This window comes from Bufo gargarizans, chromosome 4, assembly GCF_014858855.1.
Source record: "Bufo gargarizans isolate SCDJY-AF-19 chromosome 4, ASM1485885v1, whole genome shotgun sequence".
NCBI lineage: Eukaryota > Metazoa > Chordata > Amphibia > Anura > Bufonidae > Bufo > Bufo gargarizans.
Genome location: NC_058083.1, coordinates 202349195 through 202409023, shown reverse-complemented (window position 1 = coordinate 202409023; position 59829 = coordinate 202349195). Strand labels below are relative to the sequence as shown.

Sequence of the window (59829 nt, the reverse complement as noted above, 5' to 3'; positions counted from 1 at the left end):
AAAAAATGCCGGATCCGGCATTCAGGCAAGTGTTCAGTTTTTTGGGCTGGAGATAAAACCGTAGCATGCTGCGGTTTTATCTCTGTCTCGATCAGTCAAAAAGACTGAACTGAAGACATCCTGATTAGGGATGAGCGAACCCGAACTGTATAGTTCGGGTTCGTACCGAATTTTGGGGTGTCCGTGACACGGACCCGAACCCGGACATTTTCGTAAAAGTCCGGGTTCGGGTTCGGTGTTCGTCGCTTTCTTGGCGCTTTTTAAAAGGCTGCAAAGCAGCCAATCAACAAGCGTCATACTACTTGCCCCAAGAGGCCGTCACAGCCATGCCTACTATTGGCATGGCTGTGATTGGCCAGAGCACCATGTGACCCAGCCTCTATTTAAGCTGGAGTCACATAGCGCCGCCCGTCACTCTGCTCTGATCAGTATAGGGAGAGGTTGCAGCTGCCACGTTAGGGCGAGATTAGGCAGTGATTAACTCCTCCAAAAGACTTCATTCAGAGATCGATCTGCAGCTGTGGATGATTGAACTGCTGCTATTGAATTGCTCACTGTTTTTAGGCTGCCCAGAGCGTTTTTCAGTCACTTTTTTCTGGGGTGATCGGCGGCCATTTTGTGTCTTGTGGTGTGCCAGCACAAGCTGCCACCAAGTGCATTTAACCCTCAATGGTGTGGTTGTTTTTTGGCTAAATCCTACATCAGGGTCAAGCTGTCACACCAAGTGCATTTAACCAGCAATAGTGTGGTTATTTTTTGGCCATATACTACATCAGGGGCAAGCTGTCACACCAAGTGCATTTAACCAGCAATAGTGTGGTTATTTTTTGGCCATATACTACATCAGGGGCAAGCTGCGCCTGTCACCAAGTGCATTTAACCCTCAATGGTGTGGTTGTTTTTTGGCTAAATCCTACATCAGGGTCAAGCTGTCACACCAAGTGCATTTAACCAGCAATAGTGTGGTTATTTTTTTGGCCATATACTACATCAGGGGCAAGCTGAGCCTGTCACCAAGTGCATTTAACCCTCAATGGTGTGGTTGTTTTTTGGCTAAATCCTACATCAGGGTCAAGCTGTCACACCAAGTGCATTTAACCAGCAATAGTGTGGTTATTTTTTGGCCATATACTACATCAGGGGCAAGCTGAACCTGTCACCAAGTGCATTTAACCCTCAATGGTGTGGTTGTTTTTTGGCTAAATCCTACATCAGGGTCAAGCTGTCACACCAAGTGCATTTAACCAGCAATAGTGTGGTTATTTTTTGGCCATATACTACATCAGGGGCAAGCTGAGCCTGTCACCAAGTGCATTTAACCCTCAATGGTGTGGTTGTTTTTTGGCTAAATCCTACATCAGGGTCAAGCTGTCACACCAAGTGCATTTAACCATCAATAGTCTGGTTATTTTTTGGCCATATACTACATCAGGGGCAAGCTGTCACCAAGTGCATTTAACCCTCAATAGTGTGGTTGGTCAAGCTGTCACACCAAGTGCATTTAACCATCAATAGTGTGGTTATTTTTTGGCAATATCCCAGTCTAATTCTGTCAGTAAACCTATACCTGTCACCCAGCGCCTAAATACTAGGCCTCAAATTTATATCCAGCTAAATCTGTCGTTACTGCTGTGGCTGGTCAAGTTATTTAGTGTCCGTCAAAGCAAATTTTTTGTTCTGGGTTGAAATACAATTCCCAATTTAGCAATTTCCTAATTTAGTGGTTTCTGCTGTATCAGAGCTATTTTAAATCTATCCCTAAAAGGGTATATAAGATTCAAGGTGCACATAGGGTCATTCTGAATAACTTCACACACACGCTACTGTGCATTTCCAAGTCTAATTCTGTCAGTAAACCTATACCTGTCACCCAGCGCCTAAATACTAGGCCTCAAATTTATATCCAGCTAAATCTGTCGTTACTGCTGTACTGCTGTGGCTGGTCAAGTTATTTAGTGTCCGTCAAAGCACATTTTTTGTTCTGGGTTGAAATACAATTCCCAATTTAGCAATTTCCTAATTTAGTGGTTTCTGCTGTATCAGAGCTATTTTAAATCTATCCCTAAAAGGGTATATAAGATTCAAGGTGCACATAGGGTCATTCTGAATAACTTCACACACACGCTACTGTGCATTTCCAAGTCTAATTCTGTCAGTAAACCTATACCTGTCACCCAGCGCCTAAATAATAGGCCTCAAATTTAAATCCAGCTAAATCTGTCGTTACTGCTGTGCCTGTATTAGTGTAATACGGTACCTAAATAGATAGCCAGATAGTGTTAGGTGTCTGTAAAAAAAAGGCCTGAATTTGAATTCAATACATTGGGCCAAATAATATTTTTCTTATTGTGGTGAACGGTAACAATGAGGAAAACATCTAGTAAGGGACGCGGACGCGGACATGGTCGTGGTGGTGTTAGTGGACCCTCTGGTGCTGGGAGAGGACGTGGCCGTTCTGCCACAGCCACACGTCCTAGTGTACCAACTACCTCAGGCCCCAGTAGCCGCCATAATTTACAGCGATATTTGGTGGGGCCCAATGCCGTTCTAAGGATGGTAAGGCCTGAGCAGGTACAGGCATTAGTCAATTGGGTGGCCGACAGTGGATCCAGCATGTTCACATTATCTCCCACCCAGTCTTCTGCAGAAAGCGCACAGATGGATACCATGCATACCAGGGAAACTGTCTGAGCCGCAAGTTATGCAGCAGTCTCTTATGCTGTTTGAAGACTCCGCTGGCAGGGTTTCCCAAGGGCATCCACCTAGCCCTTCCCCAGCGGTGGAAGACATAGAATGCATTGACGCACAACCACTCATGTTTCCTGATGATGAGGACATGGGAATACCACCTCAGCATGTCTCTGATGATGACGAAACACAGGTGCCAACTGCTGCGTCTTTCTGCAGTGTGCAGACTGAACAGGAGGTCAGGGATCAAGACTGGGTGGAAGACGATGCAGGGGACGATGAGGTCCTAGACCCCACATGGAATGAAGGTCGTGCCACTGACTTTCACAGTTCGGAGGAAGAGGCAGTGGTGAGACCGAGCCAACAGCGTAGCAAAAGAGGGAGCAGTGGGCAAAAGCAGAACACCCGCCGCCAAGAGACTCCGCCTGCTACTGACCGCCGCCATCTGGGACCGAGCACCCCAAAGGCAGCTTCAAGGAGTTCCCTGGCATGGCACTTCTTCAAACAATGTGCTGACGACAAGACCCGAGTGGTTTGCACGCTGTGCCATCAGAGCCTGAAGCGAGGCATTAACGTTCTAAACCTTAGCACAACCTGCATGACCAGGCACCTGCATGTAAAGCATGAACTGCAGTGGAGTAAACACCTTAAAAACAAGGAAGTCACTCAGGCTCCCCCTGCTACCTCTTCTGCTGCTGCCGCCTCGGCCTCTTCTGCTGCTGCCGCCTCGGCCTCTTCTGCTGCTGCCGCCTTGGCCTCTTCCTCCGCCTCTGAAGGAACGTTGGCACCTGCCGCCCAGCAAACAGGGGATGTACCACCAACACCACCACCTCCGTCACCAAGCATCTCAACCATGTCACACGGCAGCGTTCAGCTCTCCATCTCACAAACATTTGAGAGAAAGCGTAAATTCCCACCTAGCCACACTCGATCCCTGGCCCTGAATGCCAGCATTTCTAAACTACTGGCCTATGAAATGCTGTCATTTAGGCTGGTGGACACAGACAGCTTCAAACAGCTCATGTCGCTTGCTGTCCCACAGTATGTTGTTCCTAGCCGGCACTACTTCTCCAAGAGAGCCGTGCCTTCCCTGCACAACCAAGTATCCGATAAAATCAAGTGTGCACTGCGCAACGCCATCTGTGGCAAGGTCCACCTAACCACAGATACGTGGACCAGTAAGCACGGCCAGGGACGCTATATCTCCCTAACTGCACACTGGGTAAATGTAGTGGCAGCTGGGCCCCAGGCGGAGAGCTGTTTGGCGCACGTCCTTCCGCCGCCAAGGATCGCAGGGCAAGATTCTTTGCCTCCTGTTGCCACCTCCTCCTACTCAGCTTCCTCCTCCTCTTCTTCCACCTGCTTATCCAGTCAGCCACACACCTTCACCACCAACTTCAGCACAGCCCGGGGTAAACGTCAGCAGGCCATTCTGAAACTCATATGTTTGGGGGACAGGCCCCACACCGCACAGGAGTTGTGGCGGGGTATAGAACAACAGACCGACGAGTGGTTGCTGCCGGTGAGCCTCAAGCCCGGCCTGGTGGTGTGCGATAATGGGCGAAATCTCGTTGCAGCTCTGGGACTAGCCAATTTGACGCACATCCCTTGCTTGGCGCATGTGCTGAATTTGGTGGTGCAGAAGTTCATTCACAACTACCCCGACATGTCAGAGCTGCTGCATAAAGTGCGGGCCGTCTGTTCGCGCTTCCGGCGTTCACATCCTGCCGCTGCTCGCCTGTCTGCGCTACAGCGTAACTTCGGCCTTCCCGCTCACCGCCTCATATGCGACGTGCCCACCAGGTGGAAGTCCACCTTGCACATGCTGGACAGACTGTGCGAGCAGCAGCAGGCCATAGTGGAGTTTCAGCTGCAGCACGCACGGGTCAGTCGCACTACGGAACAACACCACTTCACCACCAATGACTGGGCCTCCATGCGAGACCTGTGTGCCCTGTTGCGCTGTTTCGAGTACTCCACCAACATGGCCAGTGGCGATGACGCCGTTATCAGTGTTACAATACCACTTCTATGTCTCCTTGAGAAAACACTTAGGGCGATGATGGAAGAGGAGGTGCCCCAGGAGGAGGAGGAGGAGGAGGAAGAGGGGTCATTTTTAGCACTTTCAGGCCAGTCTCTTCGAAGTGACTCAGAGGGAGGTTTTTTGCAACAGCAGAGGCCAGGTACAAATGTGGCCAGCCAGGGCCCACTACTGGAGGACGAGGATGAGGAGGAGGTGAATGAGGATGAAGCATGGTCACAGCGAGGTGGCACCCAACGCAGCTCGGGCCCATCACTGGTGCGTGGCTGGGGGGAAAGGCAGGACGATGATGATACGCCTCCCACAGAGGACAGCTTGTCCTTACCCCTGGGCAGCCTGGCACACATGAGCGACTACATGCTGCAGTGCCTGCGCAACGACAGCAGAGTTACCCACATTTTAACGTGTGCGGACTACTAGGTTGCCACCCTGCTGGATCCACGGTACAAAGACAATGTGCCCACCTTACTTCCTGCACTGGAGCGTGATAGGAAGATGCGCGAGTACAAGCGCATGTTGGTAGACGCGCTACTGAGAGCATTCCCAAATGTCACAGGGGAACAAGTGGAAGCCCAAGGCCAAGGCAGAGGAGGAGCAAGAGGTCGCCAAGGCAGCTGTGTCACGGCCAGCTCCTCTGAGGGCAGGGTTAGCATGGCAGAGATGTGGAAAAGTTTTGTCAACACGCCACAGCTAACTGCACCACCACCTGATACGCAACGTGTTAGCAGGAGGCAACATTTCACTAACATGGTGGAACAGTACGTGTGCACACCCCTCCACGTACTGACTGATGGTTCGGCCCCATTCAACTTCTGGGTCTCTAAATTGTCCACGTGGCCAGAGCTAGCCTTTTATGCCTTGGAGGTGCTGGCCTGCCCGGCGGCCAGCGTTTTGTCTGAACGTGTATTCAGCACGGCAGGGGGCGTCATTACAGACAAACGCAGCCGCCTGTCTACAGCCAATGTGGACAAGCTGACGTTCATAAAAATGAACCAGGCATGGATCCCACAGGACCTGTCCATCCCTTGTGCAGATTATACATTAACTACCTCCCCTTAACCATATATTATTGTACTCCAGGGCACTTCCTCATTCAATCCTATTTTTATTTTCATTTTACCATTATATTGCGAGGCTACCCAAAGTTGAATGAACCTCTCCTCTGTCTGGGTGCCGGGGCCTAAATATATGACAATGGACTGTTGCAGTGGTGGCTGACGTGAAGCCTGATTCTCTGCTATGACATGCAGACTGATTCTCTGCTGACATGAAGCCAGATTCTCTGTTACGGGACCTCTCTCCTCTGCCTGGGTGCTGGGCCTAAATATATGCCAATGGAATGTTGCAGTGGTGGCTGACGTGAAGCCTGATTCTCTGCTATGACATGCAGACTGATTCTCTGCTGACATGAAGCCAGATTCTCTGTTACGGGACCTCTCTCCTCTGCCTGGGTGCTGGGCCTAAATATATGCCAATGGACTGTTGCAGTGGTGGCTGACGTGAAGCCTGATTCTCTGCTATGACATGCAGACTGATTCTCTGCTGACATGAAGCCAGATTCTCTGTTACGGGACCTCTCTCCTCTGCCTGAGTGCTGGGCCTAAATATATGACAATGGACTGTTGCAGTGGTGGCTGACGTGAAGCCTGATTCTCTGCTATGACATGCAGACTGATTCTCTGCTGACATGAAGCCAGATTCTCTGTTACGGGACCTCTCTCCTCTGCCTGGGTGCTGGGCCTAAATATATGACAATGGACTGTTGCAGTGGTGGCTGACGTGAAGCCTGATTCTCTGCTATGACATGCAGACTGATTCTCTGCTGACATGAAGCCAGATTCTCTGTTACGGGACCTCTCTCCTCTTCCTGGGTGCTGGGCCTAAATATATGACAATGGACTGTTACAGTGGTGGCTGACGTGAAGCCTGATTCTCTGCTATGACATGCAGACTGATTCTCTGCTGAAATGAAGCCAGATTCTCTGTTACGGGACCTCTCTCCTCTGCCTGGGTGCCTGGGCCTAAATATATGCCAATGGACTGTTCCAATGTTGGGTGACGTGAAGCCTGATTCTCTGCTATGACATGCAGACTGATTCTCTGCTGACATGAAGCCAGATTCTCTGTTACGGGACCTCTCTCCTCTGCCTGGGTGCTGGGCCTAAATATATGACAATGGACTGTTACAGTGGTGGCTGACGTGAAGCCTGATTCTCTGCTATGACATGCAGACTGATTCTCTGCTGACATGAAGCCAGATTCTCTGTTACGAGACCTCTCTCCTCTGCCTGGGTGCTGGGCCTAAATATATGACAATGGACTGTTACAGTGGTGGCTGACGTGAAGCCTGATTCTCTGCTATGACATGCAGACTGATTCTCTGCTGACATGAAGCCAGATTCTCTGTTACGGGACCTCTCTCCTCTGCCTGGGTGCTGGGCCTAAATATATGACAATGGACTGTCACAGTGGTGGCTGACGTGAAGCCTGATTCTCTGCTATGACATGCAGACTGATTCTCTGCTGACATGAAGCCAGATTCTCTGTTACGGGACCTCTCTCCTCTGCCTGGGTGCCTGGGCCTAAATATATGACAATGGACTGTTGCAGTGGTGGCTGACGTGAAACCTGATTCTCTGCTATGGGACCTCTCTCCAATTGATATTGGTTAATTTGTATTTATTTATTTTTATTTTTATTCATTTCCCTATCCACATTTGTTTGCAGGGGATTTACCTACATGTTGCTGCCTTTTGCAGCCTTCTAGCTCTTTCCTGGGCTGTTTTACAGCCTTTGTAGTGCCGAAAAGTTCGGGTCCCCATTGACTTCAATGGGGTTCGGGTTCGGGACGAAGTTCGGATCGGGTTCGGATCCCGAACCCGAACATTTCCGGGAAGTTCGGCCGAACTTCTCGAACCCGAACATCCAGGTGTCCGCTCAACTCTAATCCTGATGCATCCTGAACAGATCGCTCTCCATTCAGAATGCATGGGGATAAAACTGATCAGTTCTTTTCCGGTATAGAGCCCCTAATACTCCTTAAGGCCTCTTTCACTCTTGCGTTGTCCGGATCCGGCGTGTACTCCACTTGCCGGAATTACACGCAAGTGAACTGAAAGCATTTGAAGACGGATCCGTCTTCAAAATGCTTTCAGTGTTACTATGGCAGCCAGGACGCTATTAAAGTCCTGGTTGCCATAGTAGGAGCGGGGAGCGGGGGAGCGGTATACTTACAGTCCGTGCGGCTCCCGGGGCGCTCCAGAATGACGTCAGAGCGCCCCATGCGCATGGATGACGCGCCATGCGATCACGTCATCCATGCGCCTGGGGCGCCCCGGGAGCCGCACGGATGGTAAGTATACTGCTCCCCCGCTCCCCACTACACTTTACCATGGCTGCCAGGACTTTAGCGTCCCGGCAGCCATGGTAACCACTCTAAAAAAGCTAAACGTTGGATCCGGCAATGCGCCAAAACGACGTTTAGCTTAAGGCCGGATCCGGATTAATGCCTTTCAATGGGCATTAATTCCGGATCCGGCCTTGCGGCAAGTGTTCAGGATTTTTGGCCGGAGCAAAAAGCGCAGCATACTGCGGTATTTTCTACGGCCAAAAAACGTTCCGGTCCTGAACTGAAGACATCCTGATGCATCCTGAATGGATTTCACTCCATTCAGAATGCATTAGGATAAAACTGATCAGGATTCTTCCGGCATAGAGCCCCGACGACGGAACTCTATGCCGGAAGAAAAGAACGCAGGTGTGAAAGAGCCCTTAGCTGCCATCCTCTACATAACTTCAGCCTATCCACCGCCAGTCTAAATCTATGCCAGCTTCCTTGCAGGCGTAGATTTAGCACTATAACTACCAGAGGGTAATTTTGACCCTTTTGCTGTTTATTTTTCTTAGGCCTTATGCACACGGCTGTTGTTTTGGTCTGCATCCGAGCCTCAGTTTTGACTTCAATGGGGCCGCAAAAGAGGTGGACAGCACTCCACGTGCTGTCCGCATCAGTTGCTCCGTTCCGTGGTCCGCCCAAAAAAATATAACCTGTCCTATTCTTGTCAGCGCTTTGTGGACAAGAATAGACAGTTATATTAAAGGCTGTCCGTGCCATTCTGCAAAAAATACTGTGCTGTCTGCGTCAGTATGTCCATTCTGTAGCCCCATTTTGCGGACAAGGATAGGCATTGTTACAATGGATCCGCAAAAAAAATTGATGGCATACGGATGTCATGCTTTTTTGGGGGGATCCCCAATTTGCGGACCGCAAAACACACAACGGTCGTATGCAGAGAGTCTCTGCTCATCACGCCACCGCCCTCACCTCACTCACTCGCGAGTTGCAGCTTCTCCTCCACATCCTGCCAGTACTGCCACGGAAGTGGGGCCACTCCGTCCCCTGGCTGAGCCTGCGCCTGCACGCACGGCTCTGCCTCTGCCCCCCCCCCACGTTAACTTAGCCGCCAGCGCCGCCCGCAGCTTGCAGGTGTTGTAAATCACCCGGGCCAAGGCTTTACTCCTTATCTCCTGGGGGACCCCGTGGGACCCTATAGCTACGCCACTTTTACAAAGTAAAAATAAATGTTCTTTAATTTATTGGCAAAAAAAGTTATTTTTACTACAGAGTCAGTACTTTTGAATGAGGGTCAAAATTTGAGATGAGCGAATCGAATCAGATGAAGTAGAATTTGATCCGATTTTCAGAAAGAAATTTGATTCGCAATGAATGTGAATCTTCTCATGCTTCGTTGTAACGAATCACGATTTTTCCTAAAGTGGCTGCTACACGTGACGACATGGGGCAAGGACCTCTGGGAATACGGGCTGACCCATAATGCCATGCATGCAGCCAATCTGTAGCCAGCCAGCCTGTCACGAGGGTGTCAAGACCCACGCCTGACTCCGTTATACCAGGGGTCAGGAAGTCGCAGCGGTTGGCTGCGCGCTCTATGTAAGATAGGGCTGTTTCCTTATGGTAGCTTTCTGGGTTTGCTTTGCAACCCTTTTTGGCTCACTCAGGGATCCGTAGCTCCTTCTCCTCAGCTGTTCCTTGTCCAGCACTCCCAACCTCCTTATATTCCCCTCTCACACTTCTCTGGTTGCCAGATATAGAGCTTCCTGCCTGGACATCTATACTGACCCACTGGAGCTGTGTTGCTGCGTTCTCTGGTTGTTGGTCCAGAACGTTTCCCTCCGGATCCCTGTTGGACCTTTGGGGTCTGCTGTGGTCGCCCACCTGGGTTTATGTGTTTGTCTGTATTGTCTGTCCTCTCCTTGGTGTTTCCCTCTTAGTGTCAGCACGACTAGCGATCCCACCGGCCCGTTGACTATCTAGGGATCATTTTAGGGAAAGCCAGGGTTTAGGCACGTGATCGCCGCACGGGTGAGGAACCCGTCTAGGGACGTCAGGGCAGTCAGGTGCCAGCCACAAGGTGAGTCAGGGGTCACCACCTTTCCCTCTCCCTTGGGCAGGGCTTTCCCTTTTCCCTCCCTGTGCATGACGCCGGTCATTACACAGCCCTGTGATGTCACAGCCCTATTAATACGGCAGCCATCTTAGAGTCAGACATTTTCCAGCATTCTGAGTGCAGGGACAGATGTGAGAAGGCGCTAGGGACAGCAACAGGAAAAACCTCATTGTGAAAAAAAGTGCAGAGAAAGGATAGCGAAGAATCATTTCACAGCATCTTAGTGCAGGGAGAGACGTCAGAAGGCGCTAGGGACAGTGCCATAAAAGTGATTTACAAGTGCAGGGAAATGAAAGGGAGGAATCATTTCACAGCATCTTAGTGCAGGGAGAGACGTCTGAAGTCGCTAGGGACAGTGCTAGAAAAACCTCATTGTGAAAAAAAAGCGATTTACAAGTGCAGGGAAACATTATTTGGGGATCTTAATAGCCATTATACAGCTCTGGCATTCCATCAAGTTGTTCTTGTTATTGGGGTGCAAGTGTTATGTTGAAAAGCCTTTAGTGGCTTATATCTGTGGAAAAAGAAAAATATATATGCATTTCACTTCTGCAGTTATTTGTGTTGAAAGAGTTTAGTGGCCTATTTCAGTACAAAAAAGAAAAATATATACACATTTCACTTCTGCAGTTATATGTGGTGAAAGCGTTTAGTGTCCTATTTCATTACCGAAAGGAAAAAATATACACACTTCACTGTTGCATTTATTTGTGGTGAAAGACTTTAGTGGCCTATTTCAGTATAAATCGAAAAATATATACACATTTCACTTCTGCAGTTATAGGTGTTGAAAGCGTTTAGTGGCCTATTTCTGTACAGAAAGAAAAATATATACGCACTTCAATGTTGCATTTATTTCTTCTAAAAGCGTTTAGTGGCCTATTTCAGTACAAAAAGAAAAATATATTCTCAGTTCACTTCTGCAGTTATATGTGTTGAAAGCGTTTAGTGGCCTATTTCAGTACAGAAAGAAAAAAATATACTCGCTTTACTGGTGCACTTATTTGTGGCAAAAGCGTTTAGTGGCCTGTTTCAGTACAGAAAGAAAAAATATATGCACTTCACTGTTGCATTTATTTGTGGTGATAGATTTTAGTGGCCTATTTCAGTACAAAAAGGAAAAATATATATGCATTTCATTTCTGCAGTTATTATTATTATTTCAGTACAAAAACTAAATATATTCAGCGTTCACTTTTGCAGTTTTATGTGGTGAAATATATAGTGACGTATTTTGGTAGAAAAACAAAATATATTCAGCGTTCACTGTTGCAGTTATATGTGGCAAAACCTTTAGTGACGTATTTCGGTCGAAAAACTAAATATATTCAGCGTTTAGCGCTGCAGTATTATTTGTGGTAATACCTTTAGTGAAATATTTCAGTAGAAAACTATACATTTATTCTGCGTTTAGCGCCGCAGTTATACGTGTTAAAGCCTTTAGTTGCGTATTTCAGTAGAAAACAAAAAATTGATTCTTATAAAAATGTATCCTTATTAACCTGTTACGGACACAGGGCGTACAGGTACGCCCTGATGTCCTGGTACATAAGGACACCTGTGTATTTCCGATCAACGCCACGTGGCGGGCAGTGATCGGAACCCGGTGCCTGCTCAAATCGTTGAGCAGGCACCTAGGCTAAATGCGAGGAGGGTCCTGCGGTTTGCGGCTTTTCAGTGGTGTGGCGGCGGCGGGCACAGGTGCCATTGGGTCCCCATGTGGCTGTAGGGGGGACCCGATGGCATGGAAGGCAGCGCGATGCCTTCCTGAGGCATCACCGCTGCCCTCCTGTGACGTGCCTGTGAGATCCAGCCCCTGGATCTCACAGACAGGAAGCTGTATGAGTAATACACACAGTATTACTCATACAGCCAATGCATTCCAACACAGAAGTATTGGAATGCATTGTAAATGGGATTAGACCCCCAAAAGTTGAAGTCCCAAAGTGGGACAAGAAAAATTAAGTAAAAAAAAAAAAAGTTTCAAAAAAAAGTTTCCCCCCCCAAAATTTAAAGTTTCAAGTAAAAATAAACAAAAACGTTATTTTCCCCAAATAGAGTTAGAAAAGTTGACATATTAGGTATTGCTGCGTCCGTATCGACTGGCTCTATAAACATATCACATGACCTAACCCCTCAGATGAACACCGTAAAAAATAAAAAATAAAAACTGTGCTAAATAAACAATTATTTTGTCACCTTACATCACAAAAAAGTACAATAGTAAGCGATTAAAAAGGCGTATGCCCACCAAAATAGTACCAATCTAACCGTCACCTCATCCCGCAAAAAATGAGCCCCTACCTAAGACACTCGCCCAAAAAAAAAAAAAAAACTATGGCTCAGAATATGGAGACACTATAACATATTTTTTTTTGTTTTAAAAAAGCTGTTATTGTGTAAATTAAAAAAAGTATACATATTAGGTATCGCCGCGTCCATATAGACCGGCTCTATAAAAATATCACATGACCTAACCCCTCAGGTGAACACCGTAAAAAAATAAATATAAAAACGGTGTAAAAAAAGGAATTTTTTGTCACCTTGCATCACAAAAAGTGTAATAGCAAGCGATCAAAAAGTCATTTGCAGCCCAAAATAGTGCCAATCAAACCGTCATCTCATCCAGCAAAAAATGAGACCCTACCTAAGATAATCGCCCAAAAACTGAAAAAACTATGGCTCTCAGACTATGGAGACACTAAAACATATTTTTTTGTTTCAAAAATTAAATCATTGTGTAATACTTACATAAATAAAAAAAATTGTATACATATTAGGTATCGCCATATCCGTGACAACCTGCTCTATAAAAATCTAACCTGTCAGATGAATCTTGTAAATAACAAAACAAAAAAACGGTGCCAAACAGCTATTTCTTGTTACCTTGCCTCACAACAAGTGTAATATAGAGCAACCAAAAATCATATGTACCCTAAACTAGTACCAACAAAACTTCCACCCTATCCCGTAGTTTCTACTCTAGGGGTGCATCAGGGGGGCTTTAAATGGGACATGGTGTTAAAAAAACAGTCCAGCAAAATCGGCCTTCCAAAAACCGTATGGCATTCCTTTCCTTCTGCGCCCTGCCGTGTGCCCGTACAGAAGTTTACAACCACATATGGGGTGTTTCTGTAAACTACAGAATCAGGGCCATAAATATTGTGTTTTGTTTGGCTGTTAAGCCTTGCTTTGTAACTGGAAAAAAAATATTAAAATGGAAAATCTGCCCAAAAATTGAAATTTTTAAATTGTATCTCTATTTTCCATTAATTCTTGTGGAACACCTAAAGGGTTAACAACGTTTGTAAAATCAGTTTTGAATACCTTGAGGGGTGCAGTTTCTTAGATGGGGTCACTCAAATGGAGTTTCTACTCTAGGGGTGCATCAGGGGGCTTCAAATGGGACATGATGTAAAAAAAACTGTCCAGCAAAATCTGCCTTCCAAAAACCGTATGGCATTCCTTTCCTTCTGTGCCCTGCCTTGTGCCCGTACAGCAGTTTACGACCACATATGGGGTGTTTCTGTAAACAACAGAATCAGGGCCATGAATATTGAGTTTTGTTTGGCTGTTAACCCTTGCTTTGTAACTGTAAAAAAAATATTAAAATGGAAAATCTGCCAAAAAAGTGAAATTTTGAAATTGTATCTCTATTTTCCATTAATTCTTGTGGAACACCTAAAGGGTTAACAATGTTTGTAAAATCAGTTTTGAATACCTTGAGGGGTGTAGTTTCTAGAATGGGGTCATTTTTGGGTGGTTTCTATTATGTAAGCCTCACAAAGTGACTTCAGACCTGAACTGGTCCTTAAAAAGTTGGTTTTTAAAAAAAAAATTAGAAATTTCAAGATTTACTTCTAAACTTCTAAGCCTTGTAACGTCCCCCAAAAATAAAATGTCATTCCCAAAATGATCCTAATATGAAGTAGACATATGGGAAATGTAAAGTAATAACTATTTTGTAGGTATTAATATGTATTATAGAAGTAGAGAAATGAAACTTTTTATAAAAATTTTTATAAATTAAAATGAATCTTTTTGACTCCATTTTACCAGTATCACGAAGTACAATATGTGACGAGAAAACATTCTCAGAATGGCCTGGATAAGTCAAAGCATTTTAAAGTTATCACCACTTAAAGTGACACTGATCAGATTTGCAAAAAATGGCCTGGTCCTTAAGGTGAAATAAGGTTGTGTCCTTAAGGAGTTAAGGAGGGGTCTACAGGTTCACGGAAGCAGCAGCGGTAGCAGTCAGTCAGTGCGAAGTGTTGTCGGTAAACATCACCTACTTTACGGTGTGGCAGTTTTTTGTACAGTCTCCGGAGAAGGTGAACATGGACATATGTAGAATCTGTGGGCAGAAGGTGAAGCGTGGCCAGTGTGCCAATTTTGGCAGCATAGCCCTGCGTCAACATATGCAGCGTCACAATAAAGTGACCTGGGAGAACTGTGGCAATGATGTGGTGGTCCAGCCTGCCGCAGCAACCGCTGCATCAACCAGTGGCATGCCGCACCTGATTTCAGGCAGTCAAGGCTCCACCACCTCAGGCGAAGGGAGCTGTCTGTCATTTCCATCGTCTGCTGGTCCTGATGCTCCTGCTCCTGCTCATTAGTCATTCTGTCAGCAATCGATCACCAAAGCAATTGCTAAGAGACAACAGTATGCGTGCATGCATCCAACAGCGCGGAAGCTGAACGTGCTGTTGTCCAAGTTGCTGGTGCTGCAGTCCCTCCCTTTTCAAGTGGTGGACTCTGCACCTTTCAGAGAACTGATGGCTTGTGGCGAGCCGAGGTGGAGAGTCCTAAGCCTTTAGTGACGTATTTCGGTAGCAAAAAAAAAAATGTACAGATGTAGCAGGGTTAGCACTCCAGCTCTTAACTCAAATTTCTTAACTCATTGCGTTATCTTGAGACAAAAGCCATTGAAAACCAATTGGAGGTGTTTGCTTAGATTTGATAACACAACTCAGAAATCTCCGAAAACAGGAGTGTTAACTTTTCTCCATCCGTATTCAGCGTTCAGCGCTGCCGTTATATGTGGTAAAATCTTTATTGATGTATTTAGGTCGAAAAACTAATTTTATTCAGCGTTCAGCGCTGCAGTTACATGTGGTAAAGTGTTTATTGACTTATTTCGGTCGAAAAACAAAATTTATTCAACATTTAGCGCTGCAGTTATATGTGGTAAAACCTTTTGTGACGTATTTCGGTCATAAAACAAAATGTATTCAGCGTTCAGCGCTGCAGTTATATGTGGTAAAATCTTTATTGACGTATTTCGGTCGAAAAACTAATTTTATTCAGTGGTCGGTGCTGCGGTTATATGTGGTAAAATCTTTATTAAAGTATTTTTTTCGAAATAAAAAATCATTCAGTGGTCAGCGCTGCGCTTATATGTGGTAAAATCTTTATTGAACTATTCTGGTCGGGGGAAAAAAATCATTCAGTGGTCAGCTTTGCGGTTATATGCGGTAAAATCTTTATTGAAGTATTTTGGTTGAAAAACTAATTGTAATCAGCGGTCAGCGCTGCGGTTATATGTGGTAAAATCTTTATTGAAGTATTTCGGTCGAAAAACAAAATTTATACAGCTCTCAGCGCTGCGGTTATACACTACGTGCAGAATTATTAGGCAAATGAGTATTTTGACCACATCATCCTCTTTATGCATGTTGTCTTACTCCAAGCTGTATAGGCTCGAAAGCCTACTACCAATTAAGCATATTAGGTGATGTGCATCTCTGTAATGAGAAGGGGTGTGGTCTAATGACATCAACACCCTATATCAGGTGTGCATAATTATTAGGCAACTTCCTTTCCTTTGGCAAAATGGGTCAAAAGAAGGACTTGACAGGCTCAGAAAAGTCAAAAATAGTGAGATATCTCGCAGAGGGATGCAGCACTCTTAAAATTGCAAAGCTTCTGAAGCGTGATCATCGAACAATCAAGCGTTTCATTCAAAATAGTCAACAGGGTCGCAAGAAGCGTGTGGAAAAACCAAGGCGCAAAATAACTGCCCATGAACTGAGAAAAGTCAAGCGTGCAGCTGCCAAGATGCCACTTGCCACCAGTTTGGCCATATTTCAGAGCTGCAACATCACTGGAGTGCCCAAAAGCACAAGGTGTGCAATACTCAGAGACATGGCCAAGGTAAGAAAGGCTGAAAGACGACCACCACTGAACAAGACACACAAGCTGAAACGTCAAGACTGGGCCAAGAAATATCTCAAGACTGATTTTTCTAAGGTTTTATGGACTGATGAAATGAGAGTGAGTCTTGATGGGCCAGATGGCTGGATTGGTAAAGGGCAGAGAGCTCCAGTCCGACTCAGACGCCAGCAAGGTGGAGGTGGAGTACTGGTTTGGGCTGGTATCATCAAAGATGAGCTTGTGGGGCCTTTTTGGGTTGAGGATGGAGTCAAGCTCAACTCCCAGTCCTACTGCCAGTTTCTGGAAGACACCTTCTTCAAGCAGTGGTACAGGAAGAAGTCTGCAAGGTAAGAAAAACATGATTTTCATGCAGGACAATGCTCCATCACACGCGTCCAAGTACTCCACAACGTGGCTGGCAAGAAAGGGTATAAAAGTAGAAAATCTAATGACATGGCCTCCTTGTTTACTTGATCTGAACCCCATTGAGAACCTGTGGTCCATCATCAAATGTGAGATTTACAAGGAGGGAAAACAGTACACCTCTCTGAACAGTGTCTGGGAGGCTGTGGTTGCTGCTGCACGCAATGTTGATGATGAACAGATCAAAACACTGACAGAATCCATGGATGGCAGGCTTTTGAGTGTCCTTGCAAAGAAAGGTGGCTATATTGGTCACTGATTTGTTTTTGTTTTGTTTTTGAATGTCAGAAATGTATATTTGTGAATGTTGAGATGTTATATTGGTTTCACTGGTAAAAATAAATAATTGAAATGGGTATATATTAGTTTTTTGTTAAGTTGCCTAATAATTATGTACAGTAATAGTCACCTGCACACACAGATATCCCCCTAAAATAGCTAAAACTAAAAACAAACTAAAAACTACTTCCAAAAATATTCAGCTTTGATATTAATGAGTTTTTTGGGTTCATTGAGAACATGGTTGTTGTTCAATAATAAAATTAATCCTCAAAAATACAACTTGCCTAATAATTCTGCACTCCCTGTATGTAAAATCTTTAGTGACCTATCTTGATGAACTCTTCCGGGCTCAAAGCTGTCTTGACGCTTTGTCTTCTCATTGTCTGTAGCTACTAGAGGCCTGTTCATGCCAGGCAGGTTCCCCCAGAAGTATCTGGGTCTATGAGCAGCCGATACCGCACCTGCATCAATCTTGACAGGATTCGTCTCCAGGTGGAGAGAAATAGTTTTTTGGAATGCTTTCTCAGTCGCAGGGGCATTGCTAGGGTCTCAAAAGAGAACGCCTAATGTCTCCTGGATTTAAAATGCCCCGACAGTGCCCCCAGTATTTATAATGCCCCCTACTGTTATAATGCTCACCCTGAAGTGCCCCAGTATTTATATCACCCCTACTGTTATAATGCACGCCCTGAAGTCCTCCCAGTATTTATAATTCCCCCTGCAGTGCCCCCTGTAGTTATATTCCTGTTTACTGTCCTCAAAAATTATTATTCCTCAGCCCCTCCACCATACAGTCCCATGTAAATAACATTATTTCCCTTCTCTGCCATAGAGTGCCATGTAAATACCATCACACCATCTCTCCAGCCCCTTCCAATATACAGTCCCATGTAAATAACATCCCTTTCTATCTACAGCCCCCTCTAAAATACAGTCCCATGTAAATAACATCACACCATCTCTCCTGTCCCCCTCAATATACAGTCCCACGTAAATAACATCACCCTATCCCCAGCTGCCTTAAACATACAGTCTCATGTAAAGAACATCACCCCCTCAATATTCAGTCCCATGTAAATAACATAATTTTCCCCCGTCACTTTCAACATACGGTCCCATGTAAATAAAATCACCCCTCCCCAGCCACCTCCAACATGCAGTCCTATCTAAATCACATTACAAAAAAGTGCACAGGTCAAGCTTAGAGTCTTGACCAAAAATCCCAAATTGAATGAGTTAAATGACCTGATCCATTAATGGGGATCAAAGGGATTAAAACTTAACATTTAATGGTAATAAATTAGAAAAAATGGCACAAAAAAGGATACACAGAAATAATATAGACAAGCCCGAATGGGCCAAACACAATTGCACGAATGAGCACCAGTGTCAATAATAGAACGTTCTCACCCGGGTGGTTGATGGACGGACCGATCTGTGTGGATGGAACCTGGGTGGTGATGTCACAGGCAAGGAGTCCGGTTCAAGACGGGTGCTGGTTACTGGAGCGCGTGCATTAAGGATGGTACCAAAAGGTGCTAGACGGTAGGCAGAGTCGGGAATGATTAGTCCCTATTGTGTCCCTGGTGGAGGGGGGAGGGGGCTAGTCGACCCTACCTATACTGAGTGCTTGCTCCGCAAGCAGCGACCCCGTCCGGATACCTAACCCTGGTACGGGCCGGTGTCCCTAATAAGCCCTAACAATGTCCCGACGTGTCACGTTTCCGTTTAGACAAATTCATCAGGGGACGTCAAAAATACAGGGTAACAGGCACTTTATGCCTGAAAAACGAACAATGCTGGTGGCTAGACCTGAAACAGAGACTAGCCGCAGATGTGGGAGCTAAATCAGTAAAACAGAAAGATGGCTGATGAATACTGCAGAAAGGTCCAGTGGGGCCTATTCAAACTCCGGGTACAGTGGCCAGGCCAGTAGGACCGGACCACAAAAAATCCTACAGGCAGGACCGCAGGTGCTGGCTAACCAGTGGGCTGTCCAGGCACATAAACAGGAACGCCAAAAAGCGTGGTGCGGTCACTGTCACTTATTTACTCCACCCCACTGTCCTATGTAAATAACTTCCCTCCCTTCAGCCCTAACATACAGTCCCAGTTAAATAACTACAACTCCCAACATTGCTCTGCCTCTCACACTGAGAAATCTACCCCTTCACTTACCTCTCCTCATGTAGCAGACCTGACCACAGCTTCTTCCCAGGACTTTTCTTCATTGCTGAGCCATCCTCTCCTGCACTAGTCACATGACGGTGACATCATCGCAGGTCCTTGCAGGGCATTAGATTCAATTGTTTTGCCATCCTGAGGCCCAGGCCCCGAATGTTTTAACCTAGCAACGCCCCTGCTCCATCGTAACCACGTTGTCAAATATACTGAAGACTGGTGGATTCTCACTTCATTTTTATTATTAAATTCATAAAATTTAGAATTTTAAACTGAACGAAAACTTTATTAAAATTATAAGACGGTAAACTTAACTTCACCAATATATTATCCCAATCTTCGAGGGAAATTCACAGACAATCAATTTGCCAAGCCTTTTGTGCCAGAGAGCGTGTATTATTAAATCGTGTTTTAAGCAACACTTTATAAAGTTGAGAAATTTTAACCTTCTGTTCTGTCCCATATTCCCTATAAATGAATAGACGAAGAGGCCACTTCGGCCTCCTTATGCTGCTGTCACCTCCACAATCTCTCTTCGTCATGCCACTCTGTGGCCCCCTCATGCTGCTACCACCTCCGCAATCTCTCATTGTCGTGCCACTCTGTGGCCTCCTCATGCCGCTACCACCTCCACACTATGTCACCTTGCCACTCTGTGGCCTCCTGATGCTGCTGACACCTCCACACTATGTCACCTTGCCACTCTGTGGCCTCCTGATGCTGTTGCCACCTCCACAATATGTCACCTTGCCACTCTGTGGTCTCCTGATGCTGCAGCCAACTCCACACTCGGGCATTGTGCCACCCTCTGGCCTCCTCCTGATGCTTCTACCACCGCCATCTCCACACTCTGTCATTGTGCCACTCTGTGACCTCCTCCTGATGCTGCTGCTGTCGCCACCTCCACACTCTGTCATTGTGCCACTCTGCTGCCTCTTCATGCTGCCTCCGCCTCCAGACTCTGTCATTGTGTAACTTGGTGGCCTCTTCATGCTGCTGCCACCTCCAGACTCTGTCATTGTGCCACTCGTTGGCCTTCTCCTGATGCTGCTACTGCTGCTTTGGCCGCCACCTCCGGACCAGTGGCAACAATATATGGGGGGGCACATAAGATACCACAGTCAAAAATGGGGGGGCACTAATAATTTTCACTACTTAACCATACTACTTAAAAAAACTAAATAAGTATATATAAATAAGATTACAAAATACAAGAGTGTTGCGGTATGCAGGGATACCTTTTTATTTTACTAACCTAATACTTAAAAGACAAGCTTGCAAGAGTTTTCCTTTCTTCCTCGGTATTGCTTCAGACCTGAGAAAGAGAGAAAACACCCTTGAAAACTTTTCTTTATAGTTTAAAGCAGTTTCAGCAAACAGCAGGGCTGTGTAAATAATCCCATATGTTAAACATGTCACTAAAGAAGACCAATGAACAGACGCTCACAGGCTTATTCACAAAAGGGTGAAAAATTTGGAGAAGGGAACAATCTGGGACAACATAACTGAATAGGAAAATGAGCTGAATTGGCAATTTTTTTTCAAATCAGCTATGTTGTTCTATATTGTTCACTTCTCCACTTCTCCTGACTTCTCCAAACTCTTCACCCTTTTATGAAATAACCCTGTTGGTGTTGTTGGTGTGTGCAAATAATACTACTTATTCAGCTTGTAACGCAGAATGCGGTGGTCAAGGGTGCATGTAACGCAGGGGGCGCTGGTCAGGGGTGCATGTAACACAGGCGGCGCTGGTCAGGGGTGCATGTAACGTAGGGGGCACTGGTCAGGGGTGCATCACAGATAGAAAAGGTTCTTACAGTTCTGATGTGCTCTGTCCTCGTGCCTTCTTCCTCTAGGCATGGTGGCAGGGGGAAGGGTGCGCAACGAAATTTACTGATGTTAAATCCCCAAGCCGCATTCTTTTCTGCCTCTGCAGGCCCTGCTAGGCTGAAATACACAGGCAGCCAATGGCAGTGCTGCCCTCTCCCTCCCAGCCAATAGCAGCTAAGGTTGGCGGGAGAAGATTCACTTGGCTGCCGACTGCTGAGGAGCCAATAGTGAAGCGGGTTGGCAGTGCTTTCAGTTTGGGAATGTTTCCTGATGTTAAATCCCCAAGCCGCATTCTTTTCTGCCTCTGCAGGCCCTGCTAGGCTGAAATACACAGGCAGCCAATGGCAGTGCTGCCCCCTCCCTCCCAGCCAATAGCAGCTGTGGTGGGTGGGGGAAGAGTGCAGCAGTCAGGGGTGTGTGTAACTCAGGGTGTGCTGGTCAGGGTTGCTTGTAATGCATGGTGCGCTAGTCAGGGGGGCATGTAACGCAGGGTGCGCTGGTCAGGCGTGCCTGTAACGCAGGGGGCGCTGGTGTGCGGTGCATGTAACGCAGGGGGTGTTGGTCAGGGGTGCATGTAATGCAGGGGACGCTGGTCAGGAGTGCATCACAGATAGAAAAGGTACTTACAGTTCTGATGTGCTCTGTCCTCGTGCCTTCTTCCTCTAGGCGTGGTGGCAGGGGGAGGGGCGCGCAACGATATTTACTGATGTTAAATCCCCAAGCCGCATTCTTTTCTGCCTCTGCAGGCCCTGCTAGGCTGAAATACACAGGCAGCCAATGGCAGTGCTGCCCTCTCCCTCCCAGCCAATAGCAGCTAAGGTTGGTGGGAGAAGATTCACTTGGCTGCCGACTGCTGAGGAGCCTGTAGTGAAGCAGGTTGGCAGTGCTTTCAGTTTGGGAAAACTGACAGATCGCCTCTGTACTAGGGGTGGCGGCCAGAGTTTTAAAGGGGAATCACCGGGGGGCATGCGGGGGGGGGGCAAGGAATAACCTTGGGGGGGGGGCAATTGTCCCCCTTCCCCCGGTAGCGACGCCTATGCTCCATAATCTCTCTTTGTGCCACTCTGTGGCCTCCTGATGCTGCCGCCACCTCCACACTGTCATTGTGCCACTCTGTGGTCTCCTCATGCTGCCACCATCTCCAGACTCTGTCATTGTGCCACTATGTGGCATCCTGATGCTGCCTCAACCTCCAGACCCTGTCATTGTGTAGCGGTCAGGGGAGGAAATGACTGCAGGGCAGGATTTAAATACAGTACAGCAGACAAGGAGGCTGAAGCAGATACTGGCTTTATTAAAGGGCAAATATAACTGCCAGAAAATCAGATTAACAGTATTGTGCCAATGCACCAGAGGCGCAATCGACAAAGGACAGTAAAGGTTTACATAAATTCACAGGAAGGATAACTGAACTTTGCATCCAAACAAAATGCGCTCTAAACAGCAAACACATAAAAAAAATCGCAAGCCTCTCTCCGCTAATATTCTCCTATCTGCCCCTGCTAACCAGGGCACGTTTCTAAAACGCACTGACTAAATCTTCTGCTCTATGTCCTACCACAGATTAGCACCGGTGCACACTCATAGTTCTGCAGGTAGCTGCTTGTCTTGGTCTGGCACGTGAAGGCAGGTGCAGTCTGGCTCCTGATCCGGTCGCTTGCTTGTCCCAGCATGGTCTTTTCCGCTCTCTCTCTCTAGATTGCAGGTGCAGGCATCCACATAGTTCAGCTCTGACAGGAGAAACCCGTCCTGTCACAGGTCTCTTAATTGGACACTTTGCTCCTCTGGAACACACTTTGCAGTCTCTGTTGATCTGTCCCACAGCAGCCAGGAAAAATCACTTTATAGTCCCTGTAGTTCTGTCCCACAACAGCAGACTCTCTCTGTACACCTCAGCAAGGACGCAGCACTCCCTCTCTCTTGCCCGGAAAATTCAACTCCTCCTACATCCTCTGGAAGCAACCACTTTAATTTCTCTCTTACTCAGCGACACAGTGGCCTCTTGTGGCCAGAGGAAGACATCACAGTCTGTGTGAAACCTTATCATTAGCAATACAGCGCAATATAAATTGGTGTTTCTAGGGGCTGACCCTTACAATTGGGCGACTCTGTGGTCTCCTCATGCTGTTCCCATCCTCCCCACTTCATGACTGGGCCACTATTTTGCCTTTTCGGCCTGGCTGACATCATAATTTGTTTGACCCTTTTTCTGATCTGTCCTAAGCAAGGAAAAATGACGCACAATGGATCCTGTCTGTGTAGCAGCTGTAAGGCCTGTATGGTCCCATCAGAATTGGCTTATGATTTGGTAGCCAAAAGCAGGAGTGGGTACAAAACACAGAAGACATGCAAATATTCCATTCACGTGTCATCTCTGTTTTAGATCCACTACTGTTTTTTTGGCATTAGCAATACTGATTATTAAGCTTATTCTAATTGATGAAACGCGTTGGTACATTATTGTAACTGCACTTCTACTGTGGGAACTTCTCAAATGTTAACGAGATTTCAAAGTCATCTCAAGAGGTACTCTAGTGCTCACCGGCCAGGTTTTGCGGTATTCATCCTCTGCATACCTTTTTTTAGGGTACTCTTGGGCCGTTAGCTCAGGGGTAGGTTCCAGACAGAGCCGCCCTTTTCAGGGCAATGACTCCGTGTTAGGAGGAAACTAGGGACAGCATAGTCTAAGTAGGGCACAAAAGAGATAGTAACCTTTCCTGCTGCCCAGCCCCAGTTCGTGACTTACACTGAGACCAACGAGTACAATCAAGTTGCCTCTATATTTCCACGTGAGAGCATTTAACTTGACTGGTAAGATCCACCCATATATATCTTGACTTTCATAACGTCTGTGTTTATAGGTATTACCAGCCGGTCACCCTTATGGTGTAATTTGGCTAATCTCTCTTTATTTGTATAACATCTGTATGGATAGGTGTTACCAGCCAGTCACCCTTACGGTGAATTTTGGCTAATCATTTCCGGTTGTGGCCTTTTGTTGGGCTCTATGTCTAGGTTAGGTCCCAAGGGTGCAGTATGTGTTTTTGTCTATTTTTTGTTTTTCAGTGCTTGTAGGGGCTACTCTTTACGCGAGTTCCATTAAAGGCTATGTTTTATTGATGTTACTGCCCCTCTCATTTAATATTCTGATTAGTCACTGGTGCAGTTCTCTGAGAATATTGCCAAGGCACACTTCTCTCAGTCAGGCGGCCTTTTTTTTTTAGTATTTCAGTACACTACATATGCGGTCACTTTCAACAGAGATGTTGAGTGAGGAAAAGATGTGCAAGAGGATGGGGGTTGTAAAAGTGAGGTATATCTTTATATGTAGTGTTAAAGGGAACCTGTCACCGGGATTTTGTGCATAGAGCTGAGGACATGGGCTGCTAGATGGCCGCTAGCACATCCGCAATACCCAGTCCCCATAGGTCTGTGTGCTTTTATTGTGGAAAAAAAACAATTTGATACATATGCAAATTAACCCGAGATGAGTCCTGTCCCTGACTCATGTCATGTACAGGACTCATCTCGGGTTAATTTGCATATGTATCAAATCAGTTTTTTTTCCACAATAAAAGCACATAGAGCTATGGGGACTGGGTATTGCGGATGTGCTAGCGGTGATCTAGCAACCCATGTCCTCAGCTCTATACCCAAAATCCTGGTGACAGGTTCCCTTTAAGCAAAGCAGCCAAAGTAGAATTTGATCCGAAGTTTAGGAAAAAATTTGCAACTAATCCAAATTTCCTCCCTCTTCCCCACGAGTCGTTTACAAAGTGAAAGTAAGTAGCCTGAGAACGCGAGATCACCCATAATGCTGGGCAGCCAGCCATCTCCTGTGATGTCACAGCCCTTTTAAAAGCCTTATCCCCTGTGGTCTCCACTATTGTCCTGTGAGCTGAGCATAGGGAGAGACGTGGCAAGCGCTCATGTGCTAGGGACAGTGTTCAAGAAAGTTTTTAATTGTAGAATATTGGATAGGGAAAGTACATGGACAGTGTAGGGAGATTGCAGAGATAGTTTTCAGAGACTGTAGGGAGAGCATAGAGGGACTGCAGTCACATTCCACAGAAGTCCAAGAATGGAGGTCTTGAAGATATATCTTTATTAAGAACAGTTTCCAAATATCCAAAATATTACAAAGATCACACTTTGAATACAACCCAGCAGTAATAGACAATTTCTAAAGAATCACAGCATATTGATCATATCCAATTACTACACTAAACGATCTCTTGGTGTATCAAGTAGTATTGTAATTATGCCTTTCAGCACTAGAGAGTGAGTATTATAATAGGTCCCCCCGATTCTCCTATACTTTAAATTTCTTCCACTTCAATGGCTGCCTTTTTATCTTATCTATGTTACTATTAACACAGGTCAGACCAAAAATTGCATTTTCCTTTTTGCAGCTCCGATAATGAACTATACCTTAAAGGGGTATTCTAGTTTTTATTTTTTCAAATTTTAACTGTCCCTTAACCCCCTCAGGGCATAGCCATTTTTCACCTGACAGTCTATTTTTGCAACTCTGACCTGTTTCAATTTATGTGATAATATCTTTTAACAATTCTGAGACCCTTTTACCGTGACACAATGTACTTTATGTCAAAGGTAAATTTAAGTCGATATGTTTTACCTCCATTTCTAAAAAAATCCCAAATTTATGACAGCGGAATACAAATTGTAAAATTGCCTATACAGTAGAGGCTCTGATCGAACTGGTGCTGCTCCTGAACCTTCCCAATGAAAGTGCCGTACGTGTACTGTGGTTGTCGGGAAGTTATTTCCCGCTGCGCCTGACATGTAGAGCGGGTATTCTGGTTTTTACTTTTTAAAATCCTGTATACATACTTTCTTATATCAGACAGTTCACCCCTATATGCAGTAGAATGGTATAGCCCATGTATCAGTCCTGTGTAATGCATCCATTGCCTAACTCAGGCATGTCCAAACTGCGGCCCTCCAGCTGTTGCAAAACTACAACTCCCAGCATGCTCTAATAGCTGTAAGCTATCCAGGCATGCTGGGATTTGTAGTTTTGGAACAGCTGGAGGGCCGAAGTAACTGAACCATGGTATTCAGGAAACCCTACACATCATGCAATTTCTGACATTTAGTAAACAGCAGTGTTACATGACGTACATCATGTGCAGGGTCAGCACATATGACACAGTCATGTGATAAGTATATAGGACTAGTGGTGGAATAATTATTATTGTGGTTATTACTGTAGCAACATCATTATGTGCCTGTCTGTAGGTGATTTGTAAAATAACTGCCTCTAGGTGATGTTATCATGTTAGTAAAGTTTAGTGTAAAAAAAAACAAAAAAACTGCACACACAGATCTAGGACTACATAGACACTAAGGGGCACATTTATTAAGACCAGCGTTTTAGATGCTGGTCTTAACAAACCCCTAAACTGGCGGTTATAAAGAGACACTGGCCTCTTGATAACTTTGGCGGATCCTGCACCAGTTCTAAATGTAAAGACAGTTTTCTAGCTCTTACATTTAGACCTTTTTCTACGCCTAAAACAGGTGTAGAAAATGGTAAATTAGACAGGCCTGCCAGACTTCCCCTTCCCCACCCATGCCACGCCCACAATTTTAGATCTGGCGTGAGCGATTGTATGAATGGGTCTGCATGCGTTCCATAAAAATATAGAGCATGTCCTATTCTTAGGCATTCTATAAAGCACCGCCATGTGGGATCCGCAAAATGCGGAACGCACGCGGCCGGTATCAGTGTTTAGCGGATACACAATTTGCGGACCGCAAAACACATATGTTCTTATGAATGTAGCCTAACAGACATGATGAGATACTTCTGCAGGTAGTAATACTGTACCTGTTCTGCTCCTCAATATACCACTATTCACTCGTTAGATACATGGGCATTTAACTGAAAGCCAGGTCACATGATACTTGGAAGGGTCACATGATGTCTCACATGACTGACGACATGTTTAGTCCTATCGAGCTCTCCTATGAATGCATTTTACAGGACTAAAATGGGCCATACCTTTTTTTTTTCTTTAGGGGGAGGCAATCACACGGATATAATCAAGGTCTGCAAGCAAAACTTTTAATAGCCGTATGTTAAAAAAATTGTCTTACATCCTACTGTCTAAAGAAATAAATGTAATTATTTAAACCAGAATACCTCTTTAATTGTCTAAACTGTAAACCTAGACCGCTGCCAGGAGATACCTTGGTGCTGTGTGCATATTTCTTCCCATGCTGGGCTCCACTGTTCCTAACATATGTAAACTAACAAAATAAATTGATACAAAGAATTATGTCAGGAGTGCTCAACATGTGGCCCTCCAGCTGTTGCAAAACTACAACCCCTAGCATGCCCTAATAGCTTGAGGCTGTCCAGGCATGCTGGGAGTTAAAGTTTTGAAACAGCTGGAGGGCCACAGGTTAAGCATCCCTGAATTATACAATTACAATATTAAACATATGTTTCAATCAGACTGTACTTTAACCAACAGTATGAAGTTGTATACCTATTAGAGCATTTCACACAAGTACTTCACACATATTTTAATATTTTCTATTTATTACTCTTTATAACATATAATATGAAGTTATATTCTATTAAAGAGGTTGTCCAGACTTTAAATATTGATGACTTATCCTCAGGATAGATCATCAATATCAGATCAGGCGAAGGTCCAACACCAAGCATCCTCGCCAATCAGCTGTATGAGGAGACGGCGCGCTGTTTGCACGTGCCGTCTCCCTTCTGTCTTCCTGCTCACAGCTGCTGCTTCTGTGTATGGCAGAAAAGCAGCGAACAGGAAGGAGACGGAAGACGGCACTGCGCGTACCGTCTCCTCATACAGGGAGGGAGTTCCGGGTGTTGGACCCCTGCTGATCTGATATTGATGACCTATCCTGAGAATAGGTCATCAATATTAAAAGCCCCTTTAACTCATAACAATATGAAGGCTTGTTGGGATGGTTCATTCTCTCACTCTACAGGTGAGTACAAGATTATTTTTGTTTGGCTGCACTGAATAATTCCCCTGGGTAGTAGGCCACCTAGTTATGCTTCTGCAGTTGCTTATATCCTCATAAGAAACATTTTGTTGGCCTTTTAGTATTTTTAAAGCAAATATTAAATTACAAACCTATATAACAGAGATGTGTTGATGCTCATGCAATCTTGCAAATATTGCTTCATTTATTATAATACAAGAACAATCATATTTTACTTATTTTTAAATATTTTGATAAATACATTGAAGGCATGAGGACAAGAATTGCTCAAGGCTGGTGCTGAGTAGCTGGTTCTAAAAAAAAAGTCATACAGAAGCAGCAGATTTTATTAACAAAATAAATAGCGCAATGTGTTTCGATCCTGTATCAGCCTCAAGTACAATCACATAAAAGGCTTTTGCCATAAATAACAGTAAAATGTACAGTATGTACTGTACATTCAATGGGTGATCTTGATATGGGATCAAAATGCATTGTGCCATTTTACTCATCAATAAAATTTGCTGTATTTTTAAGAAGACTAGAAATGAGTGAAGTTTTGTAAAATTCAATTCGGCTGCTTCGCTGAATTTTACAAAAAAAAATCTCTTTTGGATGAATAACTTTGCCACAAAGCACATTTCTTTGTAAGTATTGGGTGAAATGACAGGGAACAGCGATTGTGCCGTCCCCCATCATTGTACCCCTCAGATGCCACCTTTTTTTTAATAATGCAAAAAAAAAATTATAATAATAAAATCATATTTACCCTCATTCATTTGATCGCGAAGAGCTGGCTGCCGCCATCTTCATTGAAGATCTAGCACGAAATCTTGCATGCCCTGTGATGACGTCACCACATTGGCTGGCATGGTGATGTCATACATCACCACGCACTGGATTTTGCTCTGGATCTTCAATCAAGATGGGGGCAGCCGGCTCTTCACGCTCAAACAGATGAGGTAAGTATGATTAATTTTTTTTACTGCCATTTTTGGGCAAATTGATTTGTTATTCAGCTTCACGGCAAAATCAAATTTTCCCTGAAATTCAGATTGAAGTCCACTTTGTGGAGCTCGATTCGGTCAACACTTTAAAAAGACATTACAGAACCACATTTTCAACCTGTGTACTCAGCAGTATCGTACAACAGCCAGGAGGGATTCTCCTTGTCCTTATGCTTTCAGTTCACCCTTGCACCAATTGTACCGAATGGTACTACAGCAAAAGCTGTTGTGCCAATACATTACATAATTCCTGCATGTTAGTAGGTCTATGATACCTGCAGGTTAGTAGGTCTATGATACCTGCAGGTTAGTAAGTCTATGATACCTGCAGGTTAGTAGGTCTATGATACCTGCAGGTTAGTAGGTCTATGATACCCTTTTCCTGCTCCTTGTAAATAGGTTAATGCTCTAGAAACCTCCTCTCTTGTTTTCTTTTGTTTTATGCAATGAAAAGGCCAGTAGTGCTAATGCGCCAACACCAACACCAACACCCACAGCAAGAGCAGGTAACCAACTAGGTGATGTTGTTTCTTGTGTGGACTCATGATCCTCATCATAAACATGACTGTATTGTTGTCTGGACCCAGTCGACAATCTAAAGTGTGTGGGAAACTCCTCACTCTCATAACATCGGGGAGGAGAAGGATAACGTGAATTGTATTTTTCTACAGTCAGAGGTGTCTGGTAGAGACTTTCTTCACCCTCGCCATTGAAAACAGATGCACGGTTGGCCACACAGAGCGTGCCTGTGTATGGAGAAGTTGAGATAGCTGTCGGTTGAACTACTGATCGGCCGACAGCCATTGAAGACGCATTGGCACCCTTAGTCTGCCTATCACACAGATTGTATTTGCAAGCCTCACAGTGCTCTTCATCATGTGGGCCATCCAGCTTGTTATGAATGTTTGGTGGACGTTCATTATTCACCCTTTTTTCCCCATAAAATACCCTTTCGATATGATTGATCACATTGCTCATGACTATTTTTACATTTTCATCTGATATTGAAGGCTCCCGCATTATAGGAAGTTTGCATTTCTGACATTCCTGTTTGAAAATCCTCATTGTCACCTCCCCACGTTTCATACGGAACAATATAAATACTTTTGATGAGAACCATGTGCGATTACAACGTAAGCAGCAAAAGCTAAGAGAAAAGTAGAAAAAATACATGTCAGAAATACTCAAATTGTTATAGTTCTCTGATAAATAGAAGAAAATTAGTGATATCGTCATAGAACTTAACAAGCATGTCTCTATAAACATCCTTTGTGAAAATGTAGTTAGAAGTATGGTGGTATTAACCAGCAGCAGAAGGGGGCAATTTATTATTTGATATGAAGCCCCCTCAGCTCCACGGACTCCCTGCCTACATTAACAACACTATTTGGTCATTTATCAAACTGGTGTAATTGCCCACAGCAACCAATCAGATTACACCTTTTATTTTCCAAAGGAGCTGTGAAAAATGAAAGATGGAATTTGATTGGTTGTTATGGGCAACTAAGCAGTTCTACTTTACACCAGTTTGATAAATGACCCCATATATGTTTTTATACATAAACAGAATGGTAAACAAGTTACGTGTTCTCCAAAATATTGTTTTATTAGGCTGATTACCCCTTAAAGATCACTGATATGTCTTTAGCCACTGCTGGAGAATTAGAACTGTATAGGTGGCCCATGTCCTCTTAGAGCGGATGTGTGGCTGCCTAATGACAGCTTAGCACTCACTTTAATCACTAGGATTAGAAGAATCTCCAATCCTAGCCATTTAACCCTTTGCTTCACACAGTCAATAGAGACCACGATCGAGGGTCGGGAACCCTCATACAGTCAGCCATTGATACCTACAAAAGACCCCAAGCTGTTCTTACATAGGGCAGATGGTTAGGGCATACTATTTTTCTATTGCACTAGAAAAAGACTCTATAATAATGACACAGACCACAATGTAGTAGCATACAGAGGTACTGTATGCTAAAACACTGAAAGGAAAAAAGCAACATAGAATTCCCTTAAATAGATTGTAGAAGTCATCCTTTAAATAAATGGTTTGTTTAAATTGTGCGCACTATATGTTCTGTAGTTAAATGCTGGTCTCCATTCCACACAAAGCTCTACAAATGTTTCCCAATACTCCTAAGTATTTTCTACATGTGATATTTAAAGCTTTAGGTTTTTTTACCTGCCAAACGTTTTCTGGTGAAAGTATCTAGCATTAGCCTGTTTCAGAAGGTCTTCATCCACAAATAAATTCCATCTGCCAGGAACCTCAGCTTCCTCTATCTCATTGGCAAATTCTTCAAACCAAGTTATATAATTCATTCTCAGTAAGAGCTATTTTGTTTGTTCCCCTGTAATAAAACCAAACACTATAATTTAAACGATCACAAATGTTGTATAAATCAATAGTACAATATAGGTGAATTTAAAATAATTTTTTTTTAAAAACACTTTCTCCACTTCATCTCCTCCTTGCCTCATGCACTGATTATTTACTCTCAGTTCACAGCTATTTTAACAGCCAAGATGGATTATCAACTCGCTGAAAGATTACAAGTAGGGTTGAGCGAACCCAAACTGTAAAGTTCGGGTTCGTACCCAACTTTTGTATTTTTGGACCCCAGACCCGAACATTTCCGTAAAAGTTCGGGTTCAGTGCTTTCTTGGCGCTTTTTGAAAGGCTGCACAGCAGCCAATCAACAAGAGTCATACTACTTGCCCCAAGAGGCCATCACAGCCATGCCTACTAATGGCGTGGCTGTGATTGGCCAAAGCGGCATGTGACCCAGCCTCTATATAAGCTTGAGTCACGTAGCGCTGCACGTCACTCTACTGTTACAAGTGTAGAGAGAGGATGCTGAGGGACTTGTGATTTCAGGGAGAGAATAGGAGAGAATCAAACTCAGCAATCTACCTAGAAATAGTTGTGTGGATGCAGGACACAATCGTTTTACCCTGCCCTAAGGCCATTGACCCAAAAAAATAAAAAATTTATAATTCTGTTAGTTAGGTGGGTGGCGGCGGCCATTTTATGCATGCTTAGTGTAGCAGCACTGCATCTGAGCTTTTGGGACATTGCAAATCACCATTTTTTGGTAAACTACAACATCTGGATTAGTCAGTGTGCAATTTAAGGTAGAAATACACCCATCATTTTCTGGGGTTTGAAAAACACATTTGTTTCAAAAAACTGTATTTTCCAGAACTGAAAGTGTTAAATTCAAGTCTAATATATACAGCATTCATATTCTGTTAGCAAAAAAAAAAAAGACTTTTTGGGCAATTTACAACATCTGTATTAGTCAGTGTGCAACTTAAGCTACAAATGCACCCATCATTTTCTGGGGTTGAAAAACACACTTTTTTGACAAAAAACACTATTTTCAGGCCTTGCAGCATCAGCACGTGTGAAATTACAGGCTTATATACTGCTGTCAAATTCAGTTGTTAAACAAACAGTTGTTTGGGCACCAAAAATTTAGTTGGCAGCCTTTGATGCAGATGTCATTGTGAGATACACCCTTAATACATTTGGGGTACATTCAGAGATTTTAAATACCGCCATTTGGTGCACCAATATTGAATTCAGGCCCTGTAAGATACCCCCTCTACATACAGGGGTTTGAATTAGGCATTTGAAATACAGCCATTTTGTGCAAAGAAATCTTTACTTGAGGCCTACACTGATTCAAGGTGTGTGTGATCCCCCCTATACATACAGGGGTTTGAATTAGGCATTTGAAATATAGCCATTTTGGGCAAAAAAAATCTTTAATTGAGGCCTAGTCTGGTTCAGGCCGTGTGAGATACACCCTTTACATACTGTGGTTCTAGTCTACTATTAATTAAACACCCATTTAGGGCAAGATCCTAAATTTTAAAAATATGATGAGAGCGTCAAATAAGGGACGTGGCCCAGGTCGTGGTGCTGCTGGTGGAGCTCCTGTTGCAGGGAGAGGACGTGGTTGATCTCTGCCAGCTACACGCATAAGTGAAACCCCTTCCTCAGGTGCGAGTAGGCGGCAAAACCTGCAGAGGTATTTGGTCGGGCCTAATGCTGCTCTACGAATGGTGAGGCCTTAACAAGTACAGGCGATAGTAGATTGGGTTGCTGACAGTGGATCCAGTTCCTTCACATTGTCTCCCACCCAGTTTCATGCTGAAAGACCACAGTTGGCACCTGCAGTCGATGTCCATCAGTCTTTCACCTCACCCCCTTGCAAATCAGTCAAGCAGTCTGAGCCCCAAGTCATGCAGCAGTCTCTTTTGCTTTTTGATGACTCTGTACTCAGGGTTTCCCAGGCCATCCACCTAGCCCTGCCCCAGAAGTGGATAAGATTGAGTGCACCGATGCCCAACCACTTATTTTTCAAGATGAGTACATAGGAGGACCATCGCAGCAAGTCTCAGATGATGACGAAACACAGATGCCAACTGCTGGGGCTTTCGAAAGTGTGCAGACCGACGAGGAAGTCAGAGGTGAAGACTGGGTGGAAAATGATATGGAAGACGATGAGGTCCTCGACCCCACATGGAATCAAGGTCATGCGAGTGACCGATGTAGTTGGCCCACCCTCCCTAAGCCACCCGACAGCTTAGGGAGGGTGGGCAGGGACTGGTGGTCCCCCCCCCTTTTTTCTTATCCCCCTTTTGGTTTATTCTCCCACTGGCACCCGTTTTGATTGGGCAGTTAGGGGTTAATTTAGTGATCCGGTTTTAAGAGGAGGCGGGCGTCTAGGAGGGCTTATATGCCACTGTCCCACCTCTCCTCTTCCTCTTTGAGCGGAAGCGATTTGTGGGTTGCAGCGCTCTGTCCGCATGAAGATGGCCGCCTCTGATGCCCCCCTGCTGGAGGCTTTGAGGGCGAGAATGGCGGAGGGGGTGAGGGATGGCTGCGCTCATTCTTGAGCAGCCTCGGTTCCCCTCAGCCTTCCTCCTCCCCTGGCTTGGCGTGTGACCCTGGGGAGGTAATGTCCGTGGATCCCGGTACTGTGGTGGGGGGCAGGCGGTCTGCTCGGCTCATCCGCCCCCCCGCTAGGTTCGGGCGCAGCCCCCCCCCCTCCAGTTCCCCTTACCTTGACTGCTGCCGCCGGCGCTGCTGCTTCTCAGGCTAGCCGGCAGGTCCCCTGTGATGCCGAGTCAGCAGCGGCTCCGCCCCTTCCTGTTCCCTCTCACCTCGTGTCCCGTCCTGCTGCCGCTTGTGTGACTGCGGCGTGGAACGGTGGTGTAGCGATGGGTGCTCAGGCCAGCAGCTCCTCCTCCCATAGTCTCCCTCTCAACCCTCCAGCTTCTCAGCCCTTGGCCCCTCATGTCCCCCAGGGGCAGATGCAAGTGGATGGGGCTCTGCCATCAGCGGCAGTTGTGGAGGTGGCCCCTCCCCCTTCTCACACTGATGATGGGGTGCGGGGGGACCCGCTTTCTGCCCCTGCAGTTAATTCTTTCTTCCTGCCACCTCCCCTCCCCTCCCCATGGGTCACAGCGGGCGCAGGGTTTGGTCCATCTCGTCGTCCTCCTCTCCGGAAAGCAGGAGACGCGGTCGGCGCAGGTCTGGCGGCTCGGCGTGGAACAGGCGCTCCAGATCCTCCAGATGGCGCTCGCCGTCCTTCTCTGAGGGGTCGCTGGCTGCGTCTGGGGAGTCTGGTCGAGCAGCACGTTCGCGTCGCAGTGGGCGGTCGCGGCATCACTCATCCAGGGTCCGTTGCCTGGCTCCTGCGGCGTCTGTTCAGCCTGAAGTTCCGATGCCTGTTCCTCCGGTGGTTCCTGTTTCTTCGTCCGGTAAGTACCATTCTGGGTGTGTTGGGGGCGGGGGGATGCGAACACCGTCGATTTATTGAAGAGGGCGGGGGATGCGAACACGGCCGAGTTGTTGCAGATGTTGTTAGACCGTTTACAACCGCCTGCCCAGGTTCAGGAGCCCCCTCCTCCCAGTGTTAAACAGGCGCCTGTTCTGGCGGGGGTGCACAAGGATTCGTGCTATTGTGGGGTTAGCCTCCTTGGGGCCCACTTGGATGAGGCGGTTAGGGAAAAGGTGTGGGCTAACCAGTATGTGGATGTTTGGTCCCTCATATCGGTTGACCAACACACGGTTGACAAGGAGAGGCGTTTCTCGGATAGACCTTCTGAGCATAGACCCCGGGTGGCCAAGACCATGAACAATTGGTTGCAGGCCTTTTCTGTTTTGGGTTGTGTTATGGGACAGCGTCATCCTGAGCGTTGTTCTGAGCTGTTCGTCTATCAGGATATTATTTATAGTGCCTATAAATCGCACGGGGGCAACGCCTGGTGGCGGTACGATGAGGAGTTTCGTCGTCGGTTGGCGTTACATCCGGAGATTGGGTGGGGGGTGAAGGCGACGGATGTGTGGTTGAGATTAATGGTGGCGCAGAGGCCCTCTCCCTTTCCAGCGGCGGCCGCTGGTTCAGAGGGATCACCTTCCCATGGACCGGTGGCCGTCCGCCGCCCCGGGTCTTGTTGGTTGTTTAACGAGGGGAACTGCAGGTTTGCCGGATTGTGTAGATTCAAGCTGGTAAATGCTCCCATCCCGCGATTAGGCCTTCCAGGCAGTTTGAACAAGGGGGAGTTAAGGACCCCGGTGAGCGTGGCAGAGATGGGCCCCTGGTTAGACAGGTATCCCAATAAACGGGCTGCTGCTCAGCTCCGGTTTGGTTTTTCCTATGGGTTTTTTATCCCTTTTGTTCTTAACCGCTTCCCGGTTTTTTCGGATAACTTGAAATCCGCCCGGGAGCTACCGGAGGTTCTTAGGGACAAGATCTCTAAGGAAGTTTCGTTGGGTAAGATTAGGGGTCCGTTTGAGGTGTTACCGTTCCCTAATTTACGGGTTTCCCCGCTTGGCGTGGTCCTTAAGAAAGAACCGGGTAAGTTCAGGTTGATTCATCATTTGTCCCACCCGAAGGGTTCGTCGGTTAATGATGCCATTAGTCCAGAGGATGCCTCGTGTCTTATGTCTCCTTTGACCGAGCGGTCGCGTTGGTTAGGGAGGCGGGCAAGGGGGCCCTCCTGGCCAAGTCGGATATTGAATCAGCTTTCCGTCTGCTCCCTGTTCACCCTGATTGTTTTCATTTACTAGGTTGCTGTGTAGACGGTAAGTTTTACTATGATACATGTCTTCCTATGGGTTGCTCCATTTCGTGTCACTATTTTGAGTTGTTTGGTTCTTTTCTGGAATGGGTCGTTCGTTATGAGCCGGGCTCTACGTCAGTTTTACATTATTTGGACGACTTTCTTTTTGTTTCTCCGGGGTCCGGGGATGGTTGCTTGTTATTGCTGAATCTGTTTTTGGAGAGGATGGCTCAGTTTGGGGTTCCGATTTCTATGGAGAAACCGGAGGGCCCGGTTACATGTTTGTCTTTTTTAGGTATTGAAATTGACACAGTTGATATGGTTTTCCGGTTGCCACGTGATAAGCTTCAGAAGCTTGTGGGTTTGATTGATGGGTTCATGGCGGTCAAGAAGGTTAGCCTCCTGCAGCTGCAGTCTCTTTTGGGCCTCTTGTGCTTTGCATGTAGGGTGATGCCCATGGGCCGTGTTTTTGCCCGGCGTTTGTCTCTAGCTACCAGGGGTGTGCAGTCTCCCCATCATCGCATTCGGATCACTGCGTCACTGAAGGAGGATTTGCGGGTCTGGAAGGCTTTTCTGCAATCTTTCAATAGTCATACCTGCTACATGTCTGAGATTACCCCTAATTCTAAACTGTCCCTGTTTTCGGATGCTTCCGGGTCGTGTGGTTTTGGTACGATTTTGGGGGTTGAGTGGTGTGCCAGTGAGTGGCCTGACACTTGGCGTTCCTCTTGTTTGTGCAGGAACCTCACGTTATTGGAATTGTTCCCGATTGTTGTGTCGGTGGAGTTGTGGGGGGACCGGTTGGCCAATAAGCATGTTTCGTTTTGGACGGACAATTTGAGTGTGGTTTATGCTGTCAACAGCTTGTCTTCCTCTTCCCTCCCGGTTCTGTCTTTGCTTCGTCATCTCGTACTTCGGTGCCTCGAATGTAATATCTATTTTAGGGCTCGTCATGTTCCAGGAGTTGATAATAAGATTGCTGATGCTCTCTCCCGTTTTCGTTGGCAGGATTTCAGGTCCTTTCTTCCGGGAGCGGATTTGGAGTGCAGGAAATGCCCGTCGTACCTGTGGGACCTGGTGGACAGGAGCTGATGTCGGTGGTCAGATCATCGGTTTCCCCGGCTACTTGGCAGGCGCATGGTAAGGCGTGGGGTGAGTGGTTGGGAATGGTGAATGGCAGAGACGTGGTTTCCCGGGTTGACCTGCGCTTGGAAGTCACAACTGAAGTCACAGCGACGTTTGGCGGGTATCGCCTTTAATTTCAAATTGCGCGGCTGGGTAGATGTCACCAAGCAGTTTATTATCCGTCAGGCTCTGAGGGGTTGGAGGAAGGACTTTGTCTCTCGGGAGAGCCGGAGGCCGATCTCGTTTGATTTGCTAGGTAGGCTTCTTGCCGGGCTTCCTGAAGTTTGCGCTTCGCCTTTTGAGACAGCGTTGTTCTCATGTAGTTTTAGCGTAGCCTTCTTTGCGGCACTGCGGTTGGGCGAGTTGGTTGCCCCCTCTTGTAGCAAACCGGGGGGCCTTTCTTGTCAGGATGTGGTGTTAGGCAGTGATTTGTTGAGGATTAGGGTCCAGCGGTCTAAAACGGACCAGTTTGGCAGGGGTGCCTGGATTCCTCTGTATCCGGTGGCCGGTATTTCTTGCCCGGTCAGGTTGGTGGGTAGCTATAGTGCGGTGCGCCCGGAGAGCGGTAATTTCTTTGCGCATGCGGATGGTTCTCCCTTGACCAAATTCCAGTTCACCAGGGTTTTGCGGTCTTGTTTGGAGTTGGTTGGGGTGAATCCCAGGGAATTCGGTACTCATTCGTTCCGCATTGGGGCGGCCAGGGCAGGTTTACCCGAATCGGTGGTTATGAGGATTGGCAGGTGGAAGTCCGCTTGCTTTGCTAGGTATATTAGACCGGACCTTCTTTTATGTTGACATGTACAATAAATAAAAAAAATAAAAAAAGGGAAAAGAATGTAACTACTTATTTATTTCTGTATGCTGTACTTGTACGATGTTTTGTTGATATGTCTGTTTGATTTGCAGGAGTCTCTTGGTTTTGTGTGGCGTTTGCTTGGTGCTAACACTATTTTCTTGCAGGTCCTGGGCGTCCGGCCGTGTGGATTATAGGCCATTCGTATGTGTTCTGGGCGGCCCAGAGAGCTGATTGCCGGACCGGTGGGAGATCCCTCGGCTTCCGTGAGGTGGATGTATCCTGGAGAGGAATCCGTGGTTTGCGATGGGCTCAGCTCCTGTCCCAAGTGGTCGACATTGGTTTGCAGGCCAGTGGCCTGGTGATTCTGGTTTTACATGCAGGGGGAAACGATATAGGTTCTGTACCCCTGGTGGAATTATTGACCCTCATTAGGTCCGATTTGGAGCGTTTCCCTTCATTTTTTCGTGAGGTGGTCCTGGTATGGTCCGAGGTTGTCCCTCGTGTTGTATGGCAGGGTGGGGAGGCGTTTGAGAGGTGTAGGAGGACGATGAATGCCAGTATCTCCCGTTTTGTTAGGTCCCAGGGGGGTGTGGTGGTCAGACACCGGCAGCTTGAAGGCGATAATCGCTCATTAATGAGACCCGATGGGGTGCATCTGACAGATATCGGTTTGGATATTTTCCTTTCAGGTCTTCAGCATGGGGTGGAGCAGGCCATGTTTTTGTTGGGTGGTGGTCGGAGCCCCGTTTGAGGGCGGTTCTCCTCCGTGGTGGCAAGTTATTACAGCTTAAAGGTGTTGGAGAAAAATGGGCGGATCTGCCCTCTGGGAGACCAGCGGCTGGCGGAGAGCACGGTTTAAGGTTATGTTTTTTGCCGTTTGAATAAAGCTGTGGCCGATTACCACCCAACAAAATAAAGGGTTTAAAGTTGAACGGTGTCAGTGTCGTTATTGAAGGGTTCAGATGGGGTTGGTATGCGGGGCCAGAGGTAGGGTTGGAGTTACCCCTTCCCCATTCCTGATGGTGCCAACAGTCTCGGAGGAAGAGGCGGTGGTCGCACAGAGCCACCAGCACAGCAGAAGAGGGAGTGCGAAAGCGGAGCGGCCGTCTTCTAGACAGTACACCTCCTACTGCCCAAAGCAGCAAGGGACCGAGCACACCAAAGCCAGCTCCAAGGAGTTCCCTAGTGTGGCAGTTCAATGTGCTGACGACAAGACACGAGTGGTTTGCACGCTGTGCAATCAGAGCCTGAAGCGAGGCATAAACGTTCTCATCCTGAGCACAACCGGCATCACCAGGCATTTAAGTGCAAAGCACGAGCTGCAGTGGAGTAGACACCTCCTGCTTCCTCTTCTGCTGCAGTCACAGCCTCTTCATCCACCTCTGGAGTGACAGTGGCACCCGCAAACAGAGGATCTGCCAGCAACACCAACACCTGGGTCAACAAGCATCTCCACAATGTCACACGGAAGCATTCAGCTCTCCATATCCCAAACGCTGGAGAGGAAGAGGAAGTACCCCCCTACCCACACGCGATCCCTAGCCCTGAATGCCAGCATTTCTAAATGACTTGCCTTTGAAATGCTGTCATTTCGTCTGGTGGAGACAGATAGTTTTAGAGGCCTTATGCTGGTGGCTGTCCCACAGTACTTCGGGACAAAATCAGGTGTGCAAGTAGGGGACAAAATCAGGTGTGCACTGCGCAACTCCATCTGTGGCAAGGTGCACCTGACTACGGATGCGTGGATCAGTAAGCACGGTCAGGGCCGTTATATCTCCATAACAGCACACTGGGTAAATGCAGCGGCGGCTGGGCCTGTGGCGGATAGCAGTTTGGCGCATGTCCTTCCACCACCGAGGATTGCAGTTTTAAAACGTATCTGTATGAGGGACAAACCCCACACCGCGCAGGAGCTGTGGACGGGCCTTGAACAACAGACCGATGAGTGGTTTGTGCCAGTCAGCCTCAAGCCCGGCCTGGTGGTGTGCAATAATGGGCGAAATCTCGTAGCAGCTCTGGGACTAGCCGGTTTGATGCACATCCCTTTCCTGGCGCATGTGCTGAATTTTGTGGTGCAGAGATTACTTAAAAATTACCCTGACATGTCAGAGCTGCTGCATAAAGTGCGGGCCGTCTGTGCGCGCTTTCGGCGTTCTCACCCTGCTGCTGCTCGCCTGTCAGCGCTGCTGCGTAACTTCGGCCTTCCCCCTCACCGCCTCATATGCAACGTGCCCACAAAGTGGAACTCCACCTTGCACATGCTGGCCAGACTGTACGAGCAGCAGCAGGCGATAGTGGAGTTTCAGCTGCAGCACGCATGGGTGAGACGCTTGGTGGAACAGCACCACTTCACCACCAATGACTGGGGCTCCATGCGAGACCTGTGTTCCTTGTTGCGCTGTTTCGAGTACTCCACCAACATGGCCAGTGCCGATAACAACATTCTCAGCATTACTATCCCACTTCTATGCCTCCTTGAAAAAACGCTGCTGGCGATGATGGAAGAGGATGTGGCACAGGAGGAGGAGGAGGAGGAAGAGGGATCATTTCGTAGGGTTTCTGGCCAGTCATTCCCAAGTGGCTCCGAGGGTGGGTTCCTGCACCCACAAACCCAAGGGACACAATTGTCCAGCCAGGGCACAGTTCTGGAGGATGAGGAGGTGGAGGATGAGGAGGAGGAGATGCAGAAGGAGGAACCATGTTCACAGCAGGGTGGCACCCAGACCAGCTCATGGCCATCACTGGTGCGTGAATGGGGGGGATACAGAGGACACAGATGATCAGGGCCGGACTGGGAAAAAAAATAGGCCTGGGCATTTTTGACTGAGCAGCCCAATCACATGACACCCAACAGGCCCCACCCCCTTGCAGTCTAGGGGTGGAGCCAAAACCAGAAGCACAATTGACTTTGTTTTCCGACTTGCATAACAGGAACCAGATGGATCTGTTTTGATTCCCATAGACTTTTATGAGGAAGGAGAGCAAACTGAAAGCCTCTTGCAGAGTCTGCACTGTACGAGAGAGAGATAGCAGTGGCTGTGAAGGGAAAAGTTCCAGAGCACAATGACAGCCCCAGAGCCTTTCTGCTGCCTGACCAACCGTATGCTGCCACAGCACCAGCCCAGCCTGCAGGACATCAGAGAGGCCTGGGGTCCACATTATAGCACCACTACATTTACTTACTAAATAATAAAACAATTTACTTACAAAAGAAGCTATTAAGTTGTCTGCTTTGCCGTCCTCTGCTTGCTTCCACTGATTATTTGCCCTCCTTTCTGTCTCTCCTCACAGGCGCACTGTTATGGGGGACCTGTGGATGACACACTGTTATGGGCATCAGTGGATGACACACGGTTATGGGGGCATCTGTGGATGACACTGTTATGAGGGCATCTGTGGATGACGCACTGTTATGGGCATCAGTGGATGACGCACTGTTATGGGCATCAGTGGATGACACACTGTTATGGGCATCAGTGGATGACACACTGTTATGGGCATCAGTGGATTATACAATTATGGGGACATCTGTGGATGACACTGTTATGGGGACATCTGTGGATGACGCACTGTTATGGGGGATCTGTGGATGACACACTGGTATGGGCATCTGTGGATGAGACTGGCATGGTGGCATCTGTGTGGATTGTGGAATGATGGAATCTGACAGAGATACGGGGGGGCATCTGTGGATGACACTGTTATGAGCATCAGTGGATGACACACTGTTATGGGCATCTGTGGATTATACAATTATGGGGGCATCTGTGGATGACACTGTTATGGGGACATCTGTGGATGACGCACTGTTATGGGGCATCTGTGGATGACACTGTTATGGGTGGCCGGGGGGATCTGTGGATGACACACATATATGGCAGCGCAAGCATCTTGTGCTATATAAATGTGTCATCATCCACATGATCCACATATCACATCTCTCCCCCCCCCCCCATAACAGTGTCCCTGACAGTGTCCCTCCCTATTGTAAGACGTCTGTTCCTTATGTAAGTGAGCTATTGAGCTTGTAAATAAACTTGTGCAAAGTATATGAGTAGTTAGTAACTAAACTACTCATATACTTTGCAGTTTGCACAAGTTTATTTACAAGCTGAATAGCTCACTCACGTACATGAAGAGGGCACTGGCTATATGTTCAGTCCCCTTAACTCAACCAACATCTTACCCCCAACCCCTCACCAGGAAATAAACACACCACACCACTGCTTGGATTTTATCGGCCACAGCAGCCGTTTATTAAATAAATACAAAATCTATAACAATAAATAACAATAAATTAACCAATGACGAGGGAGGTCCTAGAAGCCCCAATAACTCCATACACGCTGGAACACCTGCGTCTCCATCTTGCCCCCAGCCGTTGAACCCAGCTCGGAGGCAGCAACTGATGGACGCGTAACTAGTTCCTACCAGCTCCTCAATGAGAGTCCAGCCCCTCCCGCGGGGCCCTCCCATCCTCAGGTACCACCATATTCCTCCACTTCAAGGACCTCCCCCGCCTCCACGACTGCCGCGACACATAACACACCACCACTCCCCTACTCCTACATCCAACAGGGTCGGGTGGGTGGGCGTTTCGCTCCCCTGGCCGCACTGTCCCGACTTCCGCCTCCTTCCTCCAGCTCCGCTCAGGCCACGCCCCCCCGCCGCCCTGGCAACTCGCGCCTCTGCTCCTATCCCGCCCCCACCACCAACTAACCCCTTCCTCACCTGTCCTTCACACGCCAGGCCTCCTCATGCGCGTCCTCCCCCATCGCTGCGCTCCAGTCCGGCCTGACTTGAAGAGGGCACTGGCTATATGTTCAGTCCCCTTAACTCAACCAACATCTTACCCCCAACCCCTCACCAGGAAATAAACACACCACACCACTGCTTGGATTTTATCGGCCACAGCAGCCGTTTATTAAATAAATACAAAATATATAACAATAAATAACAATAAATTAACCAATGACGAGGGAGGTCCTAGAAGCCCCAATAACTCCATACACGCTGGAACACCTGCGTCTCCATCTTGCCCCCAGCCGTTGAACCCAGCTCGGAGGCAGCAACTGATGGACGCGTAACTAGTTCCTACCAGCTCCTCAATGAGAGTCCAGCCCCTCCCGCGGGGCCCTCCCATCCTCAGGTACCACCATATTCCTCCACTTCAAGGACCTCCCCCGCCTCCACGAACGCGCAGCTTGACCACCTCAACCCTGCGCGTCCCTCCACATACGCAAAGCAATCTCCACACCACTCTGGAGCCCCAGAGCCCACAAATCCGTACCCACCGCATTCAGGTGCACCCCATCTGCCCTCCAAAACGCACCCTCCCCTTTCTCCAACACCTCATGCCGCACCACCACACCACCATTCCTTGCCATAAACCGGCCCACCGCTCTGTTCACCTTAATCCGCGCCTTGTTAAGGCTCTCCACTGACCTCGCACCCCTCCACGCCTTCCGCGGAACAATGTCCGACCAAACCGTTACTACACCCGGAAACAACGCCCAGATCCGGAGCAAATCAAACTTGACGTCCCGAATCAACTCCCTAAATGGACGCCTGCCCAAATCGTTCCCCCCCACATGTAAGACTAACACGTCCGGAGGCCGATCCAATCGCACAAAGCGATGCACTTCCCGCAAAACTCCACCCCACAACATACCTCTCACACCTAACCACCGGACCGTAGCACACTCCTGACTAAAACCCAACTGACGCCCATTTGGCCTTACATCCGCCCTGACCGCACCCCAAAACACATAGGAGTGCCCCAGAATCCACACCAAAGCCGTCGCCACCAAACCTGCGAACACAAAAAGAAAAGGAAACATTAACAAACCCGCCTACCACCCCACATACTACTACAATAATGCAGGCCTAATACAGTCATGTGAAAAAATTAGGACACCCTTTGAAAGCATGTGGTTTTTTGTAACATTTTTAATAAAAGGTTATTTCATCTCCGTTTCAACAATACAGAGAGATTAAAGTAATCCAACTAAACAAAGAAAACTGAAGAAAAGTCTTTTCAAGATCTTCTGTAAATGTCATTCTACAAAAATGCCTATTCTAACTGAGGAAAAAGATAGGACACCCTTGCCCCTAATAGCGAGTGTTACCTCCTTTGGCTGAAATAACTGCAGTGAGACGGTTCTTGTAGCCATCTACCAGTCTTCGACATCGGTCTGAGGAAATTTTACCCCACTCCTCAATGCAGAACTTTTTCAGCTGTGAGATGTTTGAGGGGTTTCTTGCACGTACAGCCCTTTTCAAGTCACCCCACAGCATCTCAATGGGATTCAAATCTGGACTTTGACTTGGCCATTCCAGGACTCTCCATTTCTTCTTTTTCAGCCAATCTTTGGTTGATTTACTAGTATGTTTTGGGTCATTGTCATGTTGCATGGTCCAGTTCCGCTTCAGCTTTAATTTTCTAACTGATGATCTCACATGTTCTTCAAGCACCTTCTGATACACAGTAGAATTCATCGTGGATTCTATGATGGTGAGCTGACCAGGTCCTGCTGCAGCAAAGCAGCCCCAAACCATGACACTTCCACCTCCATGCTTCACAGTTGGTATGAGGTTCTTTTCTTGGAATGCTGTGTTTGGTTTACGCCAAACATGTCCTCTGCTGTTGTGTCCAAATAATTCAAATTTGGACTCATCTGTCCAAAGAACATTATTCCAGAAGTCCTGGTCTTTGTCAACTTTATCTCTGGCAAATGTCAGTCTGGCCTCGATGTTTCTCTTGGAAAGCAAAGGTTTCCTCCTTGCACACCTCCCATGCAAGTTAAACTTGTACAGTCTCTTTCTGATTGTAGAGGCATGTACTTCTACATCAACAGTAGCCAGAGCCTGCTGTAGTTCTCGAGATGACACTTTAGGGTTTTTGGAGCCCTCTTTTAGCATCTTGCGGTCTGCTCTTGGGGTGAACTTGCTGGGGCGACCAGTCCTGGGCATGTTGGCAGTTGTTTTGAAAGCCCTCCACTTGTAGACTATCTTCCGGACAGTGGAATGGCTGATTTCAAAATCTTTTGAGATCTTTTTAAATCCCTTCCCAGACTCATAGGCTGCTACAATCTTTTTTCTGAAGTCCTCTGACAGCTCTTTTGCTCTCACCATGGTGCTCACTCTCACTTCAACAGTCAGGAGCACACCAAACTAAATGTCTGAGGTTTAAATAGGGCAAGCCTCATTCAACATGCAGAGTAACGATCTACTAATTATGTGCACCTGGTGTGATATACCTGTGTGAGATCTGAGCCAATTTAAGAGGGAATACATGTGAGGGTGTCCTATCTTTTTCCTCAGTTAGAATAGGCATTTTTGTAGAATGACATTTACAGAAGATCTTGAAAAGACTTTTCTTCAGTTTTCTTTGTTTAGTTGGATTACTTTAATCTCTCTGTATTGTTGAAACGGAGATGAAATAACCTTTTATTAAAAATGTTACAAAAAACCACATGCTTTCAAAGGGTGTCCTAATTTTTTCACATGACTGTATATGACTTAAAACGCACCGACTCCCACCGCCCAATCCTCTTAATCTCCTCCTCACTGGCGCCCCACCTCGCCGCCTCAGTCGCCGCGCCAATCCTGAATGAATGCCCCGAGTAATCCTTCACCGGCACACCCAAGAGCTTCAAACATTTCCTAAAGACCGCCAAAAACTGAAACCTAGACAAAAAGGAACCATCCTCATGCCTAAGAAAAGGAAACTCATCGCGCGGTAACCCCGCCCCGTAAGAACCTGCACACCGCACCGGACACATACTACAGCCTGGCACCGCGAACAACGTAAACCGCCGACCCCTGCTCTCCTGATCAGTCTTAGACCTACGAATCCGGACGTATAACCTGTCCCCTGCCAACTCGACATCCTCACTCCTGAGTCCCCCCGCCCTGCTCACACTGTCACACACCAACTCCACCAAGCGAAAAGCACCGAAAAACGCCAAAGCAAATGCCGCCCTGAACAGCACTAACTCCCAACCGGAACTACACACCCCCCCCAACTTATCTCCCATTTGCAGCAGCAGCTCAAAGGACACCGGCCTCCGACAATCCGCCACCTTGCCCGAGCCCCTGCGCCACCCTTTTAACACTTGCCGCACCAAAAAACCCTTAGTCCAATCAGGCAACCCCCGCAACTTAAAACCAAACGCAACCCCCGCAACAAAATGATTACCGTATTTTTCGCCGTATAAGACGCATCGGCCTATAAGACGCACCTAGGTTTTTGAGGAGGAAAATAAGAAAAAAAATATTTTGAACCAAAAAGGTGCACTTTTGGTGGGTTTTGAACTAATTGTGGTCTGTGGGTGACGCACTGTTATGGGGGATCTGTGGGTGGCACTGTTATGGGGGATCTGTGGGTGGCACTGTTATGGGGGATCTGTGGGTGGCACTTATGGGGGATCTGTGGGTGACACTTATGGGGGATCTGTGGGTGACACTTATGGGGGATCTGTGGGTGACACTTATGGGGGATCTGTGGGTGACACTTATGGGGGATCTGTGGGTGACACTTATGGGGGATCTGTGGGTGACACTTATGGGGGATCCTCTCTGGATGGCACTGTTATGAGGATGAGGATCTGTGAATGACAGTTATGGGGGGGATCTGTGGATGACACATATATAGCATCTTATGCTGTCATCCACAGATCCCCTCCATAAGTGTCCCTGTAGTGAATGACCCTCAATACAGGGGGTGGGGGTCGCATCTGCTTTAATGACAGTGGGGCCCGTGCAGTGACTATTCTACTACACGGGCCCCGCTTACTGTATAATCATATCTCTCTAATAGTTAATTGTTCTATGCATGTAATCGCATAATGAGCGCTAATGAGCGCTGTGTATTACCGTACTTAAAACTAGCAGCGCTCGCCGTTCGGAGCAGAGAGGAGGCAGGAGGCAGGCCGGGAGGACGGGCGCTTGCAACGTGAGTCATACGTCACGCGCCTGCGCCGCCTGCTTCATTCATAAGTGGGCGGTGCAGGCGCGTGACGTATGACTCACGCTGCAAGTGCCCGTCCTCCCGGCCTGCCTCCTGCCTCCTCTCTGCTCCGAACGGCGAGCGCTGCTAGTTTTAAGTACGGTAATACACAGCGCTCATTAGCGCTCATTATGCGATTACATGCATAGAACAATTAACTATTAGAGAGATATGATTATACAGTGAGCGGGGCCCGTGTAGTAGAATAGTCACTGCACGGGCCCCGCTGTCATTATTAATGCAGATGCTGCCCCCAGCCCCTCCTCCCTCACAGCTGATACACCCGCCGCGCGGCATCGCGGCGGGTGTATCATTGAAAACTGGGCAAAATAAGCTACATTCGCCGTATAAGACGCACTGCTATTTTCCCCCCACTTTTGGGGGAAAAAAGTGCGTCTTATACGGCGAAAAATACGGTAACCTTCGACACCGACCACCCCTTGCCCTTCAACTGCCCCAACAACATCAGCAACCGCACATCCTCATCACCCACCCCAACACCCCAGGCCCCGTTCCAAGTTTCCCAGGTCGCCCACGCCTTACCATACTCCCTCCAAGTACCCGGGCTCAACGAATCCCTCAGCATACCCATCACCGCTCCTCGAGGATCCCCCACAGCCACGACGGACACTCCAGACCCACCAGCTCCGCTTCTGGCGCAAGAAGCCGAAACCGCTCCCACTGTAGACGAGAAAGAGAATCCGCCACTGAGTTAGACACTCCAGCCACATGCTCCGCCACCAACCACATGTTAATCGACAAACAACGCAGAACCAAAAACTGTAACAGCCTAACCACCGGCGGAGAAGATGCGGACAAACTGTTGATAGCCTGAACCACCCCCAAATTGTCACAATGAAAACGCACCTTCCTGTTCTCAAATCTCTCCCCCCACAACACAACCGCCATCACAATGGGAAACAGCTCCAACAACGCCATGTTCCTCACCCAGCCCCGACTCACCCACGAATCCGGCCATACTCCCGCACACCACTGACCCTGGCAATAGGCCCCAAAACCCACTCCCCCCGACGCATCGGTATACAACTCGAACTCCACACTATCACACAACTCCGCCATCATCAAAGACCTACCATTATAATGACCCAAAAACTCCGCCCACACCTTCAAGTCCCCTTTCAACTCCTTGCGTAACCTGATAAAATGATACGGACCCGCCACCCCCGCCGTAGCCGCAGCCAACCGCCTACAAAAAATCCTCCCCATAGGCATAATTTGACAAGCAAAATTCAGCTTGCCCAGCAAGGACTGCAACTCCCTCAACCTAATCTTCTCCTTGACCAAGGCCCTGCCAATCTCCAACCGCAAATCCACCAACTTATCCTGCGGAAGCCTACACTCCATCCGCTCCGTATCTATAACAATCCCCAAAAAACACAACTCCGTCACCGGCCCCAACGTCTTTTCCTGCGCCAACGGCACCCCAAAACGTGCAAAAACAGACTGCACCGTGTGCAGCAACAACGAACACACCCGCGAATTCGCAGGCCCCAAACACAAAAAAATCATCCAAATAATGGATAATAGAGGAACAACCAGAAACGTCCACCACTACCCATTCCAAGAAAGAACTAAAGGTCTCAAAGTATGCACACGACAGAGAGCACCCCATTGGCAAACACCTATCCACAAAGTATTCCCCCTCCCAAAAACACCCCAACAACCCCATGCTCTCCACGTGAACCGGAAGCAACCGAAAGGCCGCCTCCACATCAACCTTAGCCATCAACGTCCCCTGCCCCAACCGCCTCACCCACTTCACAGCCGCATCAAATGAGGTATACACCACCGAACAAAGTTCAGGGTCGATACCATCATTGACCGACGCCCCCTTTGGGTAAGATAAATGATGAATGAGCCGAAACTTGTTCGGCTCCTTCTTCGGCACCACACCCAATGGGGAAACACGCAAACCCTGCACCGGCGGCACCTTGAATGGGCCCGCCATCCGCCCCAACTCCACCTCCTTTTTTAACTTTTCCGCCACAACATCCGCATGAACAAGCGCGGACCTAAGATTCCTCAGAACCGTAGGCCCCGCCGTAGCCACTGATGGAATCCGAAAACCAAACCTAAAACCATCCCCCAACAATCCGGCCGCCACCCGATCCGGGTACCTATCGAGGAACCCCTGCATCTCTTCCACCCGCACCGGCGTCCGTCCCTTTTCCAGCCCCGTCACCCCCCCTGTTCCTTCCCCCTTTGAAGCAATGGTTAGCTCCATGCGCTCCCCCACACCCTGTGCACTCATGTTTAAATTTGCACTTGGCGCCAAATCTGCAATTTCCTTCGTTAAAAAGGAAGCACAGCCCTTTTGCCGACGCCGCCGCCAACGCACCAGGGGATGACCCCCCGGACTCCCCACGAAAGGACTGCCCAGCCCTAGGAGGCGCAGTCACCCTCAACCACAACCCAATATCCTTATGATCCCACCTGATATCAGGCCTCACCGCCTTACGCTGCCTGAACTGCTCGTCATAACGGAGCCAGCCCACACCACCATACACCCGATAAGCCTCCCCAATCGCGTCTTGGTAGCAAAACAGCGCCGAACAGCATTCAGGCGCCCGTTCCCCAATGACACTCGCCAATATGGCAAATGCTTGTAGCCAATTAGCAAACGTACGCGGGATCAGTCGATGTCGACGCTTATCCTCGTCCTCCTTCTTCCCCTCATCCTTCTTGCCCTTATCCAAATTGAACCGTTCCAACGGGAGCAGCGAGAATATCTCCACATACTCCCCCTTCCAAATCTTTTCCCTCACCTCCTGCTTCAAATGCGCCCCCAGCGGCCCCTCAAAGCACACATAAACCTCACCCCGGGCCCTATCATCCAACCTCTGCACCTCCTCTTCCCCCCCCGCTTGCGTCTCCACCGACACCGACCCCGCCGCGACCACCGGCGACCCTGCACCCAACCCCGTCCCCACTCCCCACCCCGGCAAAGGAGACCCAGCACCCGCACCCATACCCGACAACCAACCTGCCAGTCCCCCCAAAAACTGACCCAAACCCTTACCAAACTCCCCCATGTTCCCACCCCCACCACCCGGGAAACCCTGCGCCAAAACAGATCCCCAACCAATCTCACCAGGCACCGCGGGCGCTGTGACTCCCGCTGCCGTCGATCCTGACTCCCGCCGTAACGACACTTCGCCGTCAAAGCTCCTGGATGTCGACGGCTGCTCATCCTGGACCCTCTGCACCACGCTAGCCGGACGCCTGGACGATACCGCAGCACCCGCCAACGAAAAGGAATCCTCCTCCACACCGCTACAATCTTCTCTGGGCCTGCCCAGGCACTCCACTCCCACCAGAGCAGCCCGAGGAACCTGGATACTGTCCGACCGCCGAGTGGACCGCCCGCACGGGGGGGGACTGGGCCGGCCCACCGTACCTGGTCTTGCATCCATGGCCCCAGCCGCAGGGAGCGGGGGAAGGGGCGTCCCGCTCCTCACAGGGCCCCTGCCGAGAAACGGGATTCCTCCCACGGCGAGAGCGGCTCGCGGAAGGCTGAGCGGCCGCTCTCCGCCGCCGAGGGTCCACAGGGGGGGCTCCCTATCCGGCGCCGGGCCCGGGGGGTGATGTCAGGGCTTAGGCGCGCCGGCGGTATACTCCGCCGCGGCCGGGCAGCCCTAGTAACGGGGGTAGCCACCGGATCAGGCAACACAACCCAGGCGCCCACCTGTTCCTGCAGCCAGCCAGGCCCCCTCACATCCGCCTCCCGCCGCAGCCTCTCTAACAGCTCCTCCACCGACATTCCTTGCGCCGCCATCTCCACGCACGTCCTGCACGTTTCGCTCCCCTGGCCACACTGTCCCGACTTCCGCCTCCTTCCTCCAGCTCCGCTCAGGCCACGCCCCCCCCGCCGCCCTGGCAACTCGCGCCTCTGCTCCTATCCCGCCCCCACCACCAACTAACCCCTTCCTCACCTGTCCTTCACACGCCAGGCCTCCTCATGCGCGTCCTCCCCCATCGCTGCGCTCCAGTCCGGCCTGACTTAAAGTTACTATCTAATAATTTATCACTATCATCACTAACTTACTGCCTGGGACAGTCAGGAGGACTCCAATTGTATTCACAAGTATAATTCACTGTTTTTCTTTTTCACAGACAGTACAGTGAGTGCTGCAGTGCACAAAAGACTGTCATTCACGCCGGTTCACCACAACCCATCACATCCATTCACTGTCTACTCGAGTCTGTGGTGTGGGCATAGGCAGGCAGCAGCCACAGCCAGTTGGGCACTAGTACTGGGGCGGGCAGGCAGAAGCTGGTGGCTCCAGTCCCGCTCTTCAACATTCAAACTAGGCGGCCGCGTAACGTAACGTGCCATCACTCACTACGTCACGTCGCACGCGCATGCTCCTCCCACTTTATTAATGAAGGCGGAGCAGGCGCGTGACGTCGGCGTGAGCGACGTTACGCTGCCGGCCGCCGGAAGATGGAGTCACGGAGGCGGGGCACAGGAGGCGGAGCAGTGGCCGAAATGTGGAAAAGCTTTGTCAGCCTTGGAGGTGCTGACCTGCCCTGCAGCCAGTGTATAGTGTGGACATGTGTTTAGCACGGCAGAGAGCATTATCACAGGCCGCAGCCAATGTGGACAAGCTTATGTTTATTAAAATGAACCAGGCATGGATCCCACAGGACTTGTCCGTACCTTGTGCAGAATAGACATTTATACCAGCCTCAACCATCCATTCCTGTACTCAAGTGCACTTATTCTTTGTTTTATTTTGTTATATGTCCTAATATTTTGGGGGATACCTCAATTTAAAAATAAAAAACAACACAAATCAGTGTTGGCTACCTTTTCCTCCTTCACCGCCGCTTCCACGTCAACCTACACCGCCACATCCACCGCCTCCTCAACCTCCTACTCCTAGATCCAGATTGTTATTTTAAATGTTTCTGTATTTTATGTTATTTTAAGTCATTTCCCTATCCACATTTGTTTGCAGAACAGCTGCCATGCTCTTAAGCACATTTTGATGCCTTTTGCAGTCCTCTAGCCCTTTCCAGGACTATTTTAGAGCCATTTTAGTGCCCAAAAGTTCAGGTCCCCATTGACTTCAATGGGGTTTGGGTTCAGGTTCGGGTCCTAAAGCCAAACTTTTTTTTCAAGTTCGGACGAACTCGTCAAACCCGAACATCCAGGTGTCCGCTCAACTCTAATTACAAACTGCCCATAAAAGTCTATGGAGTGGGGAGAGAGGAGAAGGAGGTAGAAAAAGCTAGAATGTGCCTAGAATGTATAGGCCCCTATAAGAAATCCAGTCCAGCTCCAAACAATTCCCAGAACATAAAGCCACCACCCCAACAACCCTCACTTTAAATATTGATGACCTATCCACAGGCAGGGGTGACAAGTGTCAGATCAGCTGTATGAAAAGGAGGCACATGCTCTGCGCACCTGCCGTCTCCTGTCTCTCTTCCTGCTCGCTGCTGCTATGTCTATGGTGAGCAGGAAGAGAGACAGGAGATGGCACACTCGCCTTCCCTTCATACAGCTGATCGGCCGGGTGACGGAGCCCCGCCGATCTGATATTATTGAGCTATCTTGAGGATAGTTCATCTACACTAAAAGCCTGGAAAACCCTTTTAAAAACATGGGTATATTTTTAACAAACTACTCAGGTTTTTATTATAGATGTGTTGGATCTTTTACCACAGTGATGGATCATGTGGCGGACCATGTGATGAGCACAGTGACGTCATCACAGGTCCTTTACCCAGGTCCTGAAGAAAGAAGACAGAAGATAAAGCCGGGCTGCGCAATCAAGTGGATTAAGGTGAGTTAAATTATTTTTTATTTTATTTTTTAACCCCTCCAGCCCTATTGTACTATGCAACCATGTTATAAGGGAAAATAATACAATCTACAGAACACCTAACCCAAACCCGAACTTCTGTGAAGAAGTTCGGGTTTGGGTACCAAACATGCCGATATTTCTCATGTGTGTGCAAAACGCATTACAATGTTTTGCACTCGTGCTGAAAAATCGCGCATTTTCCTGCAACGCATCCGCATCTTATCCGGGCAAAAAACATGACGTCCGTGTGAAAGAGGCCTTAGTATTAGCTGGCTGTCCATTAAACCTTTTTATAGTTCAGTGCTAATTCAGCACAATAACAGTGCAATGAAGATGATATACAGTCATGTGAAAAAATTAGGACACCCTTTGAAAGCATGTGGTTTTTTGTAACATTTTTAATAAAAGGTTATTTCATCTCCGTTTCAACAATACAGAGAGATTAAAGTAATCCAACTAAACAAAGAAAACTGAAGAAAAGTCTTTTCAAGATCTTCTGTAAATGTCATTCTACAAAAATGCCTATTCTAACTGAGGAAAAAGATAGGACACCCTCACATGTATTCCCTCTTAAATTGGCTCAGATCTCACACAGGTATATCACACCAGGTGCACATAATTAGTAGATCGTTACTCTGCATGTTGAATGAGGCTTGCCCTATTTAAACCTCAGACATTTAGTTTGGTGTGCTCCTGACTGTTGAAGTGAGAGTGAGCACCATGGTGAGAGCAAAAGAGCTGTCAGAGGACTTCAGAAAAAAGATTGTAGCAGCCTATGAGTCTGGGAAGGGATTTAAAAAGATCTCAAAAGATTTTGAAATCAGCCATTCCACTGTCCGGAAGATAGTCTACAAGTGGAGGGCTTTCAAAACAACTGCCAACATGCCCAGGACTGGTCGCCCCAGCAAGTTCACCCCAAGAGCAGACCGCAAGATGCTAAAAGAGGTCTCCAAAAACCCTAAAGTGTCATCTCGAGAACTACAGCAGGCTCTGGCTACTGTTGATGTAGAAGTACATGCCTCTACAATCAGAAAGAGACTGTACAAGTTTAACTTGCATGGGAGGTGTGCAAGGAGGAAACCTTTGCTTTCCAAGAGAAACATCGAGGCCAGACTGACATTTGCCAGAGATAAAGTTGACAAAGACCAGGACTTCTGGAATAATGTTCTTTGGACAGATGAGTCCAAAATTGAATTATTTGGACACAACAGCAGAGGACATGTTTGGCGTAAACCAAACACAGCATTCCAAGAAAAGAACCTCATACCAACTGTGAAGCATGGAGGTGGAAGTGTCATGGTTTGGGGCTGCTTTGCTGCAGCAGGACCTGGTCAGCTCACCATCATAGAATCCACGATGAATTCTACTGTGTATCAGAAGGTGCTTGAAGAACATGTGAGACCATCAGTTAGAAAATTAAAGCTGAAGCGGAACTGGACCATGCAACATGACAATGACCCAAAACATACTAGTAAATCAACCAAAGATTGGCTGAAAAAGAAGAAATTGAGAGTCCTGGAATGGCCAAGTCAAAGTCCAGATTTGAATCCCATTGAGATGCTGTGGGGTGACTTGAAAAGGGCTGTACGTGCAAGAAACCCCTCAAACATCTCACAGCTGAAAAAGTTCTGCATTGAGGAGTGGGGTAAAATTTCCTCAGACCGATGTCGAAGACTGGTAGATGGCTACAAGAACCGTCTCACTGCAGTTATTTCAGCCAAAGGAGGTAACACTCGCTATTAGGGGCAAGGGTGTCCTATCTTTTTCCTCAGTTAGAATAGGCATTTTTGTAGAATGACATTTACAGAAGATCTTGAAAAGACTTTTCTTCAGTTTTCTTTGTTTAGTTGGATTACTTTAATCTCTCTGTATTGTTGAAACGGAGATGAAATAACCTTTTATTAAAAATGTTACAAAAAACCACATGCTTTCAAAGGGTGTCCTAATTTTTTCACATGACTGTATTACATTAAACATAAAAAAATGCAGTTCAACAATATAAAAAAAACTGTATACGTGTAAAAAACTGCATAAATCATACTGCAAGTTAACCCTTCAAAGTACAATAAAGTAGTGAGTTTCTTGCTTTGCATAGTAGTAATAGGGGCAAATGTCCACAAACATCAAGACTCCACAGTACCCTTGCACAAAGGCACTACATGTCTTAGGCATGATATTGTGCTACCAGTGTGTCTAATCACCTGATATTTGTAGTAGTATTTTTATCCAATATCATTAAGCATATCATGTTTAATCCTAGCCAGCAAGCAGTTTGGTGTATTTTAGTGGTAAAAGAAATGCCAGAGCAAATTCATGTGTGTAGGGAGTAGGGGCCCTTAGGCTGCATTCACAGTATACACATAGGGCCAGATTTATCATGACTGACAGCTCACTCCACTTTCACATACGGCTAAAGTCAGTTTTAGCCAAGTCAGATTTATGATTGTCCCTTTAAGACTGTGATAAGTGTGGTTTCACGGTAGCAGTTTATCCGTCAGTAATCAGCTTTACAAAAGTTGCACGTCTTTATGAAAAAGTCGCATGTTCTATTAAAAGGTCTCATAAGATAAGCATGGTCCTCACTGGAGTGAAATTGCGACTTTTTATCGACTTTTTAAATAGTCCCAATAGTAAATCTGTCTAGAGATTAATTTACATGAGAAAACACGCCCACTTTCAGAAAACTGGGGAGCATAGTGCAGAGCAGAAAAAAGTCGCAAATTTGTGCGCAGTTTTAGCGTTTGGGACTTTTTTTGGGACTTTTTCACTTCATTATTCTGACCTGAGCTAATGATAAATCTGGCCCATAGTGTAGCACATGATAGACTTAGATACACAGGCTTAGCAGCTCTGCATTATATATTATAGGTTGACATACACTGAATAAATCATATGTTCTGAAATATCATTGGAATAGATACACTGGTAGGGTGTCACATGATAGACTTAGTGGGGGTCTTTTATGAACATTTTTAGTGTAAAGATATCACATGACCCTCGTTTTCGATTCTTAAATGTCTATGCAACAATATTTTGTCGCACGGGTGTTGTAACAAATGCAAGTCTCTGCATTTAATCCTACCATCCACGATACTGTGCTACAAGCTGTTCTACCCATTCCTATCATATACTGTACTTGTAACTGAGCTGGTTTATCTAATCTTGTAAAAAAAAACATTTACCAGTAGTTATCGTTACGGTAGAATTTTTGAACAATGCAGATTATACTCGGAGCTGCCTCTTCTTACCTCTTGCTCGTAGAGTACCAGCCTGTTTCTTGCCTCTGCTGTGTGCAGTGCTGGAAAGCCTCAGCTTATGTACTTGCAGGGCCCCTCCTTTCCAGATTCCTAGGAAACGAAACTAGTTTCTCCCAGGAGCTATTACTAGAGATGAGCGAATTTCCAGCTTATGAAACTCGTTCACACTTCGTTTGTTGGTAAAAGGTGAATTGCGTTATGGATTTCGTTACCACGGACCATAACGCAATTCTATGACGGAATGCATAACGGAATGCCTTTATTGCCTGTGTTGCTCCTCTGTGTATCTAAGGCTACTTTCACACCTGCATTAGGTGCGGATCCATCTGGTATCTGAACAGACGGATCCGCACCTACAATGCAAACGCTTGTATCCGTTCAGAACGGATGCGTTTGCATTACCATGAACAAAAATAAATGAATACAAATATTTAATTTTTTTGTTCACGCTAATGCAAACGGATCCGTTTTGACTTACACTGAAAGTCAATGGGAGGCGGATCTGTTTTCAATTGCACCATATTGTGTCAGTGAAAATGGATCCGTCCCCATTGACTTACATTTTGAATCAGGACGGAACCGTTTGGCTCAGTTTCGTCAGACGGACATCAAAGCGCTGCAAGCAGTGTTTAGGTGTCCGCCTCCAGAGCGGAATGGAGGCTGAACGGAGCCAAACTGATGTGTTCTGAACGGATCCTTATCCATTCAGAATGCATTGGGGCTGAACTGATCTGTTTTGGGCCGCTTGTGGGAGCCCTGAAACGGATCTCACAAGCGAACCCAGAAACGCCAGTGTGAAAGTAGCCTAAGCCCATCATGTGTAATACTGTCTTCTGAGCAAGGTATCTAAGCCCATCATGTGTGATACTTTGTTGCTGAGCCCCAGTATATAAACCCAACATGTGTGACACCGTCCGTTATAATATAAGAGAGAATATTATAAGGGAAAGAAAACATTAAGAATAGAAATGACATCATCTTTTATTATTAATCCACTCTTGGTTTTGGATTTAAAAACTGAATGTGGCAGCAGCCTTAGGCCTCATCTACACAAATGTATTTTCTTTCCGTGTCCGTTCCTTTTATTTTTGCAGACCAAATACGGAACCATTCATTTCAATGGGTCTGCAAAAAAAACGGACGGTACTCAGTGTGCATTCGGTTTCCATATTTCCGTTCCACCAAAAAATAGAACATGTCCTTTTATTGTCCGCATTACGGACAAGGATAGGACTGTTCTATTAAGGGCCAGCTGTTCTGTTCCGCAAAATACGGAATGCACACAGATGTAATCATCCGTAATTTTTGTGGATCCGTTTTTTTGCAGACCGAAAAATACATACGGTCATGTGCATGAGGCCTTAGGCACCACGGTATGGAAAAGTTGAACGTGAAATATGGAAAAGCTCATAAAAAGAATAAGGTTTCAGTCCAAGTTGCAAATGTGTATCTTGCAGGTAGTCTGTGATATTGAAATCACAATTGTGCACTAATGTGTCTATAAATACAAGAACACAGTCAGTTGGGGAAGTTTTAGGCTGCGTTCACACGGGCGAGATTTCCGCGCGGGTGCAATGCAGTAGGTGAACGCATTGCACCTGCACTGAATCCTGACCCATTCATTTCAATGGGGCTGTGCACATGAGCATTTTTTTTCACACATCACTTCTGCAATGCTTTAAAATCGCAGCATGTTCTATATTCTGCGTATGGCATATACAGTAATTACATAGAAAAAATTGTGCTGGGCATAACATTTTCAATAGATGGTTCCGCAAAAACGGAACGGATACGGAAGACATACGGATGCATTTCCGTATGTGTTCCGTTTTTTTTTTGCGGACCCATTGACTTGAATGGAGCCATGGAACGTGATTTGCGGGCAATAATAGGACATGTTCTATCTTTCAACGGAACGGAAAAACAGAAATACGGAAACGGAATGTATACGGAGTACATTCTTTTTTTTTTGCGGAACCATTGAAATGAATGGCTCTGTATATGGACCGTATACGGAACGCAAAAAACTGCCCGAAAAACGGAAAAAAACGGTAGTGTGAAAGAGGCCTAATAGTAACACCAGCAAGTACTTCCTGACATAATGGACATTGAGCAGCATGAGGTTGTGTGGGTTGGTGTTGGTTACTACAGTATGATAAGGTTACTGGCTATTAATGTGAGGCACATGGAGTCTAAATTGATGAAACCATGTGCCACATATTACTAGAAACCTCGTCAAGTACCCCGCTTAACATAATGGGCAACATGGGGTTAATGCAGTGCTTCTCAAATAGTGGGGCGCGCCCGGCTCCGTAAAGGGGGGCTCGTTCAGGGCCGGCCTTTGGGGTGTGCGGCAGTGTAATATGCGTCAAGGAGATGAGCGCTTCCATTGTGGAAGCGCTCATCTCCCTTCCTCTGATCAGAGGCCGGCGCAGTACGGAGCGGGGGCCGGGGGAGGGACTGGGAGGAGGAGCTGGGGGCCGGCAATAGCGGTGGGGCGGTGCGGTCACTGTACTATAGTCCCGCCCCACCGCTCCCTCCGGTATACTAGTAATAGTACCGTATATCCGAATTTCTTCTGTATAATGCCGGCAGGCCGGCGCGTCCCTCAGTGATGTCACGTGCCTGCTCCGCCTGCTTTATGAATGAAGCAGGCGGCGCAGACAAGTGACGTCTCTGAGGGACGCGCCGGCCGCCCGGCCCGCCTGCCGGCATTATACAGAAGAAATTCGGATATACGATACTATTAGGAGTGAGGGGGGCATGTTTAATAACTTTAAACGGTGGCGGCGGGCACACGGAATCTGTGGATGGCACAGTTAAGGGGTGGGGGTCTGTGGATGGCACTGTTATGGGCTGGGGGGGCACTGTGGATGGCACTGTTATGGGGTGGGGGGTCTGTGGATGGCACATATATACCAGTGCCAGCCACAGATACCCCTCTAACAGTGCCAGCCACAGATCCCCCCCATAAGTGTCCGTCATCCACAGATCCCACCATAAGTGTCCGTCATCCACAGATCCCCCCATAAGTGTCCGTCATCCACAGATCCCCCCATAAGTGTCCGTCATCCACAGATCCCCCCATAAGTGTCCGTCATCCACAGATCCCCCCATAAGTGTCCGTCATCCACAGATCCCCCCATAAGTGTCCGTCATCCACAGATCCCCCCATAAGTGTCCGTCATCCACAGATCCCCCCATAAGTGTCCGTCATCCACAGATCCCCCCATAAGTGTCCGTCATCCACAGATCCCCCCATAACAGTGTCCGTCATCCACAGATCCCCCCATAACAGTGTCCGTCATCCACAGATCCCCCATAACAGTGTCCGTCATCCATAGATCCCCCCATAACAGTGTCCGTCATCCACAGATCCCCCCATAACAGTGTCCGTCATCCACAGATCCCCCCATAACAGTGTCCGTCATCCACAGATCCCCCCATAACAGTGTCCGTCATCCACAGATCCCCCATAACATTACTGGCAAAGGGGGGGCTGTTATTACTGGCAAAGGGGGGGGGGCTGTTATTACTGGCACAGAGGGGCTCTTATTACTGGGGGCTGTACTTATAACAATTTTATAGACAAATGATACTATTTACAGTCGCGCGGGGGGGGCGCAAAATGTTTTCTTCTTCCTAGGGGGGG

The 59829-nt window shown here is 47.3% G+C and overlaps 1 protein-coding gene across 3 annotated transcripts; it reads right to left on the bottom strand.

The window, feature by feature from the left end:
• Window positions 1-28758: 28758 nt before the first annotated feature.
• LOC122936277 (receptor-transporting protein 4-like) lies at window positions 28759-56197 on the bottom strand. 3 transcript variants are annotated; one of them, XM_044292404.1, is made up of 3 exons: window positions 56169-56197; window positions 31258-31426; window positions 28759-30216 (listed from the first exon to the last, which is right to left on the bottom strand). In XM_044292404.1, the coding sequence occupies exons 2-3, from the start codon at window positions 31395-31397 to the stop codon at window positions 29478-29480; spliced, it is 879 nt and encodes a 292-aa protein (XP_044148339.1). In that variant the 5' UTR covers window positions 31398-31426; window positions 56169-56197; the 3' UTR covers window positions 28759-29477. The 3 variants fall into 3 exon arrangements, with proteins under 3 accessions (XP_044148339.1, XP_044148340.1, XP_044148338.1); XM_044292405.1 differs by lacking the exon at window positions 56169-56197 and adding an exon at window positions 56103-56137; XM_044292403.1 differs by lacking the exon at window positions 56169-56197 and adding an exon at window positions 41284-41341.
• Between the last annotated feature and the right edge of the window lie 3632 nt (window positions 56198-59829).

Coding starts and splice junctions, on each gene's coding strand:
- LOC122936277 (XM_044292404.1), bottom strand. CDS start 31,397: ATGAATTATATAACTTGGTTTGAAGAATTTGCCAATGAGATAGAGGAA. Junction 30,217..31,257: donor CACCAGAAAACGTTTGGCAG/GTAAAAAAACCT, acceptor CTTTTCTCTTAG/CTTTTGCTGCTTACGTTGTA.